The sequence below is a fragment of the Artemia franciscana genome, chromosome 16 (assembly GCF_032884065.1).
Source record: "Artemia franciscana chromosome 16, ASM3288406v1, whole genome shotgun sequence".
Classification (NCBI taxonomy): Eukaryota; Metazoa; Arthropoda; class Branchiopoda; order Anostraca; family Artemiidae; genus Artemia; species Artemia franciscana.
The window spans coordinates 25128078-25200166 of record NC_088878.1 but is presented as its reverse complement, the minus strand read 5'-3'; the positions used below and the strand labels follow the sequence as shown (position 1 = coordinate 25200166).

Sequence of the window (72089 nt, the reverse complement as noted above, 5' to 3'; positions counted from 1 at the left end):
TGGGTGGATCTAGATGGAAAGTGGGTAAATAGAAGTAGCAATTACTAGACTAATTCTAGTCCATTGTGCTCAAGTGTTTTTGTTAATTTTTTTAAACGTAATCAACAACTAAGAGACTCGAAATTCACCAACTAGCTGAGTTTGTTGTACTCAAAGTGTTTTTATTGATTTTTTTTATACGATGTGTGGAACTAAAACAAAAGGAATTTACCAACTAGCTGAGTTTGTTGCATTCAAATTACTTTCATCAATTTTTTTTTATGTTCTTTCATCAACTAAAAGACTAGAATTTATATACTATCTGAGTTTGTCGTAGTCAAAAGTGCTTTTGTTAATTTTTTTCATACCCAGTCGGTAACTAAAAAACTTGGAATTTACCAACCCTTACCAACTGACCAAAAATTCACCATCTGAGTTTGTTGTAGTATAAAGTGCTTGCTATTAATTTTTTGGTACTCAGCCAAAAACTAAACACTCGGCATTCATCAAGTAGTTGAGTTTCTTGTGCTCAAATGTGTTTTTATTAAAAATTATTGATAAGCAGTCAATAACTAAGACACTCAAAATTTATTCACGTGACCGGATGGCAAAAATATGGATAAATGGTTTCCTAGAATAGTTAAATTTGGTGTAAAAAAAACGATAATGGCTACAGACTTTGGCAATTTTATGGGTATAACAATACAGTTATAACCAACACGGTGTTTGGTCATAAAATGGCCCATAAGTTAAGAAGGTATTCTCGCATTATGGTAAGATAGCAAACCTTATTGATTATGTTATAGTAAACCGAAGACTGGCAGCATCAATACAAGATACTAGGGTATATTAAAGAGCTGTTATTGATGTTAATAGTCAAGATCACCATCTAGTAGTGTCAAGGTTAAAGCTGGAATTTCGGAAGGTTTAACTACCTCTCGGGAATTTAAGATGCTTGTAAACTTCAGGATGAAAATTTTTGAAACACTTTCAAGGAACAGTTAAATACTAAACTTGAGAGTTTAAAATTTGACAATGTGGAAGATGGTTGCAATAATTTTAGAAAATAATTAATGAAGTTGCTGATAGTGTCCAAGGGAAGAAAGTTGGGACTGCAGCTAGGAATATTAGTGAACAAATTTATGTTTAATAGAGATGAGAAGAGGCTTGAGCAAGAATTATCTGAGTGATAGACTGTATAAAAACAAAAGGAATTTAAAGAAATTGTAGAGAGCATTAAAAGATGAACTTAGAGGTGTGAGGTGGAGGCCAAGGAGAAAATTCCCGAGGATCAAGTTTTTGCTAGACGGCAAAATGAAAAAATATTATACTGACATGTTAATAAATTGAGAGGGAGTAGTCAGACTGGACTTTTTCCAGTTAATGATAGGAACGTGGCCCTGATTAGAGATATGGAAAGAATTAACGAGAGATGGACAAAAACCAGAGAATGTCCTAGGCCGAGATCGAGCTGCAGAAAAAGATATAGAGGAAAATGAAAAAGTTCGTGATACCCAGGATATGAAGGAAGATTTGTTTTTTGAGGAAGAATCAGCAACAGTACTAGAGAAAGAAAACGATCAAAAATGGGTTTTTAAAGGCGAAACAAAAATACTGAAGAAAACATAGAAAGCGAATATATCCAGAGAACAACCACTTCTCTTCTTCGGCACGAACAAAGTAATATAATAAAGGAAATTGCAAAAATCAGAAAGCAAACGCGGAAAGTAAAACAAAACCAATTAAAAACCAATGAAAAAAACGCAAAAAAGTTGAATAGAAATAAAATTCAATTAAAGACCGAAACATATAAGAATTAAAATCAAATACCTAATAAAAGTAAATTGAGTTATTCGCCAATAACCGCAATTTGGACAAAATCCAAACAAATATGAACTGCCATCGGCGGATACTAACGAACAACTCTGCCGATGGCAGTTCATATTTGTTTGGATTTTGTACAAATTGCAGATATTGGCGAATAACTCAATTTATATTTGTTAGCTATTTTAATTTAATTCTTATAATTTTTGGTCTTTTATTGAATTTTATTAATCTTTCATTTTTTGTGGTTCCTTTCATTGGTTTCTAATTGGTTTTGTTGTACATTCCGTGTTTATTTTTGGTTTTGCTTTTTTTTATATTATTTTGTTTGCGCTGAAGAGGAGAGGCAGGTGTTCTTTCGAAATATTCGTTCTCTTTGTTTTTTTTCAGTATTTCTGTTTGGGCTTTAAAAACCTTATTTTTGATCGTTTTCTTTCTTTATGCTATGGCAGGCCAATGTGGTTTTGGAAACTATCTACAGTACTAAAAGAATTAAAAAAAAAATAATAAGGCTCCTAGTGCTGATAGTATGGTAAATCAGTTTCTTACATATGTTGGCTGCGAGGTTAGAAGTAAGTTACTGAAGATTATGAATATCATTTTTGAAAAAGGGGAAGCAGCTAATGATTTTAGGAAAACTCTAATAAAACAATTGTATAAGAAAGGTCATAAGAGTGAGTGTGATACTAATCGAGGCACTAGTCTGCTCTATCAAAGTAGAACATTACTTATTAATATGATACTTTTTAGATCGAAAAATGTTGTAGACAAAGTTTTAAGGGAAGAACAGTCCGGTTTTAGAAAAGGTGGAGGATTTGTCGACTGAATTTTCAATCTTGGGTTAATAATTGAGAAGTGCCTCAGTTTTATAACACCTTTGGTCTTCCGTTTTAAAGAGTGCTAGCAACCTTTCGATTCTGTTGATAGAATAACTTTAGAAAAGGTCTTTTCGTTGTATGGTATACAACAAAAAAATCCTTAAAGTGATTAGTGGTAGGTACTAGAATGACACTGCTGCGTTTAAGGCAGGAAATGAGGTTAGCAGCTGTTTTGTAATAAATCGGGAGTTACGTAGGGTTCTGTTCTATCCCCCTTTGTATGGATAATTTTGATAGAACTTGTCTTAAGGAGCACAAAAAAGGCAGTGGGAGACCACGATATCAAATTGGGAGGAAAAACTCCCGGACAGAGATTATGCTGATGATTTAAGCAGCCTAGATGAAAGTATCGACAAAATGAATGAAATTTTGACTTGAAATTTTTCATTTGAAATGAATGATTTAAAAATGCTTCATCAAACTTATACGCCTCCGCTCTAGGCAAAAAGACTTGGTTTGTAATAGTGAAAGAGGTAGTTTATCAATCCCCACAGATTTTGGTATACAACCAGTATGAGTTCTGTTCTGAGTTCTTTTCGTTATTTAACAATAAATTTCATAAGCAAAAAACTACTTCAAGACAAATTCTCCCATAAGGCTCCATGGCAGGTAAAGAACAGGGGAGAAAAAAATACCGAAAAAAAAAATGTAAAAAAAATCCAAAAAATCGAGTGCCCACCTTGATAATCCCCAAAATTGACAAGCTAAGCAGGGGGTGGCACATGATTTCACCAACTCAATTAAATATATAACTCAATCCAGAGACATGAACTCCAAGGGAAACCAGAAAAAAAATTGTTTACTAGCTAAAAATTCTCTAACATAATTTTTGAACATACCAAGCGTGTGGCAGCTTCGTGCAAACTCTGGGTGCGTGTTCCAGATCCTGATACAAGGTGTCAGAGGGTTGAAGTCGGATCTCACTGATGGAGCGTGAAGAATCTGTAAATTAGTGGAAGTGCGGAGATGATAAGAGATTCTATCAATAAAAATGATTGTGTATTTAATATTTTTTATGCTCACTCAGCAAGTATAACTTTTGAAATTTGCCATCTTGCTGAGTTTGTTGTACTCGGAAGTACTTTTACTGAAATATTTTTTATGCTCAGTCACCAACTAAAGGACTAAAGGAAATCACGAACTAGCTGAGCATGGTTTATTGAAAGGTGCTTTTATTATTATTTTTTGCTCAGCCGGCAGCTAAAACACTCGGAATTTATCAAGCAACTGAGTTAGTCGTATTCAAAAATGCTTTTATTAAATTTTTTATGCCCAGTCAGCAACTAAAAGAATTTGTTGCTTTGTTGCGAAGTTTGTTGTAATGAAAGGTGTTTTTTATAATTTTTGTTCACACACGGTGGGCAACTAAAACACTCAGAATTCATCACCTAGCAGAGTTTTTTGTACTCAAAAGGGTTTAAATTAAATTTTCGGTGCTCAGTAAGCCACTAAAACACTTGGAATTTACTAACTACTTAAGTTTTTTGTACTCAAAAGTGCTTTTATTAAATTTTTAAACACAGTCAGCAGCTAAAAGACCTGGAATTTAACAACTAGCTGAGCTTTTTGTAGTCCGAAGTGCTTTTATTAATATTTTATGCTTTGTCATTAACTAAAACACTCAAAAACCAGAATATTTTTATTATTAAATTCAAGTAGCAACTAAAATCAGAAAGATGAAACTAGATATCTCACAGCTCAAAACAGAATTGGAATTTACCACCTGACTGAATTTGGTGTTACGCATAGTGCTTTTATATAATTTAATGACATAGCAATCAAACACAAAGTAGAAACAATAGGAAAATTCTTTTCAAGACAGTGGAAAGCAAGTCAGTGGATATTTCGACCCTATGTCCAAAGGCCGTTTTCAGCACAACACGAGAAAGAATATATATATATATATATATATATATATATATATATATATATATATATATATATATATATATATATATATGTATATATATATATATATATATATATATATATATATATATATATATATATATATATATATATGTATATATATATATATATATATATATATATATATATATATATATATATATATATATATATATATATATATATAAATAAGTTGTCTGTCTGTGGATCTGTGGATCAGGTGACGTCATGTTTCTGTGTCGGCTGACGTCATGAAATTAGTTGTCGTCATTTTTGTTATGACGATGCTTAGTATATTGTAAAACACATTAATTTGGTTAATAATATACCATTTAAAATACCAAAATGAACATGCTGGAGTAGTCACTCGGTGAGAGAGGGTATCAGAACGGAGAATGAAGGTCCCAGGTTCAAATCCTGGTTAGGCTAAAAAAGGTAAAAAACTAACAAATAAAAAAAAAACTGAAAAAACTAAAAAAAGGCAAAAACTACAAAAAAAACTAAAAACTAATAAAAAAAATAAAAAGGCTAAAAAACTAAAAAAACTAAAAAAACTAAAAAAGGTAAAAAACTAAAAAAAAAACTAAAAAAAAAGGAAAAAACTGAAAAATAGAAGAGAAAAAGAAAACTAATAAAATTAAGAATAAAAATATAAAACGAAATAAAACGAAAATAAAACGAAAAAAAAATGAAAAAGCTAAAAAAAAGAGGTAAAAACCAATAAAAAACTAAAAAGAAAAAAAGGAAAAAAACTAAAAAAAATTTTCATCTAAAAAACTAAAAAAAACTAAAAAAGGTAAGAACTAAAAAAGAAAAAAATAAATGACGACACTTAAAGAGAAAGCGACCGGGACAAAAGGAATGTTCGATTAGCAATCAACAAAGCACCGGGACACAGGGAGTATAAATGACGACCAGGACATAAGTAAAAAAAAACTAAAAAAACTAAAAAGAAGGTAAAAACTACAAAAAAACTAAAAAGAAAAAAAAAACTAAAAACTAATAAAAAAACTAAAAAATCTAAAAATCTAAATAAACTAAAAAAGAAAAAAAAGGAAAAAGGAAAAAAATAAAGGAGAAAAACAAAACTAAAAAACGAATGTATATACAGACCGGGACACCGGAATACAAATGACGACCGGGACACAGGGAATATAAATGACCATACATAAGCCATAATGACCAGGACATAAGTAAAAAATATAAATGACGACCAGGACACAGGGACACAACTACAACGGGGACGCCGGGGGGCACAGGGGGATATAAATGACGACCGGGACACCGGGACAGGGAATGGTCGATTAGCAATCACCATCAACAAAGCTCAAGGGCAATCATTAGAATCATGAGGTATAGATCTGAATACGGATTGTTTTCCCATGGACCATTATATGTTGCATGTTCAAGAGTCGGTAAACCTGACAATCTATTTATATGCACAGACAATGGGACAGCAAAGAATATTGTATATTCGCAAGTTTTACGTAGTTAAAAACATATATATAATATATCTATCTATATTCACAGGTGGGACATAGGGACACAACTACAATGGCGCGTAACTAATATGGCGCGTAACGACTTACGGGCTTGGGGGGGGGCGTGAAGTGCCCCCACCAACTAGGTGTTGGGGTGGTGCGAAGCGCCACCCCAACAGCTAGTATATATATATATATATATATATATATATATATATATATATATATATATATATATATATATATATATATATATATATATATATATATATATATATATATTTAAACTTACATTAAAATGTGAGAATTAAAACTAATATTGTTTTTTTACTTTTTAAAAACATCCATAGCATCCTTACTTTAACGAAGTTCAACCAGGACTGATAAATAGAACGAAGTGAGATGATAAATCTATTCAAACAAAACAGAACAAAATAATTAAATGCAAGTTTTCAAAGCTATCCTTGCGTTTTTGGCAGCCTGCCTCAAAGGTCTTTCTATAACTGGTCCAATACTATTATAAATTGGTTTAGTAAAATGTTTTGTTAGATCATTTTTAATTAAGTTTGAGCATAAAGAATTTAGTAAGTACTACCCCAAGTTCCTATTCAAAGAAATATTATTATTTATTTTGAGACTAATTTCGATTGATTCCCGAACCACCTATTTTATCCCCAAATCATTACTAATGAGTAAAGATTTTCCAAAAAGTATTGTGTGGGAGGAATTATCAAATATATGTTAACCTAAAGCAGAATCAAAGGAGTTATTAGAACCATTTGAAATTAATGCCTTATCCATGTCTTTTTTATGCTGGTTTAGTCGTTTTTCTAGATTCTGATGGATCCTTCCAACATAGTAATTTCCATAGTCGCAAAATATTTGATAAACCCCAATTTAGCGAGTAACTAGGATTTATCTTTACCGGAATTTAAGAAACTAATTATTTTAAAATTATTACTAAAAAATTCATACAGATTATTTTTTGTGCAAACATTTTTTTAATTTTGTTGTGATTTTTGGGATGTACGGAAGATAGATACTATTTTAGGGCTTATCAGTAGCCTCACATTGGGACATATCTTCGACTTTAAGGGAATGTCTTTTTAGTCTACGGTTAATTATCTTATTGACAAAAGGAATGCAATATCCATTACCAAAAAGAACATCTCTGATAAAAATTTATTTCTGTATTTATATACGAATCAGAGCAAATTTTCTGGGCATAATATAATATTATCAATCAACAAACATTTTTAGAATCCTGTAGAAATGAAAACCTTATTCCCAAGTCTTTAAGACATAAATTACATTTAATTAACCGGAAAGAAGCGCAATTCGCTCATACACTACAGTTAAAAACCTTAGTCGAGATTATTAAGAACTAAAACAAAACAAAAAACATATAATTTGTTCAGAGAGAAAATCTTTGGAAACTTTTTTGCTGGAAAACCTGTCCACTGTTGATTTTTATCAGGTTGTTCGATTAGAGAGGAATTTGTTTAGCCATGATTTTCGCTTGCCCAATGAAAGACTCTATAAGCTTGAGAAATGAATCTTCGATGATAAACCGTATTTATTATCCAAGATTCACTCCTGGACCAGCTATTATTAACCTCTTTTCTAAAGCTTTGGAACCCCAGAAAATCAAAACACTGGAAAAAGGTCCAAAATTCTCTTTTCTACCGAAACAAGTTCCGGTGGCAGATATAGTTTCCTCTCTAGATTCTGCTTTTGCATAAACACTATCCATCTGTTTCTAATCCTGATGAAGTTAGGTCTTGTTTTATACATACCCTTTACACCAGCGAAAAAAAGGTTAAGCCTCCTACCACTTTTACACCAAAAAATTTGCACGACATAAAAATACTATCTAATCTCCGCAAAGACCCTTCTATTATAATAACCAAAGCAGACAAAAGCAATTCACTTGTTGTCATGGATACGACAGACTCTGACAACAAAATTCTTTCACATTTAAATTACACAACTACACATAAAACAAGAACTCATGATCCTACTGATCAATTTGTTAATAATATTATAAATGAATTAAAGCCGCTAAAACAGAATGGTAAAATCCCCCCATATTTATACAATAATTTTTTTCCCTTGGCAGTTTCTGTCCCAAACTCTACGGTTTACCAAAAATACATAAACAAGGTATTCCCTTAAGACCTATCGTAGCATGCACTAAAGCCCCGCTTCCAATAATGGAAATTGGCTCTGTACAGCTTTCAAACCTTTATTGTATTCCCAAAATTCTTATATTTGTAATTCGGCAGATCAAATAAAATTTATAACACAAGTATTTCAGAAAACACAATAGTTAGTAGTTTTGAAATTGTTTCCATGTATACGAATATAGATGCGGCTATTTCTGAGCAATTATTAAAAAACAAAATAGAAGAAAATTATCACTTAATCGACATTTCAGCGACAGGAATTGATGGTGAAATTTTAATGACTCTAGTTACAATCTGTAATAAGTTTTCTATGCATTTTCAGTTTCGTGATTCTTTTTATCAGCAAAAAATGGGTAACCCATGGGGGCACCTTTATTCAGTCTAATGGCAAATATTTATGTCGAGAACCTTGAAAATTGGGCATTAAGTCCTTATTTTTTAAAACACGTCTATTGGGGTCGCTATACGGATGACGTAATTTCACTTTGGAATTATGGGGAAGCTGAGCTTCGGGGCTTCTTAGAACCTCTTAATACTTGTGGCCGAAATTTGCAGTTTACCTAGAAGTTGAAATTGAAAACAAACTACCGTTTTTAGATGTGTTAATTATTTATAACACTGATAAACTGGATTTTATTATCATTCGAAAGCTAACGCAAAACAATAGATATCTTCATTTTAATTAAAATCACCCCCCACAAGTGCTAAAAAAGCAGTTGTAACATCTCTCTTTGATCGTGCCCTTAACATTTGCTCCGATTCGTATATAAATACAGAAATAAATTTTCAGAGAATATCAGAGATATTCGTTTTGGTAATGGATCTCCCATTCCTTTTATCAATAAGATAATTAACCGTAGACTAAAAAGACATTCCCGTAAAATCAAAGATGTGTCACAATGTCAGGTTACTGATAAACCCTCAAATATTATCTATCTTCCGTATATCCCAAAAATCACAACAAAATTAAAAAAATATTTGCACAAAAGATAATCTGTATGTATTTTTACTAATAATTTTAAAATAATTAATTTCTTAAATTCTGGTAAAGATAAAACCCCAGTTACTCGCCAAAGAGGGGTCTATCAAATCAGAATCCGGATACATCAGAATCTAGAAAAACGGCTACCCCAGTTACAAAAAGACCTTTGAGGCAGGCTTCCAAAACCTTCACTCAATAGTAATGATATGGGGATAAAACAGGTGGTTCGGGAATCAATCGAAATTAGTCTCAAAATAAATAATAATATTTCTTGGAATAGGGACTTGGGGGACTGCTCACTAAATTCTTTATGCTCGAACGTAATTAAAAATGATCTAACAAAATTATTTACTACAACAATTTATGATAGTATTGAACCAGTTACAAAAAGACCTTTGAGGCAGGCTGCCAAAACCACAAGGTTAATTTTGAAAACTTGCATTTAATCAGTTTGTCTTTTTTGTTTGAATGAATTTATCATCTCACTTCATTTTGTTTATCAGTCCTGGTTGAACGTCATTGAAGTATGGATTCTAGGCTTGTTTTTTAAAAGTTTAAAAAAAAATATTATTAGTTTTAATTCTCACATTTTAATGTAAGTATATATATATATATATATATATATATATATATATATATATATATATATATATATATATATATATATATATATATATATATATATATATATATATATATACAGATATATTTATTCTTTCTCTTGTTGTGCTGAGGACGGCCTTGGACACAGGGCCGAAATATCCACTGAGATGATTTCCACTATCTTGAAAAGAATTTTCCTATTGTTTCTACTTTGTGTTTGTTTGTCATGGAGAGGCAGTGTAGTCTTCGTCGCTATTTTCTTCATAACAATGTGTAAAATATAGTCGGCAGGATCCATCAGAATCTAGAAAAATGGCTACACCAGTATAAAAAAGACATAGACAAGGTATTAATTTCAAATAGTTCTAACAACTCCTTTGATTCTGCTTTAGGTTGGCATATATTTGATAATCCCTCCCACACAACACTTTTTGAAAAATCTTCACTCATTAGTAATGATATGGGGATAAAACAGGTGGTTCGGGAATCAATCGAAATTAGTCTCAAACTAAATAAGAATATTTCTTTGAATAGGGACTTGGGGGAGTGCTCACTAAATTCTTTATGCTCAAACGTAATTAAAAATGATCTAAAAAATTATTTACTACACCAATTTATAATAGTATTGAACCAGTTACAAAAAGACCTTTGAGGCAGGCTGCCAAAACCACAAGGTTAGTATTGAAAACTTGCATTTAATCAGTTTGTCTGTTTTTTTTAATGAATTTATCATCTCACTTCATTTTGTTTATTAGTCCTGGTTGAACTTCATTGAAGTAAGGATGCTAGGCTTGTTGCTTAAAAGTTTCTAAAAAAACATTATTAGTTTTAATTCTCACATTTTAATGTAAGTTATATATATATATATATATGTATATATATATATATATATATATATATATATATATATATATATATATATATATATATATATATATATATATAGATATACTAGCTGTTGGGGTGGCGCTTCGCGCCACCCCAACACCTAGTTGGTGGGGCGCTTCGCGCCCCCCAAGCCCCCCCGTGCGCGTAAGTCGTTACGCGCCATATTAGATACGCGCCATTGTAGTTGTGTCTCTGTGTCCCACCTGTGAATAGAGATATATAGGCCTATATATATATATATATATATATATATATATATATATATATATATATATATATATATATATATATATATACTAGCTGTTGGGGTGGCGCTTCGCGCCACCCCAACACCTAGTTGGTGGGGCGCTTCGCGCCCCCCCAAGCCCCCCTGCGCGCGTAAGTCGTTACGCGCCATATTAGTTATGCGCCATTGTAGTTGTGTCCCTGTGTCCCACCTGTGAATATAGATAGATTTATATATGTGTTTCAAACTACGCAAAAATTGCGAATAAACAACATTCTTGGCTTTCCCATTGTCTGTGCATATGCAAAGCCGTATGTACTAATAATGACGTCATATACAAACGCTCTTTTTACAAAGAAACAAACATGCATCCACATAACTCGTTTTTATATAGATAGATACAATACAAATTAACTGCGTAAAACTTGCGAATAAACAACATTCTTCGCTGTCCAATTGTCGCTGCATATAAATACATTGTCAGGTTTACCGACCCTCGAACATGCAACGTACAATTGTCCATGGGAAAAACAATAAGGATTAAGATCTATACCACATTTTTCTAATGATTGACCTTGAGCTTTGTTAATGGTGATTGCAAATACTAATCGAATTGGGACTTGCAATCTTTTAAATTGAAAAAGCAGATCCGTTGGAATCATGGGAATGCGAGGAATAAGAACAGCCTCACCCTCATAAGGCCCTGTCAAGATTGTGGCCTCTATTAGGTTTTCCATTGTTTTTTTTTTACGGCAAGTCGCGTGCCATTGCAAAGCTTTGGTGGGTTGATATTTCTTAAAAGTATTATTGGTACGCCTATTTTTAGTTGTAGCACGTGTGGTGGAAACCCTGAAGGATCTATGGAATTTAAAAATTCAGACGGATAATTAACCGCTTCCTTTGGTTCCAAAACTGTGTCGACTGACTTGTAAAGGACTGCCTGGTCTCGAATCTTGTTCAAAACAATATTGTTGATTTCGTGGACGTCTATATTTTTGGGTGCGAGAATCGCTCTTTCACTTAGCCATTTATTATTTTTATAATTTTTTAGAATATTTGGAAATACTTTTTCAATCAATTCATTTTTGGACGTCACTAAATTACAGAAATCAGCAGGTAGTTGTATACGTCCTGAAATTGAGTCTACTGTTTGACCAGAGTCATCGTTTTGCAATCGGACACGCATATTTGTAGTTAATTTTAATATTTTTACGTGTGCCTATAAATTAGAATTTTTTAGGCAAGCATTCATTTCGTCTGCAGGAGTTAAACTACGTAAAAATTGCGAATATACAACATTCTTGGCTTTCCCATTGTCTCTGCATATACAAAGCCGTATGGACTAATAATGACATCATATGCAAACGCTCTTTTTACAAACAAACAAACATGCATACATACAACTCGTTTTTATATAGATAGATAGATAGATAGATAGATAAAATACAAATTAACTGCGTAAAACTTGCGAATATACAACATTCTTCGCTGTCCAATTGTCGCTGCATATAAATAGATTGTCAGGTTTACCGACCCTCGAACATGCAACGTACAATTGTCAATGGGAAAAACAATCAGTATTAAGATCTATACCACATTTTTCTAATGATTGACCTTGAGCTTTGTTAATGGTGATTGCAAATGCTAATCGAATTGGGAATTGCAATCTTTTAAATTGAAAAGGCAGATCCGTTGGAATCTTGGGAATGCGAGGAATAAGAACAGCCTCACCCTCAAAAGGCCCTGTCAAGATTGTGGCCTCTATTAGGTTTTCCATTTCTTAAAAGTATTATTGGTAGGCCTATTTTTAGTTGTAGCACGTGTGGTGGAAACCCTGAGAATAATATCTCGAGGTAAAAACTGATCACCGACCATAACGATTGCCACTTCGTCGATAGTTGGAGCATTGTATCTACGCACATGTTGGCCAGGAGGCGTTTTGTCAGCGGAAATAACAATTTTATGCGTAGGCATCAAATCGATGGCTGTTTTGAACAGACGCACTAAATTATTATTTTCGTGGAAAAGATGTTGTAATTAGGAAACGATTGTCCTTTCAATGTTGGGAGAAATTTCGCAACGTGCATTCAATTCAGAATTTCTATCACTGATGAAGTACAATTGTAAAAATTTATGATTCTCGCCTGAGAATGGTATACTTTTTTAGTTCTTTTAGTTTTTACGTTTTTAGTTTTTTTTTAGTTTTTTAGATGAATTTTTTTTTTAGTTTTTTACCTTTTTTTCTTTTTAGTTTTTTATTGGTTTTTACCTTTTTTTAGCTTTTTATCTTTTTTATTTTTTTTTATTTTTATTTTTAATTTTATTAGTATTCTTTTTCTCTTCTATTTTTCATTTTTCCTTTTTTTTTAGTTTTTTTTAGTTTTTAGTTTTTTAAGTTTTTTCCTTTTTTTAGTTTCTTTAGTTTTTTTAGTTTTTCGGCTTTTTTATTTTTTTATTAGTTTTTAGTTTTTTTTTGTAGTTTTTGCCTTTTTTTAGTTTTTTCAGTTTTTTTTTAGTTTTTAGTTTTTTACCTTTTTTAGCCTAACCAGGATTTGAACCTGGGACCTTCATTCTCCGTTCTGACACCCTCTCTCACCGAGTGACTACTCCAGCATGTTCATTTTGGTGTTTTAAATGGTATATTATTAACAAAATTAATGTGTTTTACAATATACTAAGCATCGTCATAACAAAAATGACGGCAACTAATTTCATGACGTCAGCCGAAACATGACGTCACCTGATCCACAGATCCACAGATCCACAGATCCACAGACAACTTATTTTATATATATATATATATATATATATATATATATATATATATATATATATATATATATATATATATATATATATATATATATATATATATATACGTGTTTTTAATTACGTAAAACATGCGAATATACAACGTTCTTCGCTGTCCCATTGTCTATACATATAAATAGATTGTCAGGTTTACTAACTCTTGAACATGCAACATATAATTGTCCATGGGAAAAACAATCCGTATTCAGATCTACACCTCATTATTCTAATGATGTGTCCCTGTGTCCCGGTCGTCATTTATATTCCCTGTGTCCCGGTCATCATTTGTGTCCCGGTGTCCCAGTTTGTAATTTCTCTTTGAGTGTCCCGGTCGTCATTTCTATTCCCTGTGTCCCGGTCTGTAATTTCTATTCGAACAATCCCTGTGTCCCAGTCGTCATTTAAATATCCCGCCTGTGCCCCCGGCATCCCTGTTGTAGTTGTGTCCCTGTGTCCCGGTCGTCATTTATATTCCCTGTGTCCCGGTCGTGATTTGTGTCCGGGTGTCCCAGTCAGTAATTTCTCTTTGAGGTTCCCGGTCGTCATTTATATTCCCTGTGTCCCGGTCGTCATTTGTGTCCCGGTGTCCCGGTATGTAATTTCATCAGTTGACAAACATGACGTCAGTCGACAAACAACTTTATGATGCATACAGATCAATCCTTAAAATGACGTCAGTCGACACACAAACATGACGTCACCTGACAGACAGACACACAGACAGACAACTTATTTTTATATATATAAGATTTCAGCGGAAATCACATCATCAATTTCGTTCGAAGTAATTTTTTTATGTAGCCAGATTAGTATATGTGCGTGTGGCAAACCTCGTTTTTGCCATTCCACTGAGTACATCCAGCATCGCACTGACCCAAACACTTCAAGTTTTACTACGTAGTTTATGAGTGATTTCAACTTTTGCCGGAAGACACGGGCCGTAATGTCATGCCTATGAACCGCCGATTGGCCTTGAAGTAAAAGCTGCAGTATCTCGTCCCAAGATTGATTACATGTAAATGTAATAAATAAATCTGGACGACCATAGAGACGAACATACGCAATAGCATCTTGAGCATATTCATGCATATGACGGGGACTGCCAGCATATGACGAAGGTAAAATTGTTAATCTTCCATCGTTTGTGGTATTACCGTCATTTATAACTGCATCTCGCAAATGAATGTATTGTTCAGAGCGGAGCTTGGTCTGATTCAGGCGGATATATAGCAAACATTCTGATTCAATTTTAGCATACATATCAACGACAAATTGGTGAAACAATTCACGGCATTTTAAAATATAATTTTCTTCATCCTGCCGAATCATTAGTCTATAGGAATAATAATGCATTGCACTGCATTTCTTATTCATTTCTTTGTTAGTGGCTGGATTCATCAATTTAATATTAAAGTGATAGCCGTTGGCTCCATCCCAAAAAATGATAGGATATTGTAGGGCATCGTAGCATCGATGAGTTTCAGCAATTCTTAACAACTGAGCGTTTCGCTTATGAAGAATAATATCTCGAGGTAAAAACTGATCACCGACCATAACGATTGCCACTTCGTCGATAGTCGGAGCATTGTATCTACGCACATGTTGGCCAGGAGGCGTTTTGTCAGCGGAAATAACAATTTTATGCGTATCAGTAGGCATCAAATCGATGGCTGTTTTGAACAGACGCACTAAATCATTATTTTCGTGGAAAAGATGTTGCAATTGGGAAACGATTGTCCTTTCAACGTTGGGAGAAATTTCGCAACGTGCATTCAATTCAGAATTTCTATCACTGATGAAGTACAATTGTAAAAGTTTATGATTCTCGCCTGAGAATGGTAGAAGAGACCCTGCTCTATGATAAATTTGCCCTTTTACTTTGAAAGTAGACATAAATTGATCTGGATTTTCGATTTGGGCTCCAAACAACGTCATTTGGAAACATAAGTTGTATCATCTGATTTTTGACAAAAAACGCTTGGATTCTGACGTAGCTCCAGTAAGGAAAGTCTTCAATGGCTCTGGTGGTGCAGCCAATAGAGGAAGTTTAACTTTTCCTGAGGCGCAACACATTCCCATTGTTTCACCATTGAATTTCAAGGCCTTGCAATAGGGACAAATTTTAGACATTGTCCCGATTTGAACACATCTACTCAAGCTATAATCATCGACTGGGCTGTACGTGAATGCCAGGCGATAACTTTCAGGTTGCTCTGATTCCTCGGCACGCTTTCTTTTCTTACTTTCTCTATCAGCAGCAAGCCTGATTTCTTGCTGTTCTTCTGACTCCTCGGCACGCTTTCTTTTCTTACTTTCTCTATCAGCAGCAAGCCTGATTTCTTGCTGTTCTTGTGACTCCTCGGCACGCTTTCTTTTCTTACTTTCTCTATCAGCAGCAAGCCTGATTTCTTGCTGTTCTTGTGATTCCTCGGCACGCCTTCTTTTTTCACTTTCTCGTTTAGCAGCAAGTCTGCTTTCGCGTTGCTCTGGTAGTTCCTCGGCACGCTTTCTATTCTTTCTTTCTCTAAACAGCAAGATTTCTTGCTGTTTTTGTGATTCCTCGGCACGCCTTCTTTTTTCACTTTCTCTTTTAGCAGCAAGTCTGCTTTCACGTCGCTATGGTAGTTCCTCGGCACGCTTTCTGTTCTTTCTTTCTCTATCAGCCTCAAGTCTGTTTCCTTGCTGTTCTTTTGATTCCTCGGCACGCTTTCTTTTCTGACTTTCTCTATCAGCAGCAAGTTTTTTGGCATAGACTCTTTGAGCATCTTCATCGGCTTTTGCCATTGTAAGTTCATCAGTCATTTTAAACTTAAACATTAATAGATTTCTACGTGAACATATTTGTCTTAAATATCTTTAATGACGTCACCGTCATAGCAAAAATGACGACAACTAACTTCATGACGTCAGTCGACACAGAAACATGACGTCACCTGATCCACAGACAGACAACTTATTTTTATATATATAGATTTATTCTTTCTCTTGTTGTGCTGAAGACGGCCTTGGACACAGGGCCGAAATATCCACTGTGATTATTTCCAAGATCTTGAAAAGAATTTCCTTTTTGTTTCTATATTTGGTTTGTTTGTCATTGAGAGGCAGTGTAGTCTTCGTCGCTATTTTCTTCATAACAATGTGTAAAATTTCTTTAGAAACTTTAGAAACTTTAGGCATAAATTTCTTTAGAAACTTCGATGCTAAATTATTCGATTTTTAGCTTCATCAGCTAAAAATGTTTGGCTAAAAATAAATTTCAGATAACTACAATCAAAATTGGTCAGAGGTTAAGGTTTTTCACATGAAAGGAATATCCAATATGCTATACAATCCATTTTGTTTATGCTATTAAATTCAACTAGCAGCTAAAATCAAAAATATTAAACTAGATTCTCACACCTCAAATAAATTCAATTAAGCAAATTGAATGAGTTAAAAGTGTTTATGCATTGTCTAATTTCGATCATAGGGCCTTCGTAACAACTGTAAAAAGGTAAAGGTAAAAGATGCGGCACTAGATACTTAAGGTCCAAGCCAGCGCTACTGATCTTCGTCTCAAGGCCCTTCAGCCAGGAAGTACAATTGGGGGATGAGGGCCAGTCATCCTTTGCTTTAGCACACCCTTCCTGTTTACCCTCCTCAGATTTCTCCAGGTACCCATTTAGATCTGGATTGAATCTGGCTGAGCTTACAGAGTCACGCCACTGACCACCGTCCCAAACCAGGTACACTAGGATTCAAACCCTCGCCATCTCGGACAAAGGATCCTAAATTCTGCACACCAATCAACTCGGCTAGGACTGGTCTACTTCGTAACAGTGTTTAAAACATAGTCGATGTTATCATTTTTGTTGGAAACTTAGATTCACGTTTGAGAAAAAAATGAATTATCTAACAGTGTTTGGCTAAAACATAAATTTCGGATAACGAAAACAAGATTGGTCAGAAGTTAAGGTCTTTGATATCAAAGGAATATCCCCAATGGTATGCAATCCACTTTATTTTTACTAATAAATTTAAGTGGCAGCTAAAGTCAGAAACATGAAACTAGATATCTTACAGCAAAAACAAATCCAATTAAGAGCATTGAAACAGCTAAAGGCGCTTGGAGCTTGACCATAGAACCTTCATAACAACGTTTAAAATATAGCTAAAGTTACTAATTTTGCTAGAAACTTTGGTTTCAGTTTCAGAAATAAAACATGAATCAGCTAAAAGTGTTTCACTAAAAAAATTATTTAAGATAACTAAAGAGCGTGATTTTCTTCATTTTACCTTCCGTTGAATGCTAATATCCTAAAGATAGTGAGAGGAGTTATCAACGGCTAACGTGTTACCACAAGCAGTAGCAATTAGTTGCTACTTGCAAAATAATTTGCAAAATAATACCTATTATTTTGATGTTTGAATTCTCTTTGATTAGTTTTCTCTTTTTTTAGTAAACAAATTTTTTGTGACTTTTGAAACATTTCTACCAACTTGCCTCTGAATCTTAATAAATTCCCACTGCATATGTTTCTAACTCTAAAAAGAATCTGATTCATCTCTCTCTAACTTTGGTTAAAACCTTATCCACCTATTTAAGACTCTAGTACACCACTTGTGAGGCTGGTAGTAGCATCCGTGTCTGAAAATTCCTGTACACCACTTGTGAGGCTGGTAATTCTGAAAATTCCTGTTTTTGCATTCCTGACTTTTGAATAGACGTCCTAAATGATGGATAAAATAGGTAAAAAAATTTTTTATTTTAAGGTCACCAGAAGAAAGGGAGAAGTGAACCAGCAAAAATTTTACAGAGGGAGGCATAGTTTTTGGGAAATATAGTCTCTGCATGACACACTTAGTGGCTTAACAAGAAAAGTCAGAGTGGTAATAATAACTATTTATAACTAGAAAAATATGTAATTTCCAACACAATTAGCAAAATATTGCTCTACGTGAGTTGCCATATAGTTTATATATTTTTTTAATTTCCAGAACAGAGGATGTGACCGTAAACAGGTTTGAGTGATTTTATACAGCCCTAGAAAAATACTTAGAGGACATTAAAACCTCATGGCAGTAGCACAATAGTCAAAATTTAAACAGATTGAAGAGGAGGATTGCTATGTGAAGTTTTGTTGGCGTAGAGTCGCTTAGTGGTGCTATGATTTTTTAACAGTAGTAATAACAGCAGTAAAAACTATTATCCTAAAATTAACTAAGAATTTTCTTTCCGTGATGTAATAAGGAATTGATGGCCAAGACTCATATTAAAATTTTCTCGCAAATTGTTGGAGATACCCAACCACAACATTTAATTTGGTAACACAACAAAGCAGATAAGTACCATATACTATACTGTAAGCTGTGACGGAGAATTTAGAAATGTTATTATTTTGTACAGGATTTAAAATTCTTGTGATTTTGTAAAATTAATTTATAAAACTTTTTTTCATAAAACAAGTTTTTTAAAGAAAAGTAAAGAGCTCCTGTAAGCCAAAAATGACAAGAAATATATTCAAAAAATCTCCCAAGCCTAAAAGTACTATAAATCACCATCAATGTAAAAATGAAACTCATATCGAACAAAAATTACAATAAATAGCAACTTCACACACCAAACTGTTCCTAAGATATTCGTGTTTCGTCCTTTTGACAACCTGCACACAGATGGCGTTTTGTGATTCAAACCACCTCTCCCTCTCAGAATTTCGGCGAAATTTCATCTTTATACCATTAGACATAGTTATAATGGTAGTCTCAGAAGTAGTATTGGTATTACTCGTAATAGTATTAACAGTAATAGTTGTAGTTCTACTAGCAGCACTAATATTAACGTATTTCCTTTTGGTTAGTTGAACATCCCTCTCGTCAAATCCTTTAAGTTTAAACATGATACAATTAGCCATTACTAGGACATAACTGATATGTCTTTTTGATAAGGTGTATGTTCAAATACTTATTGAAATGTTCTATGCTTTTTAAGTTGAAATAGAAGTAGTAGTTGAAGTAATAGTAGCAGCAGTAGTAAATTTAGCAGTGATAGTAATGATTTGTAGTAGCATGCACTCATTGTCTTAGGGTCAGATGATCTTCTCCTTTAAGCATTCTCTGGAAGTTCTAACTTAATATCCAAAATCAATTTTTAAGATACTCTCTTTTGACAATGTACATGCAGATAGTTTTTTTTTTTTTTGGTTCAAATATCCCCTCAATATTCTAAATGGAGTAGTGTATTAGTATTAGTGGTAGCTGCAGTAGTGATGGTAGTTGTAGTTATAGTAGAAGCAATCATATATTGGCTTTTTGAACATCTCCCTTATCATTTTATGAAAGTTTCAATTTAATATACTCAGTCATTCCTAGTTGCGCCTTTTTGACAATCCGCATATATATGATTTAGTTCAACGTTATACTCAACATTTTCAAAAATACTCACCTGAATGTTCTTCGTCGTTTTGGACGGTAAAACTCAGAATACGTACTATTCTCAAAAACATATATTATATGTAAACAATGCACGGGTTGTTGTGAGGACTGTGGGAAGGTTGATATCGCCAAAGACATGACTACTGGATCTTTCAATAATGCTGAACAAAATAGTTGTCTAAAAAATCTTATCGGATGTGATCTGTGGATTGGTAGGCTTGTGGTAGGAAAATAGTTGCCCTCCGTTCACTTCAGAATCAAGCAGTTCGTGGTAACGTACTGTAGTAAGGAGCGACCCGGCTCAATAGTAACAGAAACTCTAAAAATGGAATTTTGATACCAATAATTACATAAAAAGAATCGAATTTTAATGCTGATTTCAAATATATAAGTTTCATCAAGATCAGTTATACTCATCAAAAGTTACGAGCCTGAGAAAATTTGTTTCATTTTAGAAAATAGGGGGAAACACCCCTTAAAAGTCATACAATTTTACGAAATAACACAATCAGATTCAGCGTATCAGAGAACCTTATTGCAGAAGTTTCAAGCTCCTATCTACAAAAATGTGGAATTTTGCATTTTTTGCCAGAAGACAGGTCACGGATGTGTGTTTATTTGTTTATTTGTTTTTTTCCCAGGGGTGGTCGTATCGACTGAGTGGTCTTAGAATACCGTAAGAGGGCTCATTCGAACGGAAATTAAAAGTTCTAGTGCCCTTTTTAAGTGACCAAAAAAATTTGAGAGCACCTAGGCCCCCTCCCACGCTCGTTTTTTCCCAAAAGTCACCGGATCAAAATTCTGAGATAGCTATTTTATTCACCATTGTCAAAGAGCCTAATAACTATGTCTTTAGGGATGACTTACTCCCCCACGGTCCCCGTGGGAGGGACTGCAAGTTACAATCTTTGACCAGTGTTTACATATAGTAAAGGTTACTGGGAAGTGTACAGACGTTTCCAGAGGGATTTTTTTTGTTTAGGGGGGAAGTTGAGGGGGGGTTACGTGGGAGGATATTTCCATGGAGAAAATTCTCACGGGGGAAGAAAATTTCAATGAAGGGACGCTGGAGATTCTAGCATTATTTGAGAAAACAATGAAAAAATAAATATGGAAAGTTTTTTTCTAATAAAAGTAAGGAGCAGCATTAAAACTTAAAACGAACCAAATTATTACGCATATGAGAGGTTTAACTCCTCGTTATACCTCACTGATTACGCTAAAGTATTTTTAGTAATTTCAACTATTTATTCTACGGCCTTCGTGATTCAGAGGTCATTCTTAAGGAATTGGGACAAAACTTAAGCTTTAGTGTAAAGAGCGAGGCATTGACGAGGGTTGAGCCTCATATACGCAATAAAAACATACGAATATAGAAGTTCGTTAGGTAAGTTACTTCGCAAGTTACGTATATTTTTTACTAATGAAAACGTTTGTAAAAAATTAAAAGTTCTAGTTGCTGTTTTAAGTAATCAAAAAATTGGAGGGCAACTAGGCCTCCTCCCTCGCTCTTTTTTCTCAAAATCTTCCGATTAATTGCAATTAATAATATGAAAATTTCGTTTTAATTATTTATGTGCGGAGAGCCAAGATCAAAACATCTGTTAATTCAAAAACGTCCAGAAATTAAATAAAAAAAAAAGTTTTTTTGAATGAAAGCAAGGAGCAACATTAAAACCTAAAACGAACAGAAATTACTCCGTATATGAAAGGGGCTTTTCCTCCTCAACGCCCCGCTCTTTACGCTAAAGTTTCTTACCGTTTTGAAAATAGAGTTAAGAGAAAGAGTCCAACTTTAGCTTAAAGAGCGAGGCGTTGACGAAGAAATGCCCCTTTCATATACGGAGTAATTTCTGTTCTTTTTAAGTTTTAATGTTGCTCCTTACTTTCATTTAAAAAAACAGTTTTTTTTATTTAATCATAAAAAGGGCACTAGAACTTCCGAAGTCCAATCTAATAAGCCGTATCTGATCCGAAATTTATTTTAAAACACATTCCATAATAACGTTATATATCCCGGAGCATAACTTATAACCCTAGCAAGAGCGCTGTGGGAGGTTTTGTCAACCCTGAAGACATTGTTATGTGCTCTTTATACTATTGTGAACAAAAGGCTGTATCACAATTTCAATCGGATGTGTTATGGGAAAACCGGATTCAGAGGGACGCTAGTTGTCCTCCACCACTTTTGACTTTAAAAGGGAACTAGAACTATACATTTCCCATCAAATGAGCCTACTTTAAAGTTCACACTACCACTCCTTCCTGAAAACTTTATGTGCCCCCGGGGCATAACTTACAACCCTTGCTCTTAGACTCTGGGAGTTTGTGTCAACACTAATGGCTTTGTTATGTAATTTTTGGACTATTTTTCGAACAAATGGCTATCTCAAAATTTCTGTCAGATGTATTTAGGGAACATATGATGTGTTAGGGGGATAGATGCCCTCTGATCACTTTGATCCTTAAAAAGGGCACTGGAACTTCTGATTACCAATCCAACAAGCCCCCTCCGATGTTTATTGAACACCATTTCTATAAAAACTTTATATGCTCACAGGGCAAAACTTAAAGCCCTTGCCCTGAGGGCTGCGTGGTCGTTTTTTCTCTTCAAAGACATAATTTCCAGACCTTCCAACTACGCTGAACGAAATTTCTGTCAAATTTTGACGGAAGAACACAAATTTTGGTTGGGTGTGTTTTAGGAAATGATGGGCGTGGAAGGGGGTTGGATTGTCCTCCAATCACTTTTGATTATTAAAAAGAGCTCTAGCCCCTTCAATTTACAATTATGAACAATAAAAATAACAAAATAATAAATTTTGCTCAAACCCCTCTTTACTTAGGCAGCGCTGTTCAACTATTTATAATCTTTGAGCTATTTTTTTTAACAAATGGATATCTCAAAATTTCTTTAGGATGCATATTTGGAAAACAAAAAGTTTTTGTAGCTACCCCCTTATCACTTTGACTCTTAAAAAGGACACTAGAGCTTCTGATTACCAATCCAATGAGCTTCCTCCGAAGTTTTTACAACCATGCCTTCTATAAAAACCTTATATGTTTCCAGGGCAAAACCTACAACCGTTGCCCTGAGGGCGGGGGAGGGGGTCTGTTATTTTCAGAGACATAATTTTAGGCCCTTTCAACTACACGGACTAAAATGTTTATCATAAATAATGACGGACGAACAACAAATTTTGTTGGATGTGTTTGGGGAAATGATGGGCGTGGAAGGGGGCGAATTGTCCTCTAATCACTTTTGACTATTAAAATGGGCCCTAGCCCTTTCAATTTCCAATTAGATGAGCTCCTTGCGAAGTCTCCACGACAACTCCTTTTATGCGAAGTGCCCTAATCTAAAATATATATATATATTTATATGGATTGAGTCAAGTCTCCTGAAGAGACTTGACTCAATCCACAAGCGTGCATTGAAAATTATTGGAAATGTAGACGACTATCTGTCGCTTGGTTCCCTTTACCGTCTGTCGTGCTCAGTTTTTGTTTTTAAATTTTTATCCGGTTTACTTCCATCTCCCTTCCACAATCTGTTTCGGTTGATATCTGAACAACATAATCGAAACACGCGCTCTGCCTTTGACCTTCAAGTGTGACGAACTCCAACAGTATGTTCAGATTTTTCCCCGGATGTAGCATGTGCTAAAGTGTGGAACATGCTTCCAAAAGAGCTGAGATGTAGGAGCTCCCTCGGATCTTTCAAAAATGATTTAAATAAATATTTAGCTAAAGGTCAATAAGTGAAAGATAAAAAAAAAGATAAATTAAATTAGATGAAGTTTAGATTTTTTAGTATATTTAGGTGAGGTGGTTGTACGTCCGGGGAGGGAGGGAGGAATCCTATGGTTAAGATTAAAAAAATTATATAATGAGGAGGCGTGTGGTTGTGTCGAAGAGTGAAGTGAGAGCTGTACTGTGTGTTAGTGAAGAATCTTTTATGTTTATGGGTCTCAACGTGAGTTTTGTCACAGAGCAGTGTACTTTAAGCTTAGTTATTTCCTTTTTTTGATTAAACCCGATTGAACCATGAACCTATATATATTGTGCCAAAATAGCTCTTTACTTAGGCTGCGCTATTGTGCTGATTATGAAACATTTTCACGATACAAACTAGTCTAGTAAGTTTTGCTTCATTTTTCTCAAACTTGCTGGGTACGTTTCTTTTTCTTTCTTTTTTTATTTCCAACCCAACTGATTCGCCTCTGAAAATTGTTTCTAACATTTTGCGTTAACTAGTGGAAATTTTATCAGAAAATTTAAATTAATCATTTAGCTGGGGAAAATTATCAAGGTCCATTTTTATTGCAGTCAAACTACAAATAAACCAGGCAAGTTTTTGTTAAGATCGTGTATTTAAAAGTGGTAATAAATGGCAAATTGTCTACTGAAGTTTTAGTATTGATGAAATTTAATAAAATCTCTGCCATTTATAAATCCTGTCCTTAGTTGACCATTTTTTTTTTCTTTTTTAGTTTCAATGATTGAGTTGCTTACCTGTTTGTCCGTAAACTTCAAATCGAAACATGCCTTTACATTTGGTGCAGTTCAACGCCATCTAACAAAAATTAATAAAAGCTAGGAGTGAATAACCTTGCGTTTGCGCAAAGATGATTTCTCGTTTTTAGTACTCATGTGCCAAATAAGAAAACATTAATTTGTTGATATAAAGCACAAAAGAAGCGTAGCAAAAAAATCAGTCGTAATTAAGAGTCAATATGAACTCAAATAACGTTCGACCGTTTTATAGATATTATTTAAAATTGAGTTTTCGCAATGTGTTTTCTTGTCAGAAGAGACTGCAGTCTGTAGTAACGGTGAAAAAAGTAGTCGAGGAAAATAATAAAGTAGATTTTGAAGAAGAATGGGCTAGTGCGAAACCCTTTGATAAAATACCTGGGGCCAAGACTTTCCCATTAATTGGATCTACTTTAGAATTATTTACTAGTAAGTATGAATTCTGTATTAGAATTACTGCGGAATAACCGCATAGGCTAATACAGCTGAGGCAAATAATTAGGGATAAAAATTCTTGAATTAAATTATATACTGAATTAATTTTATTTATGTTAACCAAATTTATTTAATGTTTTAAACTCTTATTTCTTCTACATCACATTCAATTTTATCTAATTTACACAACAAAGCAGTTTAAAATGCCTGGAGGCAAAATCCATGCGTCACTTGAATCGAATTTGGAATTTAGTACTGTGTCATAGAATAATTATGAATCCTACAATGAATAATTTAGATCTGAAAATAAAATTATTAGATTCTGTTTCAACTTATTCTATAAAATATTTAAATCGTTAGAACTATTTTTTTTTTTGTCGCTGCCACGCATCTCCCATTTTCATAATCCTGAGATGATCACCAAAATCTATCTGCTAGGTTCGGTATAAGCTTAGAATTGGGGCTGTTTAGGACGAAACATGTTAAGAAAACAATTCCGACTTCATAATATTTAGAAAAATTGTAAATAGTACATTTTGACTGCACTTTCAATACTTTATCCTACCCGCCCCCCGCTTCTCACCCTAAAATGCAAATATATAGCCCAAATTGTATAATTCCCATAGATTTTGCCATAGGTCACTCACATTTCAACTCGTGTTCCCGTAAATTGAATCAACTGTAACATAATCAAGCAAGAATAAAACACATGGGAAATGTATAATTCTGGCTATACATTTGCATGTGGAGGGGGGGGGAAGTGTAATAGTATTGCATCAGAAATATGATAATTATTCCGAATATTATGAAGTTAGAGTTGTTTTCTTAATATGCTTCATTCTCAACACCCCTAGTTCTAGGCTTATACTCGAAGCCCCCTCAACAGGAGGATTAGCAAAAGAATGTATATAAGGAGGACCGAAACATGATTGCAAACACATTGTCCAGTAGATTAGATCTTTGGAACAACTAAACAAAGGATTTTAGGCAGTTATTCCAAAAGTTTTAAAATTTCAGATGCGATTTTTAGGTGTAACAGTGACGATTGAACCAATATTATATATTTGAATCTTTTAAGCTAAGACTAAAAAACACTTTTCAGTTGGTAAAATACCTTGTTCAAAGATGTCGTCTTCAATTGTCCTGGATTTCTTTTGGTGACTTACAGACAGAGCACAAAGCAAATCAACAAATGAAAGCTTGTAATGAAAAAGCTATTTTTCATTTGTCCATTTCCATTCCGCTTTGTCCCTAAAACACCGAATAAGAACGCAGCTCTTGATTTATTTTTTTTTATTTACTAGAAAGTATTCATTCTATTACCAATTTCTAAAATATATGAAAATTTTACCTTGTACTCATTTTACTTCTACAATGAATATTTTTGGTTGAATTTATTTGTTTTGGAATAATTCTACATCTCTGGTGTTTATTTTTTGTTGGCATTCTAGTTTACCCCCTCTTCTGGACAAAAAACGCAAATAAAAAAAGTTTTTATTTCAAATTCATAGATTTGCTATTTATTATTCTTTCAAAGGGAGAGGGACTTCCGTCCTAACTGCAGTTAAGCCCATTTTCCTTAATACCGATATACTGCTGCTATTACTAAGTCACGGTCGCATTACCAGGCCACTGTTTTTTTTCTTTTGGGCAGTCTAGTTTACCCCCTATTCTAGACTTAAAACGCAAGTAACAAAGTTTTTATTTCAATAAGTTCATAGAATTGCTATTTATTGTTCTTTCAAAGGGAGAGGGACTTCCATCCTAACCGAATTTAAGCCCATATTCCTTAACACCGATATACTGATGCTAACACTAAGTCACGGTCGCATCAACTAGCTACAACAAATTTAAAATGTTTCATGGTCATTTTAGGGCATGTATAAAAAGATCTCAACATTCTATGTTTCTCTATATCAAACAACTTTTCTTAGCTATCTATTTTTAATTGTATTCGTCTTGTTTTATTCTTAATAAACCTTTTGATTTTTTTGCCTTAAACAATTTTATTTCACAAAATTTTCTTTTTAAATTCCTAATACTTGAATGGCTACATCAGGATCAATTTCATGAGGGGAGGGTTAGTCAGGAGGGATGAATATGTCAAAATTAGAAAATAACTGGGATATAACAGAGATTATGAGAAGAAGGAACAGGTTTCAAAGGCCTCTGGCCCTTAAACCATGACTCATATAGGAAATATTTGCAATACCTGCCCTAGCTACCAGAAACTTACATAGGGCGGTAAATCTATTGATCATCAATTGATAGAGTGTATATGAACTTGATTTGTTTCTTAGTTTGAAAGTATCTTTCTTTGCTGTTGGTCATAAATTAGTGTAATTAAATATTTTGTTTTTTAGAATCGTTTAACCATGAGAGGTTACATTGGACTCATAAAATGTCGTATGACACTTATGGACCTATTTGGAAACACGAACTTGTTGGCACCCCTTCTATCGTTGCAGTCACAGAACCAGCAGACATAGAAAAGGTCTTCAGATCAGATTCAAAATTTCCCGAAAGACCTGGGTTCCTAACCTTGAAAAATTATAGAGAAAAGAAAACGGAACATTTCGACAAAAGTGGAATTTTGGTCATGTCTGGACCGGAGTGGTGGGAAATCAGGTCAAAGGTTCAGCAGCCTATGTTGAAGCCACAGAATATTGCAATGTATTTACCAGCTATGGAGTCTGTTTCAAAAGAAATGGTGGAACGTATCAAAGTTCTTAGAGACGAGAATATGGAAACGCCAGAGGATTTTATCAATGAAATGTATAAATGGGCTTTGGAATGTGAGTTTCATTTTTTTACCTTGTCTTTGAACCAAGTTAAAAACTACAAAATCGTAACTCAGATTTTTAAAAGAAACTTCTTTCGAATATATGGTGAAAATATTCTGTTTCCATCCTTACAAGTCAAAAGACAATTTCGTCGTACCAAAAAAAAAAACTTAACTTGGCTCCTTAAAAATTCTATCGAGGAATTTTATTCAGTATCTATTGCAAACAAAGAAGAAAAGTTCAGCTGAAACTATTGTTTGTCGTTTTTTTTTTCAAAATTCGTTATCGAAGAATCGAATAATTCGTTTTATTTTTACAAAGTTTCTATGTTTTCTGTAACAATACTTTATTAGTATTGTTACACGCTTAATATACGCGCAAGAAAATACAAAAAGTTTCAGTTTTGGTAAACTACCCTTGGTCTTTGCCTTTTTTAATTTCTTATACTGCGTGCACCATCTTTACTGATAATAGTACCTACGTAAGCGAAACTATCCACTGGATTGATTCTCATTACCCAACATGAACTTTTACATGGATTTATACAGAATTGTCATTTAGGGGGTAAAAAAATTTCAAAAATCACATCAGAATTTTGTTTATATGTATTGCCAAGTTTTTATGGCTTAGACCAGCATTTCAGGGAGGAGAGATTCAAACCAGTAGCCCTCCCCCCGGATGCGGCCTTACCTCTCAGTGACGGTTCTGGTCTCTTTTGCACCTGCGGCAAAACCTTTATTAGTACCTCTCCCCCTTGTCTCCCAAAATTTTTCAGGGAAAATTCTAACAAAATCGTCATTTATTAGGAAATTTTATCCAACGGCACCCTGTACATAGCTTAAATAAAAATAAACCTACAAAAATTTCAAAATGATTATAACCGTTAAATTATTTATTTATATTTTTACGCCCCTAACATTTCTCCAATCGGGGCATGTGTCCCCTCTGTCTCCCACCCTAAAACTGCGTCTGTTGCCTCTTCACCTTCTCTTATTCCAAGTCTACATGACTTGGCCTTCTCAACATTAATCATCAAAACTATTTTTACACCTTAAACTCTGAAACCCTCCAAAAGATCCTTTATTCTGCCGAAGTTTTCATCTCGGACACTCAAACTATCAACATAATCTAAGTTAGGAATATTCCCATTTGATACCGTGCTCTCCCATAGCCTTTGGCCTACTCCTTAGGTCTTTGGAAATGATCCAGATAAATGGGAATGAGGAATAGCCCTGCTTAACTTCTTATTCAATGCAAAACCAGATACTAACTTAAAAAACTAGGACAAACAGGAGTTTAGCTACTACCACCTCCCCTCCCCCTCTCTTTTACTGTCAAAACCCTGAATTCAACTTGTGTTATTTACGTCTCACTGAAAGCTATATGTATTTTGAACTAAAAATAAAAAAATAAATAACTGTAACAAACAAGATGATTAAAAATAACTAATAAGGCTAAATTTAATGTTTAATTTACAGTGATACTGATTTCTAGAACTAACATTATGCTGAAGATTTAAGTATTCTAGGTGAAAGTGTAAGCAAAATGAATGAACTTTTAGTGGTTTTGCGAGTTCAGGGTTCTAGAATAGGTTTGAGAATTAATTTTCAAAAGACTAAGTCATTTACGCTAGGAATAAGTGAAGATGAAAAGGTGACATTGGGTAACGAAAAGATTGATCAGGTGGGCAGCTTCACTTACCTGGGTTGTATTATTAGTAAAGACGGTGAGAGCAGTGAAGATGTTAAAAGTAGAATAGTCAAGGATCAGGGTGTTTTTTTACAGTTAAAAAAGTTTGTAAGGATAGGAAGATAAGTCTGCAGACCAAGATCAGAATATTGGAAGCTACAGTGATAACAGTGGTCAAATATGGCTCTGAAGCAAGGGCAATCCGAAAAGCGGATGAAGATTTACTAAATTTTTTCCAGAGAAATTGCCTACGGATTGTTGTGGGTACCCAGCTTACTGACCGTATTTCGAGTAGTGGGGTGTACGAAAACTGCGGTTCAATCCTGCTTTCTAGGGCTATAATGAAAGAAAGGTTGAGATGGCTAGAGCACGTTCAACGGATGAAGGATGACAGATTGCCGAAGATTTTCCGCTTCGACCAACCGTCTTTGGCTAAATGGAAAGCAGGTCATCCTCGCCTGGGGTGGGAGGATGTCACAAAGAAAGATTTAAAGGAATGGAAACTTCCTGGGAGGGTGTAAAGAAGGGGCTTTGAATAGATTGGGATGGAGAAAGATCGTGCATAGTTGTTTTGGCCTCAGGTGGCTCTTGTAATTTCTTACTGCTACGTTTGGTACTCTTGTATTTGTATCATTGCTACTGCCAGATCCACTATCAACTTCTAATAGTGTCAATAAAACCACTCATTTTTGCTGGTATGTCTTGTCAAATAAAAACTTGATAATAAAAAGTATATTCAAACTGTTCTCTTTCTGAATTCTACTTTTTTACTAGTATGAAATACATTGAATATCCAACCTTTATATTGTATGTGCTTTCTACTGTTGGTTGCTAGGGTCTCATGGCTATATGCAAATGAAATTCTCTTGGAAATACACAAATGTGTTTTATCATCTGTAGTATAGACAATGTGGTCGTTAGGGAGGGTCCAATGACTGGATCTGATTGCCAGGTTTACCGGTTATGCAAGTGAGGTTTAGGGTATGATCTTTTAGAGCCAAATGCAGTAGAATCAGGAGTAGAGACAATCTTTAGTACCAAAATAAGGGTGTATCCATCTTGTCTATTGATACCCTACTACTTCCGCATACTACTACTACTACTACTAATAACTCACTGCAGCACCAAGCCGCCTGAGACCAACACAGCTACGCACACTCCTCCTCCAACCTAACCTATTCAAGGCCTCCCTCTTTAAACCCTCCCAAGAAGTTCCCATTTTCTTTAAATCTTTATTTATGACATCCTTCCAACCCAGACAAGGACGAATTGCTTTCCATGTAGCCCCAGATGGCTGGCCAAAAAGGACAATCTTCGGCAATCTGTCATCCTTCATGCGCAGAGCGTGGCCTAGCCATCTCAACCTTTCTTTCATTATGGCCCTAGAAAGCGGGATTGAACCATATTTCTCGTACAGCCTACTGTTTGAAATACGGTCAGTCAGCCTGGTACCCAGAACGATCTGTAGGCAAAATCTCTGGAAAACATCAAGTAAATTTTCATCTGCTTTTTGGAGCGCCCATGCTTCAGAGCCATATTTGACCACTGTCATCACTGTAGCTTCCAATACTCTAATCTTGGTTCGCAGATTTATCTTTCTATTCTTCCAAACTTTTTTTTTAACTGTGAAAAAAAACCTTGAGCCTTAGGTATTCTACTTTTAACATCTGCACTGCTCCCACCGTCTTTACTAAGAATACTACCAAGGTAAGTGAAGCTGCCTACCTGATCAATCTTTTCGTTATCCAACGTCACCTTTTCATCTTCACTTATTCCTAGCCTTAGTGACTTAGTCTTCTTCACATTAATTTTCAAGCCTATCGTAGTTAACGCAAATTCAAAATTCATGAAAAACAGTCTCTCTCCATTAAAAATTCTCTAAATCTTGTATTATACGCCACTTGCTCAAGTTTAAGATGTGTAAAACTTGAGAACAAACCGGTTTCTTTATTAGTCTCTTCGTTACTTAGAAACAAATATTGGCTATAGATTTGCACATAGGGGGTGGGGGGGGTAAAATATAGCTGTTAGGTGTGCAAAAGGTGCTAGGTACAATTTTTCTGCATATTATAAAGTAAGAATTGTTTTCTGATCTGAAACAGTCCAAATACTTTACCCCTCTCCCTTTGTGTGCAAATACATAGCCTAAATTATATGTTTTCCATCTATTCTGGCATTTATCTTTGTCTTTTGTCTTTTTATCTATGTCAGCTAAGCTGACAGAAACTAACGAATAAACCGGCCTGTTCTCGAGTTTCACACAGGGTTTACTCGAGTGAGTGGCGGATAATACAAAATTACGAAAATTCCTTCGTCCTACAGAAAAAAAAAAGTCTCGAATTCAGGAAAAGTCCTTATTTTTCACCTGGGAGGGGGAATATTTTCCACGGGGCTGATTTTCCAGGGGGTTTTCCACGAGGTGTTTTTCAGGAGGGGTATTTTCCTAGGGAGTCTTTTCTGGGGGAACTTTCCGGGGGGTAAATGCCGGACACCATGCTTCATATGAGTATTTATGTAATTTTTGCTCTTTTTGGGTTTCATTATTATTTTGATAGTAATTAAGGTTGTTTTGAATTTGAATTAATATAGGGCTTTTTTGAACTAGTATACATTATAGATACGCGAATATACGCTCGTTTGACAACTTGGATGCATCTTATGTCTTTTGATTTAGTGCAACATCCCTTTCAAAATTCTTTGGAATTTCCAACTGAACAATATTATCCATTCGGGAGAAATTGCAGATAAGCCTTTACACAGCCATATATATATATATATATATATATATCTATATATATAAAAATAAGTTGTCTGTCTGTGGATGGATGGATGGATGTGTCAGGTGACGTCACCTGAAAAAACTGGATTAGGTGACGTCAAAACTGAAAAAACTAAAAAAAGGCAAAAACTACAAAAAAAACTAAAAACTAATAAAAAAAATAAAAAAGCTAAAAAACTAAAAAAACTATAAAGGTAAAAACCAATAAAAAACTAAAAAAAAAACTGAAAAAACTAAAAAAAGGCAAAAACTACAAAAAAAAAACTAAAAACTAATAAAAAAAGTAAAAAAGCTAAAAAACTAAAAAAACTAAAAAAACTAAAAAAAGGTAAAAAACTAAAAAAAATAAAAAATAAAAAAAAACTAAAAAAAAGGAAAAAACTGAAAAATAAGCTAAAATAAAGGTAAAAACCAATAAAAAACTAAAAAAAAAAGGAAAAAACTAATAAATGACGACACTCAAAGAGAAAGCGACCAGGACAAAAGGAATGTTCGATTAGCAATCAACAAAGCACCGGGACACAGGGAGTATAAATGACGACCAGGACATAAGTAAAAAAAAAAAAACTATCTAAATATATAAAAATAAGTTGTCTGTGGATCTGTGGATCGTGGATCAGGTGACGTCACCTGAAAAAACTGGATCATGTGACGTCAAAACTGAAAAAACTAAAAAAAAGCCAAAAATTACAAAAAAAATAAAAACTAATAAAAAAAATAAAAAAGCTAAAAAACTAAAAAAACTAAAAAAAGGCAAAAACTACAAAAAAAACTAAAAACTAATAAAAAAGCTAAAAAACTAAAAAAACTAAAAAAAAGGCAAAAACTACAAAAAAACTAAAAACTAATAAAAAAAATAAATATATCTATATATATATATATTATATATATAAAAATAAGTTGTCTGTCTGTGGATGGATGGATGGATGTGTCAGGTGACGTCACCTGAAAAAACTGGATTAGGTGACGTCAAAACTGAAAAAACTAAAAAAAGGCAAAAACTACAAAAAAAACTAAAAACTAATAAAAAAAATAAAAAAGCTAAAAAACTAAAAAAACTATAAAGGTAAAAACCAATAAAAAACTAAAAAAAAAACTGAAAAAACTAAAAAAAGGCAAAAACTACAAAAAAAAACTAAAAACTAATAAAAAAAGTAAAAAAGCTAAAAAACTAAAAAAACTAAAAAAACTAAAAAAAGGTAAAAAACTAAAAAAAATAAAAAATAAAAAAAAACTAAAAAAAAGGAAAAAACTGAAAAATAAGCTAAAATAAAGGTAAAAACCAATAAAAAACTAAAAAAAAAAGGAAAAAACTAATAAATGACGACACTCAAAGAGAAAGCGACCAGGACAAAAGGAATGTTCGATTAGCAATCAACAAAGCACCGGGACACAGGGAGTATAAATGACGACCAGGACATAAGTAAAAAAAAAAAAACTATCTATATATATAAAAATAAGTTGTCTGTGGATCTGTGGATCGTGGATCAGGTGACGTCACCTGAAAAAACTGGATCAGGTGACGTCAAAACTGAAAAAACTAAAAAAAGGCAAAAACTACAAAAAAAAACTAAAAACTAATAAAAAAAATAAAAAAGCTAAAAAACTAAAAAAACTAAAAAAAGGCAAAAACTACAAAAAAAACTAAAAACTAATAAAAAAGCTAAAAAACTAAAAAAACTAAAAAAAAGGCAAAAACTACAAAAAAACTAAAAACTAATAAAAAAAATAAAAAAGCTAAAAAACTAAAAAAACTAAAAAAACTAAAAAAAGGTAAAAAACTAAAAAAACTAAAAACTAAAAAAAACTAAAAAAGGTAAAAACTAAAAGAACTAAAAAAGAAAAAAATAAATGACGACACTCAAAGAGAAAGCGACCAGGACAAAAGGAATGTTTGAAAAAACTAAAAAAAGGCAAAAACTACAAAAAAAACTAAAAACTAATAAAAAAGCTAAAAAACTAAAAAAACTAAAAAAAAGGCAAAAACTACAAAAAAACTAAAAACTAATAAAAAAAATAAAAAAGCTAAAAAACTAAAAAAACTAAAAAAACTAAAAAAAGGAAAAAACTAAAAAAACTAAAAACTAAAAAAAAACTAAAAAAGGTAAAAACTAAAAGAACTAAAAAAGAAAAAAATAAATGACGACACTCAAAGAGAAAGCGACCAGGACAAAAGGAATGTTCGATTAGCAATCAACAAAGCACCGGGACACAGGGAGTATAAATGACGACCAGGACACAAGTAAAAAAAAAAATTAACAAAACTAAAAAGAAGGTAAAAACTACAAAAAAACTAAAAAGAAAAAAAAACTAAAAACTAATAAAAAAACTAAAAAATCTAAAAATCTAAATAAACTAAAAAAGAAAAAAAAAGGAAAAAAATAAAGGAGAAAAACAAAACTAAAAAACGAATGTATATACAGACCGGTACACCGGGATACAAATGACGACCGGGACACAGGGAATATAAATAACGACCGGGACACAGGGACACAACTACAACGGGGACACCGGGGGAAACAGGGGGATGTAAATGACGACCGGGACACCGGGACAGGGAATGGTCGATTAGCAATCACCATCAACAAAGCTCAAGGGCAATCATTAGAATCATGAGGTATAGATCTGAATACAGATTGTTTTCCCATGGACCATTATATGTTGCATGTTCAAGAGTCGGTAAACCTGACAATCTATTTATATGCAAAGACAATGGGACAGCAAAGAATGTTGTATATTCGCAAGTTTTACGTAGTTAAAACCATATATATATATATATATCTATATTCACAGGTGGGACATAGGGACACAACTACAATGGCGCGTAACTATTATGGCGCGTAACGACTTACGCGCGCGGGGGGGCTTGGGGGGGGCGCGAAGCGCCCCCACCAACTAGGTGTTGGGGTGGCGCGAAGCGCCACCCCAACAGCTAGTATATATATATATATATATATATATATATATATATATATATATATATATATATATATATATATATATATATATATATATATATATATATATATATATATATATATATATATTATAAATTCACTATGTCAGAATACTATGCTCATCACCTGTGTATTGCGCAATTTATTTTATTGTATTATTTTTTTTTTTTTTTGAATATGAATTTCTCTCTCAAAATGTCCCAATCTATTGATTTTGACATACATTTGAGAGACTTGTCGAAAATTAGGGAAAGTTCAAGTTAATCTTTGGCTTCCTAAAAATACAGATAAGGAAACCAAAGTAAACAATTTGAAAAATAAATACAACTGCAGAAACAATTTTCTTATTTACGATATCAGCAAATTATGATTAGTGATTTAATGAACTGCAATTTTTTGACATTTTTATCCTCAGCCAAACCAGTTAACATGGTAAGCTGTGTTACAAGTTTCAAGAAAGGACTCTTAATATATTATTAAATCTTATTTGTATAAAAATATTATAAAAGTAAAGTTTATTTGAACCTAATTCTGATAGCAAAAAAATATTATTTACTAAAACCTAGATTTGTTATTTAGATACGCATGTAAAAGTAGAATATTTTGAAATAGCTAATGTTTGTTTTTGGACGGAAGGCCTTTTGATTTTGCATGATTAAGCTACCAAGAAATTTATCTGAAGAGATTTATCGCTTAAATAAGAGGATTATGCTCCAAATCGGTCGTTGTGGTTCAAAGTTGGCTTCAGTTAAAGCTTGTTCAGTGGACATGGACTTGAGGTTACAGAATGACTTCAATTTTTTAATTTAAACTGTCTGATTTCTTGTCACAAGGGATGGAATACTGAAAAGTGAGAACACTTAAACTCCTCTTTCTCTCTGAGAAATAAACCATCAAAGCCACTTAGTGCTTTGAACTGTAACTAAGAAGTGACTCGGCTCAATAGCACCTGAAAATCTAAAAAGCAAATTTTCGATAGCAATAGATAACTAAGAAAATTTTTGTTTTATTCTGATTCGAAATATATATAGCTCATTAGGTTTAGTGTTACCCATAAAGAGTTACAAGCCTTTCGAGACTTTGTCGAATATCAGAAAAACGGAGAAACAACCCCAAAGAGCTTAAGCGATTCTAATGAAAATCCACAATCAGATTAAGAATATTAGAGAACTTTATTGTAGAGGTTTCAAGTTTTTATAAACAAAAATCTTGAATTGTGGTATTTTTTGCTTGAAGAAATATCAATGGTCCGTGCTCATTTGTTGTTTTTTGTTTTTTCTTATTTTTAGTTTTTCCTAAAGGGTGATCGTTTAGTGCTTTGACCATCAAAGCTAAGCCAAAGCCACAAAGGAGCGACTCGGTCAAATAGTAACTGAAACTCTAAAGATGGAATTTCTATTAAAATTAGTAGCAAAATTAGTAAAAACTTTTTTCAACAAAAATAAATAAATACACTATTATTGCTCGTACATTGAATTAAAATGGAATAGTTGTGGGCATCAAGTCATGGCTAAATGTAGAAAAAACCAAGACAAATAGTCCAATTGAGAGAGAAGGAAAACCTTACATTAATTTCCCCCTTATAGGGATTGTATAAAAAGGAGGTTATTTCATTTTTAGGTATAAAGATATATATATATATATATATATATATATATATATATATATATATATATATATATATATATATATATATATATATATATATATATATATATATATATATATATATATATATATATATATATATATATATATATATATATATATATATATATATATATATATATATATATATATTCACTTTTTAAATAGAGATGTATAAAAAATCCCAGGCTCTGAGTAAAATTTGTTTTGATTCTAGCTGTGGCCTTGGTGGCGCTTGACGCAAAGCTAGGATGTCTTGATGGAACGCTGAAGCCTAATTCTGAGTCCCAGTTGATGATCACTGCCACTAATGATTCCTTTCGGGCTTTCCATATACTTGAAACCGGTCTTCCACTTTGGAAATATTTGCCAAACAAAGTTTACAATGACCTTGTGAAAGCACAGGATATTTTTACCGAGTATGTGATTGTTTTCTATTAAATCAAATAGGGCTCTACGTGTTCTTTAAAATTTGTAACCTAGGGAGGTGGGGTGACAATAAAAACCATTGTTTGATAATTTGGAAATATGAAATAGGGAGAATTTGGATTAAGAGGGAATGGCTTTGACCCCATAATAAGTACTGAAATATATCCGTTTTTGAATTAGATTCCAACAGTCCACATATAACTAATTTACTGTCTTGTATGAGTGTGTTTCCGTCTCCCTCGTTCTCTCTATATGTCTTTTTTTTCTTTTTCTCTATTTGTATACCTGGTTCTCTCTCTCTCTCTCTGTCTCTCTCTATATATATATATATATATATATATATATATATTTCTTTCTCTCCTTCTCTTCTCAGGGCATTCGATAATAACATAAAAAATGGTCATTACTTTTTAAAGTGGCTTCGAGTTGAATCCCCTGGTCCAATGTCATTAAAAAGTCTTTGGTCACTCCTTACCAGCCTTTCAAGGGATCTTTAACTCTCCCTATTCGATGTACCTATCCTAGGAGTGCTAAACCAGATTTTCAGGAAGTTACTCGCTACTTGTACCAATATTGAATCTTCTAGAGACCCAGACAATTTCTTTTTTCAATTCATTCCAATGCCATTAAAAAGTCTTTGGTCACTCCCTACCTGCCCTTCAAGGGATCTTTAACTCTCCCTATTCGATGTACCTATCCTAGGAGTGCTAAACCAGATTTTCAGGAGGTTACTCGCCACTTGTACCAATACTGAATCTTCTATAGACCCAGACAATTTTTTTCATTACTCTTCTAAGACATGAATAAGACTAGGAGGTATATTATGCAACGTATTGTTTATTCAAACATGTAAATATCCCCCGCCTAAAATCCTCCTTGTTTCCGAATTTAACCTCCAAGAATGCTTGTTTACAAAAACTTCTAAAAGGCGTAGTAAGGCTCAAAATATTTATAAATTAAATGTACCCAAAAAAAAAAAAAAATATTTGGAAAAAATACGCATATATACACACAAAACAAAAACTTAAAAGTCACTACCAATCATCCATACACGATGATCCCATGAAATGGGTTTTGTTTTAACACGCTTTTTACTATACTATATACACATATCCCTATCAGGTAAGTCTTTTGGTAACCACTGTGTCAACCAACAAACTTCATCTGGTGAATTGTAAACGGATGGCCAAAGACATTCAAAATTGAAAATTGAGATTTTGGTTTACACTTTTCGATTAAAAGTTTATCAGTAGGCAAATCACCTTTTACAAACAGGGCTTTAGCGTCAAAACCCAATATATTTCACTAACTTCCTCTTGAACAGTCTTTAATTCTTTGTCACTTTCAAACAGTTCGTGGTAACGAACTGTAGTAAGGAGCGACCCGGCTCAATAGTAACCAAAACTCTAAAAAATTGAATTTTGATACCAAATTTGATACCAGTAGGCAAATCACCTTTTACAAACAGGGCTTTAGCGTCAAAACCCAATATATTTCACTAACTTCCTCTTGAACAGTCTTTAATTCTTTGTCACTTTCAAACAGTTCGTGGTAACGAACTGTAGTAAGGAGCGACCCGGCTCAATAGTAACCAAAACTCTAAAAAATTGAATTTTGATACCAAATTTGATACCAGTAGGCAAATCACCTTTTACAAACAGGGCTTTAGCGTCAAAACCCAATATATTTCACTAACTTCCTCTTGAACAGTCTTTAATTCTTTGTCACTTTCAAACAGTTCGTGGTAACGAACTGTAGTAAGGAGCGACCCGGCTCAATAGTAACCAAAACTCTAAAAAATTGAATTTTGATACCAAATTTGATACCAGTAGGCAAATCACCTTTTACAAACAGGGCTTTAGCGTCAAAACCCAATATATTTCACTAACTTCCTCTTGAACAGTCTTTAATTCTTTGTCACTTTCAAACAGTTCGTGGTAACGAACTGTAGTAAGGAGCGACCCGGCTCAATAGTAACCAAAACTCTAAAAAATTGAATTTTGATACCAATAGCTACATCAAAAGAATTGCATTTTAATGCTGATTTTAAATATATAAGTTTCATAAAGTTTAGTCTTACCCATCAAAAGTTAACAGCCTGAGAAAATTTGCCTTATTTTAGAAAATAGGGGGAAACTCTGCTTCCTCATCAACGCCCCGCTCTTTACGCTAAAGTTTTTTACTGTTTGAAAAAGTAGAGTTAAGAGACAGAGTCAAACTTTAGTGTAAAGAGCGGGGCGTTGATGAGGAAGCAGCCCCTTTCATATACTAAGTAATTTCTGTTCGTTTTAAGTTTTATTGTCGCTCCTTACTTTAACTTAAAAAAAACTTGTTTTTTTAAATTTAATTATTAAAAAGGTTAACTATTCTACCATTAAAATCCTTTTGATCCATATACCATAATGTAGAAACACACCGTTTTCTATCATATTCACATATATTATATTTAATATCCTCTTGATAACAATCTTTATGTTTCTCATTTGCTATGAACATATGAACATTATGTTTATATGAATATAACATAATTATGTTTAACATGAACATATGAACATTATGTTATTTATATTACATATGAACTTGAACGTTATGTTTCTCATTTGCTAACATGAACAATTGCACTACAAGGCAGCTTGTTTAATCGAATTAAATATAAAAAACAAGTTTTTTAACTGAAAGAAAGGAGCAACATTAAAACTTAAAACGAAGAGAAATTATTCCGTATAGTAAAGGGGTTGTTTCCTCCTCAACACCTCGCTCTTTACACTAACTTTTTTTTATGGTTTTAAAGTAGAGTTGTGACAAAGAGTCAAACTTTACCGTGAAGAGCGAGATGTTGAGGAGGGGACAACCCCTTTGCTATACAGAATAATTTCAGTTTATTTTAAGTTTTAATGTCGCTCCTCACTTTCAGTTAAAAAAATTGTTTTTTTATTTAATTTCTCCGCATATAAATATAATTTATATAAATAATTAAAACTAAATTTATATATTAATTTGTTTTTGCTAAATGGCTTTCTCATAGTTTTAGTCAGAAGATTTTGTGGAAAAAGGAGCGAGGGAGGAGGCCTAGTTGCACTCCAATTTTTTGATTACTTAAAAAGGCAACTAGAACTTTTAATTTTTTACCAACGTTTTCATTAGTAAAAAATAAACGTAACTTACGAATTGACTGACGTAGCCAACTTCTAGAAATAGAAGTTGGTTATCTCTATCGGTTTCTGTAATTGGTTCTATAATCTATATATTGGTCTCTATAAATAAAATGGTTGTCTCAGAATTTTGATCCGGTGACTTTGGGGGAAAATGAGCGTGAAAGGGGGCCTAGGTGCCCTCCAATTTTTTGGTCACTTAAAAGGAGCACTAGAGCTTTTAATTTCCGTTAGAATGAGTCCTCTTGCGACATTCTAGGACCACTGAGTCGACACGATCACCCCTGGGAATCAAAACAAAACAACAAATAAATACGCATCCGTGACCTGTCAAAATGCGAAATTTCACATTTTTGTAGATAGGAGCTTGAAACTTCTACACTAGGGTTCTCTGATACGCTGAATCTAATGGTGTGACTTTTGTTAAGATTGTATGACTTTTATGGGGTATTTCCCCTATTTTCTAAAATAAGGCAAATTTTCTCAGGCCCGTAACTTTTGATGGATAAAACTAAACTTAATGAAACTTATATATTTTAAATCAGAATTAAAATGCAAATCTTTTGATGTAACTATTGGTATCAAAATTCTATTTTTTAGAGTTTTGGTTACTATTGAGCCGGGTCGCTCCTTGCTACAGTTCGTTACCACGAACTGTTTGATAAATTCCGTATCGAGTTACTCGAAGTATGATGAAATCAGAGAATTTGATTTTCCCCTGAGAATTATTGAAGAAGCTTATAATAACATTTTTCAGTATTTTTCTAGCCACTTTTTAATATTAACTTTGATATATTAACTTCAAACAAGTTTTTTTTCTTTTACAGCTCTTTAAACATTAATTTAAGCAAGTTTTTTTTCGATTACAGCCATTTAAACTTGTTTTTACATTTTCGTACACTTTTTTAACCTTAGATTTTAAAGCTTTGCCTAACCTCACACACCAAGGTATGTAAGTAAACAAAATTTGTTATACTAATTTCAAATAAGTTTTTTCTTTCTTTTATTCCTCTTTAACCTTATTTTTACACATTTTCGTAAACTCCTTTCACACGCATAACCTCAGATTTTCAATTTTGCCTACGCTCCTACGGCAAGTTATATTAGTCAAAAGACTTTGTTATAGTAACTCCGAAGAAGTTTTTTTTTTTTTTTATGGCTCTTTAAACTTGTTCTTGCATTTTTGTACACTTTTTGACATCCCTAACCTTAGACCTTTAGCTTTGCCTACAAATATACAATAATACAAAAAATACAAAAAAAATAAAAAAATATACAAATATACAAAATATACTAAAAAAATAAACCAACCTAAATTAATCAAAAGACTGTTGTGTTGACTTTAAACAAGGTATTCTTTCTTTTACTGCTCTTTAATTTTGTTTTTAGATGTGCGTACACTCTTTTAACATCCCTAGTTTTTCTTTCTTATCTTACCCTTCAACCTTGATTCTTACATTTTCGTACACTCCTTTAGCACTCCCCTCTTCACACTAAAGTTTTTTATTGTTTTAAAAAGTAGGGTTGTGAAAAAGAGTTAAACTTAGCGTAAAGGGCTGGGCGTTCAGGAGGGGACATCCCCTTTCATATACGGATAGTTTTTGTTCGTTTTAAGTTTTAATGTCGCTCCTTACTTTCGGTTAAAAGAAAGCCTTTTTTTATTTAATTTCTGAAAGTTTTTGAATTAATGCAGGTTTTGATTTTGGCTCAGTGTACATGAAGGATTAAAATGAAATTTGCATATTAATTTTAGTTTTTTGGCTAAATGGCTTTCTCGAAGTTTTGGTAGGACAATGTTGAGAAAAAGGACCGTGGGAGGGGGCCTGGTTGCCCTCCAATGTTTTTGGCTACTTAAAAGGGTCACTAGAACTTTTAATATTTACGAACGTTTTATTAGTAATAAATACACTTAACTTACGAATTAACTTACGTAACGAAGTTCTATATTCGTATATTTTTATTAAGTAAAAGAAGAGGTTCGCTCCCTCGTCAATACCTCGCTCTTCATACTAAAGTTCGAATTTTGTTTCAATTCTGTAAGAATGATCCCTGAATCATAAAGGCCGTTTAATTAGAATAAATATATCATTTGAAATTACTAAAATATTTTAGCGCAAAGAGCGAGGTATTGAGGGGACGAACACCCTCGTATTCGTAATAATTTCTGTTCGCTTTGAGTTTTAATGTTGCTCCTTAGTTTCAGTTGAAAAAACTCGTTTTTTATTTAATTTCTCTTTATTTTTTAAAATTATCCTGAAAATTCCAGCGCCCCTTCATGGCAATTCTCTTCCCCCATGATACATTCCTCCATTGAAAGATCCTCCCATGTAACACCCTACCCTTCACACACCCCCCCCCTATCACCAGAAAAAATCCTCCCTGAAAACGTCAGTATTCTTACCAATGACCAATACTATATGTAAAACAATTGACAAAGTTTATAACTTGGATCCCTTCCCCAGGGACTTTGGGGGATCAAGTCTTTCTCGAAGATACAATTATATGATTTTTAGACTATGCTGAACAAAATGGCTATCTCAAAATTTTGACCCAGGGACTTTGGGAAAAAATGAGCGCGGGAAAGGGCCTAGTTGCCCACCAATTTCACTAGAACTTTACTAGGGCACTAGATCTTTTAATTTCCGTTAGAATGAGCCCTCTCGCAAAATTCTAGGACCACTGGGTCGATACGATGACCCCTGGGAAAAAAAAAGAACAAAAAACAAATAAACACGCACCCGTTATCTGTCTTCTGGCAAAAAATACAAAATTCCACAGTTTTATAGATAGGAACTTGAAACCTTTATAGTATGATTCTCTAAAATGCTGAATCAGACGATGTGATTTTCATTAAGTTTGTATGACTTTTAGGGGTTGTTTCCCCCTTTTTGAAAACAAGGCAATTTTTTTCGGGCTCTTAACTTTTGATGGGTAAGACTAAACTCGATGAAACTTATATAATTGAAATCAGCGTAAAAAATCTAATTCTTTTGATGTGTATATTGGTATCAAAGATACCAATTTTTTATAGTTTCGGTTACTATTGACGGGGTCGCTCCTTATTACAGTTCTTTACCACGAACTGTTTGATATTTCATTGTGTATTTTTGTCATTGAGTGAGAAAAATAAAGAAATCGGCTGTTATCAATGGGGGCTTAAGCCTTTTATGTATGAACTATGATGGGTTTTTACGATAGATTAATTTACACAAAAGCTGAAGAATAGCTGGAGAACTAAATACTCTTCAGGAGGGAGTTAAGAAATATCTAGCTTTTTTGTGTTAGATCCTTGTTTGTAAAAGGTGATGTGCCTATTGACAAACTTTTATTTGAAAAACACAAAAAAGACATCCCGTTTTTCAACATTTAGTACACTTCGGCTGTCCGAAGTTTGAATGGACTTATCACAACTCAGCTGATGAAGGGAGTTATTTTTGCACAGTTTTTATTGAAACCTGATCGGGATATGCGTATACGGCACACTAAAAAGGGTAATACACACTGAGTTTCATGGGATTATCTCGCATGGATGAGTAGTAGTCACTTTTAAGTCTGGTTTTTATGTATTATTTGTATGCGTTTTTTTCCATTTTTTTGTATGTTTTGATGCACTTACTTAATAAACATGTCAACCTTGCTACGCCTTTTAAGAAATATGCCACCTAGTCTGGTTAATGTCTTAGAAAGGGTACCATAAACCAAAATCTCGGTCCCTTGGAAATTCAATATTGGTACACCGTGGGGCGGGTAAACCCCTGAAAATGTAACAGAAAATCCAATACGGATTCACCATGTGGTGAGTAACCTCCAGAATAGCTGATGTACTGGTCTTAGGAGAGATACACCATTCAGGGAGAGTTAGAGACCTCTGTAAAAACGGTAGGGAGAAAGCTATAGGCTTTCTACTGTCATTTTGACAAAAAATTTCATGTTAGTCGGTAGGAAACTGAAAACTGAAGCGAAATATCATTGTCACTCTTTTGGGCGACTTTTGGGCGATATAGCTATTTGAAGATTCACTAGATTGTTATAATTAAGTCGTATTAAATTTTTCTCTTCCTGAAACAGCAAGCACAACTGAACAGCGAATTAATAGATTACGATGTATGAAAGTGTTGATAAAAGTTTAAATACTTGCAAACCTTGAAAGACTTGTCAGTTCAAAAAGTTAATTCATGATTATACTTCATCTGTTAAGTTTTTTTTATATCAATTTTATTAACACCTTCGAAAAAACTTGACCTCTGTTTTGCTCAATGCTTTTCTCTTTTTTTTCTAGCATAGCCATAAAATACATTGAACGTGCCCTAAAAAAGATTCAAAACAGAGAGCCGGTGAGTGAGGAAAACCCCACTATTCTTGAGTCCATTTTGGCAAGAGGACTGTCTCCAAGAGATGCCATACTGATGGTTGTGGACTTACTTATGGCTGGAATTGACACGGTAATACCGTCTTTTATTTGCATACTTGCCTTGCACAAAAGTGTACATATTCTTACGGCATTTGCCATATAGTGTTAACTGTATTTGTATGTCTAGTCTACCACTCACCCATGCATACACACAAGAGGAGGATTCTAAGGGTAATGACGTGCGTTACGGCCTTCTCTCCCCCTCCTCTTGAGAATCCCTATATTTTTATTATGTCATTAATAATTTTTCGTATTTAACAGATAATTCGTCCTTTCTTTGAAGTTTGTCCCTCTGTTCCTTCAAAATTCTGGGATAAGTCCAAGTGCTCGTCTATTTCCCTTCGTTTTTCTTTTGTTCAGTACAAAAAAAAAAAATAATAAAAAAAAAAAAAAATCTAGCTAGAACCAAGAAAGACGTGTCCTCTATTCCCTGAACTGAACACCAACCCCCAAAAAAAATCGCATGATTTTTTTGAACACCAAGTTGCATGACTGTAAGATGAAATGGTAAATATTAACATGGACAGAGCTCACCTAAAAATAATAAGGAGGGGGATGAAAACCTCATTCTACCCCTCTTTACTCAGAAGAACAAGGAAATATTGATCTAAAAAGTGCGCTTTCGGAAGTTTAAACCACCACAAGGAAATATTTACTGGACCCCCATATTATGTTCATATGGAGTTATTCAAATTGTACATAGTTGATGAAAATTGATAATAATTTATCTGTAACACACTGCACAATACATGTAAATAACTGAGTGAAAGACGAAGAAGGACAAAGTAGAAGAAAAGAAACACACATGCGTATAAATATAAATGAAAATATGCATACTCATAAACATATATATAAATTAAATAAAAAAAAAACAAGTTTTTTTTAACTGAAAGTAAGGAGCGATATTAAAACTTAAAACGAACAGAAATCACTCCGTATATGAAAGGGGCTGTTCCCCCTTCAATGCCCCGCTTTTTACGCTAAAGTTTGACTCTTTCTCTCAACTCTACTTTTTAAAACAATAAAAAACTTTAGTTTTTTCTAACTTCTACTATAGAGTTCTCTAATACGCTGAATCTGATGGTGTGATTTTTGTTAAGGGGTAAGGGGTATGACTTTTAAGGGGTATTTCCCCCTATTTTCTAAAATAAGGCAAATTTTCTGAGGCTCGTAACTTTTGATGGGTAATTCTAAACTTAATTAAACTTATATATTTACAATCAGCATTAAAATGCAATTCTGTTGATGTAACTGTTTTTATAAAAATTCCGTTTTTTAGAATTTCGGTTACTTTTGAGCCGGGTCGCTCCTTACTACAGTTCGTTACCACGAACTGTTTGGTTCATGCAAGGATTGCGATTAACTCACAAAGAAAAAGAAACTTTTCTTAGACAAGACAAAATAACCGCAAAAGGGGATGAAAAGAACCGAACTACAGGTAAGCCTCTTCATCGAACTTGGAATTCTTCTGACCCAACTACATCAACAATGATAATGATTTATTTTTGGTCTACTAATATAGTGACAGAGTGGAGTCACAAATCAGAAACAAAACGAAAACAACACATTATATATAAACATTCCCTCGACAGTACTAAAAAAAAAACAAAAAAAAAAAAAACAAGAAACAAACAGACAAACAAATGGAAAGCAAAACAATCACACAAGAGGGTGAAATGGACCTAACCACAGGAGAGCCTCTTCATCTAACTTGGAATCCAAGTTTTCATATATGTTATATGAACGCTAATATATATGATGCACTGAGCATTTGAAATAAAAAGTATTATATAAATAAGCATTTGAAATAAAAGGTATCACTGGAATTAAAATAAATTCTAGTTAAAAAAAACAAACTAATTAACAAAACGAAATAAAATCTTTTTTACCAAAAGAAATTAAAAGCTATAGTGCCTTGTTTAATTGACCAAAAAGAATGAAGGGCAATTGTCACCTCTCCGACGCCCCATTTTTCCCTAAGGTCATCCAATCAAAATCTAAAATTTAAAGATGGCCAATTTTGTCAACATACTTGTACGGCCTTATAATCACCTTTGAGGATGATTTGACCCCTCACAGCCTCTGGAAAAAGGGTTGTAAGCTATGAAATATGCCCATTATTTGTACAGAATGTTTGTTACTGAGATGTATACATGAATTTTTTTTTTTTTTGGGGGGGGGGGTTATGCAGGAGGGATTTTCTAGGGGGAAAATTTTCTTATGGTAGGGAGGGTTTTCTTTTTTTTGGGGGGTGGACTTTCCAAGAAAAACATGGGAGAGTTTGCAATTATTCCTATACGAAATTCTGTTAATTTGTCTTACTATCCCTTTGGCGACTAAATTTTACTTTTGGAGGTGTTCAGGGGGAATTGTATCGGGGAAACTTTTAGTGGGGCTGGAATTTTCTGAGAGGTTTTTCCATTGGAGGTAGTAGGGGTTTTACGAGGGAGAAATTATCCATGGAAGAAATGTCTGTGGGATTAAAACTCCCCTAGTTAATTTCCCTCAGGAAAAACTTTCCTTTGGAAAGGCAGAGGTATTTCATGAAAGAATTTTCCAGGAAGAAGGTTTTCCGGCATGATTAGAACAACGATCAGGAATAAAAAAAAAATCAATTGAAAGTTGTATAGGGAGGCTAGACGATTTTGTAGAGGGGAGTATAAGGGAACTGTAGGGGACCAGGTGAGTACAAATTTTGTCCAATAATAACGCAAAAAAAATTTCTTAACCTTTACAAAACACCATACGCTACGTTTCTATTCTTCTCCTAATAAATTGTTTTGTTTTATTTGCTTTTTTCTAAGATGGACTTACCTGAAACTATTTTCATTGCAGACATCTCACACGACATCTTTTTTGTTTTATCACCTTGCTCAGAATCCAGAAAAGCAGGAAAAGCTTCACGAAGAGATTGAGAGGTTACTACCGTCAGGAGACTCACCAATAACTGTCCAAGTGCTTGCAGAAATGCATTACTTAAAAGCTTGCGTGAAAGAAAGCTTAAGGTTAGTATGAGAAACTAATAACCCAACTTTGCTTCCTAACTTGAACGCGATTATGTTCTTTTCATTCATAGGATTGGGAGAAGGTACTCATTAATAATTAATCAGAAAAATGAATGCGCATTGCTATAACAAAAAACACAATGATTTGCTGATGTGTGTCTTAATTAGTAGAGTCTAACCATAGAGTCGGAAAAAAAAGTTAAAGATTACAATATCATAAGCATAAACTAGAGAGATTGAAGTCACTGTTAGATGAAACAATAGTTAAAACAATAATCATAAATAAAATTATTTTAACCTATTATTTGGTATACCATAAAGGTTCAGGTTCATCTATTGTCCATATATATATATATATATATATATATATATATATATATATATATATATATATATATATATATATATATATATATATATATATATATATATATATATATATATATATATATATATATATATATATATATATATATATATATATATATATATATATGGCATACTAATTATTCATAAATCTGGCAGAGAGACAAGCTCATTCCTTAGAAGCAAAAAAACTAAAGAAATAAATAAATAACGAAATAAAAGGATAATCAATCAAAGAATGACATGAAAAAAATAAAGAAAAAATAATAGGCTCAATATTAAGTATTCACTACGCTACAGCAGACACCTCACCTTACGCTGTAAAAAAAATTATTTTTATTCAACCAGTGTTGGGGCAAAAAGAAGGAAATCAGGACCCAAAAACAAAATAAAACTGATAATGAAAAATAAAAATAAATAAGTAAAATAACTCATAATAGTCCAAAACAAAGAATTTTAATTCATTTCTTCAAATTTCTTGTAGGTGGCACAGCAACTGGGAACAAATCAAAAGAACAGAAATAGCTAGGTAGTATCAGGAGATTATGCTTAACATTAAATAATAAGGAAAAAAAGTAACTGCCAGTTCGACCGGGAGAATATTCAGTAAAGAATATAAACTGTTTCTAGTAGAAAAGACGCTGGGGAAGCAAGAAGACGTTTTAAAATTCGAAGCGCCTTATTTTGTTGTCTTTGAAGAGGAATAAAACAGGATCTAAAATTATTTACGCAAATAATGGACAATAATTTAGGTAAGATTGAACAAAAGAAAAATAGGTAAAAAGCATAACTTCCGGAAGCAAAATCTCGTAATTTCATTCGGTGCATTGCACCGATGTTCTTTTCAAGCGTTAACCTTACACTATTAATATGTGACTTCCAACCTAAATTTGAGGCAACTAGCACACCTACAAAACTAGCATCAACTAGTTGTCAACTACAGAACTAGCATCAACTAGGTAATGAATAATATCAACACGTCATAGCTCTGTATGTGACACAGAAGACTTAATCAACTTAAGACGTGGAAGTGTCCATGGTGTACGTAATTATACTATAAATTTAGTTTTTACAGAATTCAGATCTAGCCTATTTGCTTTAAACCAGGCTACTAGTCAATCAAATGCAAGAGTTAAATTATGTTTGACAGAAACTTCATTAATTCCAGAAGAAAATAAAGGCGAAGAAATAAAAGCGAAGAGCACGGTCAGCCCAGGGTCAACAAATGAATTTGTAATATCATTCACATAAAATAAAAACACCAGAGGGCCTGATGATGAACTGAAATTTCATTTGACTGATTTTGAAACATTGCTTTAACATCAACCCCCATCAATACTCTGAACTCGAACATTTAAATATGGTAATATTACTGGTTTAGCCTGACCATGCGAGTCCTGTGGTGGCGCAGTGGATTTGACCTTAGCTTGGTAATACGGGACCCAGAGATCGAATCACGCTGCAGGAATGCACTGCAGGGACCTTAGTAGTCAAGAAGCGTCGTTAATTCTTAAATAATAGCCTAACCATGTACGCCACAATTTAACAATTTTTCATTAAAAATAATTTGACTCATAGTATCAAATGCTTTCCACACATCCACAAATAGTAGCTAGAATTTCGTCGGAAAACATCAAGTAAATTTTCATCTGCTTTTCGGAGCGTCCATGCTTCAGAGCCATATTTGACCACTGTCATCACTGTAGCTTCCAATACTCTAATCTTGGTTTGCAGACTTATCTTTCTATTCTTCCAAACTTTTTTTTAACTGTGAATTTCGTCATTGTCCAAAGCAAGATATATAAACTGTGTTACTGCCAAAATAGGTTACTCTGTGGAATGGCCTTTGCGAAACCCGAATTGGTTCTTACTAAAAAATATTATCTTCAAGAAAATCAAAAAACATTCAATAATCTTTCCAAAAGCAGATAGATGTAGCCCTATAGTTACAAAGGTCATTCACATCTCCCCCTTTTTGCAGTGCAATGACAAGGGTGGACATCATGCAAGAAGGAAACACATCATTCTTCAAAAAATGGTTAATTATGAGCGCAAGCAAATTAAGGATAGAATTTAAGCAAATTCGTAAAAGATCTGTCACCTCTTTCTGACTGTCAATTTTTTAGTTTATGAAGTATAAGCATCAATTCAGCAGAGAACACTTTTGTGAGGAATATGGATTGCTCAGTGGAGGGGAGGAGGGGGGGCTGGTAGAAAACTTTTGTAGTCTGCGGTATTTGGTGCTAAACTTCAGGATGCCTCTTCCGATGGTCTTTTCGTCTATTTTGGTGAGGTGAGTATTGAGCATACTAGCAACGTTAAGTTTTCCTTTAACAGCTGTATTACTATCCGGGGTCTTCGTTTCAACCGGAAGAGAATTCATTTTCCCAATGCAATAATTTTTCACGGTACAATCATTTATTAATGACCACACCTTAGGATATTTATACGCGTTACTGAATGCCTTCAAATAGTACTGCTGTTTAGTAGCCTTAGAGCTTCGGTTAAGCGATTCTTGTAAGCTTTAAAAGAAGCTTATTTATCTCATCTGGATGACCTTAGACCTTCCTGTGCCTCCAGAGGCACCCAAGGCGTCTATGAAGAGTCTCCAATCGTCTCTGTAACTGGTGGCAGCGATAATGTCTTCCCACTCTGGTTGTAGGGAGGCATGAAGTTGGCGCAGGTCGCTGTTGAAGGTATGACGGAGTGTTTTTGGGTTGTCGTCTGCGGCGGGTGCCTTCGGGTAGCCGAAATAATGACTCCTTGGGGATTCTGGTATCGTCCATGCGTAGTGCGTGGCCTAGGTAGCTCCATCGGCGTCTTCGCATGGTTTCGGTTAGGTATGCCTGGCCCGTGATGTTCCTTATATGTGCGTTTGTGACTTTCTGGGTTCAGTGAACACCAAGCAGCCTCTGGAGACAAGCGTTCTCAAAGGACTGGATTCTCCTCTCTTGGTCTTGGTTGAGATGGTTTCCGATGCGTAAAAGAGAACGGGCAGGACGTTACTGTTGAACAGGTGGAGTTTGAGCCAGTGAGAGAAAATACTCGATCTCCATACTTTATTAACCCTGTTGAAGGTGCTGTTAGCCTGACCAATTCGGGCGATGACTTTTTTGGCTTCGGATCCTGTATTTTCGATGGTGCTGTTAAGGTATTTGAAGTTGACTACCTGTTCTACGTCGTTGTCACTGCATTTGATTTTCATAGGTGAGTTGCTTGTTGCCATTCCTTTGGTTATTAACTGGCATTAACATTTAGTCCGAATCCACCTGCTTTTTGTTGAATATTCGAGAGTAATTCCTGAAGTCGTATTTTGCTGGTTTCGGGTATTGCAACGTCATCAGCAAAATCTAGGTTGCTGAGTAGTCGATCATTTAGGCGTAGCCTAGTCGACTTGATGCTCCGCAATATATAGTCGATGACCAATCTAAACAGTAGTGACGATAAGACACAGCATTGTGTCACCCCGGAGAGGATTGGGAATTTAGGTGATTTCTCCTCTGAAGTCCTCATACAGCTGGTTGTATTCTCGTACATGGCCATAATGAGCTTAACTGCGGGATACCGTAATGTCAGAGAAACTTTCAAAGGGACTGGCGATGCAAAGAGTCAAAGGGTTTTTCGAAATCTATGAAGATCATATATAGCTTGTTGCGCCATTCACAGTTCTCCTCTGTGAGCATTCACAAAATGAAAATCAAGTCAGTAGAGGAGCGTTTTGGGCGAAAGCCATTTTGTTCGTAGCGGAGATATTCGTCTAGGTGGCGTTGAATACGGTCTAGAATAATGTTGGAAAGTAGTTTACCAGGGATGGAAAGTAGGCTAATGCCACGCCAGTTATCTGGATGAGATAAAGGTTTTCTATATAGCCTGTTTTTTTTTTGTTGGATTGAAGCTTTTTTGTGTCTATGGTAACTTCTTAAACAGGGCTGAAGACATAGTACAGGACAGATTGAGTGCTTTGATGACTTCGTCGACAAAGTACTACAAAGCTGGATTTGAGCCCTCACAGTATAAGGATTGTGCACTGAATTCTGCGCAGAATTCTGAATTCTGCACATTTGCACTGAATTCTAATTAATGGGTTATTCTTCTGGATAAGCTACAAAGTCTCTTCCTACTATGGGTTGCCTCTTCGTAGTAGCATAATATTTGTAGACATGAATATAAAATGAGACGAAGGTAATCGGCTTGAGATTGTCTGTACAGGGTTTCAACACTTGTTGATAGAGACCATCACCAGGTAAAGAAAACCATGCTGTGACCAAGGATGGGCCAAGGATTGCACAAAGTCTCCATTGGACTGGCAGTCTCGATGAGTGGAAGTATCTATAATTGCCCCTATCTCCAAAACAGGAGAAAAGATGTAAGGTCCGCACTACCGAGGAATATCCATCATCCCAGGTCCTGCTAAGACGTTTGTAATCACACTTCTAAATATGCTGGTAGACACTAGAAACTGTCGAGCCCGATCCGATTAAACAGGATGTAGACAAGGTTTGGGCGGCTGTGATTAGATCTTTAGATAATGAAATATCATAGAAAACCGTTTCAAACATAAGTAAGAGACAACCAAAATCTATTGATTTGGACTGGTTAATTAGATTTGTTTAATCAATATAACGATTTGGTCAGCTGCTATAAATAATGATGAGAAATCAAAATAAAACAAGAATAATTTTTACATTTTTATAAATAAACATGTCGAAAGTAACAGAAAATATTTGACAAGAAAAATATTAGAAAATATCAATCATCAAAATTTTATTAAAATTTGTCAAAGATCTGAATCTTTTTATGGTTAGGAGGATAATAATTAAAGAAAAAAGAACGATTTTTCACATAAAAACCTTTAATGAAACCAGTTCACAATGTAAAGTGGCCAATGTTCAACTGATAGGGAAAGATCAATAAAATAAAAAATTGTGAACATTTATAATTCTACCTATATAATTAGCCGAAGAAAAAAAGGTGTGTGACTTTCTCAAAATTCCATGGTACGAAATATGGTTTGATTTCATTTGTTAACGGCTGTGAAGTAATTTCGTAAGCCAGTACGCTGTTTTTAAAGCTTATTTCAGAAAGGAAACATATATATCCACCTTTTTAAAACCTGTTTGATTTTCCCATGATCTTTAGTAAAGTTTTTGAAAAGTCAAACAAAAAAAGTTACATTCCGCCTGGCTGGTCATCCCGAGTAGAATTTTAGTCAGTAAAGAGAACAAAAAGTATACGAGTACTAACATTTGTTGCAAGTGGTGTTTCTATTTCTCTGTGACCAAATAACCAGTAAACAATGAAAGAATACACTTTTCCAAGATTTTGTGGCTAAAAATGTCCTTGAATTTCGGCTTATGTTTGTGACACATTCGCAAGCTAATCTTACTTTTCCTCAAAAACGTGTTAGAAAAGGTTTGGTGACAACCTTTTAAGGCCCCGATTGATTTCTCTATTATCTTCCGTGGATTTTTGAATCACTAAAACGACCAGAAGCTAAATTTCACCTGAAGGGTTCAGCTGTGTGAAATTTTAAGCCAGTAAAAAAACAAAAAAGTTTTTAAGGTACAAAATTGTTTATAGGTAGTTACTCTGTTTTTCTGTGATTTTTATACGTGTAAAGAATGAACTCTTTTTATTAGGTTGTCGCCAGCTGCTAATGTGAATGCCCGATTAACTACTAAGGATACTGTCCTTTCCGGATATCAGATTCCTAAAGGGGTAAGTTAGATCATTGTTTATTTTTAAATTATAAAATGCCTTTTTTCAAAAAATAAAACTATTCCTTTTTAAATTACAATTTAGGCACCCTTACTCTGTAAGTTTAAATGAAATAGAACGAAAAAGAAGCCCTTAGACACGAAACTGTTGTTTAAAACATGCGTAATTTTGAATGTTATTGGAATTATAGTTTTCAATCATTATAATTTTACTGTATGTTAATTTAAAAAGTAATTTGGTTTTTATTTGTTACAACATCAACAAAAACACAACAAAGAAGAGTTACGTTCCAGGAAAATTCCTTGTGGTTCTTTGGTCCATGAAGAGACCAACGCCACGAAGTCCCAAGTTATCATTTGCTCCAGAGTAGAAGAAGTGAATATGTTGTAACGTTTTGGGCACTGTAATTACAGTGGAGCTAGAACCAGAGATCCTGGTCTCAGAAACGCATAATATGTCAATGCTCTACTTCTTCATCTCATGGACAAGGATATCTTGCGTAGCTTCTTGTTTAACAGACCTGATGTTCTAACAACCAATAGTTATTCTTGACTTTGCTTGTTTTATGATGGTAGTTCGTTTTCCAAAGGAAATAGCTTGTAGATTTTTCGATTTCGTCACCATTTTCCAAGTTGCGTCACCTGCCTGGAACGCCGTAGTACAGTTGGCTTGCTCACTTCTCAACTCCCGTGCCGAGGGAGACGTGTCACTTGCCAGGAAAGCCCTAGCCGTATTCACAATTTTTCCAGGTCTAAGGTTCATTCGTATTTCTTGGGAATAGAGGGAACTGCGAGGTCCCCAGTCTTGCAGGTGCCTCAAAAGGGTCGAGGCAGCCCTTTGCAGAGGTTGTTGTCCATACATCTGGATCTTACGCCCTGATGCAGTTGTCCACCTATAAAGGATCCTCCCTCGATGGTGTCCTGCGTCACCATGCAATTTAGCCCATTGCTGGGAGAAGGTTTGTAATTCACGGGACAAGTATAGTATGGTAACGCTGCTATATCAAAAAGAGGTTCAGACTCTCTGTGGTTAGAAGACAAGCAACAACAAGAATCGGCTCTACGTTTATTTTGTCTCCATAGTTCTAGTTCATTGCCGTTGTTACTGTCTCCCATTTGTGCTACACCTCTCCGGGCATGCATGTCACTCCACAATGCCGAACTAGAGTCAACCTGTTGGAGATTCTCCCTGGGGAACACACGCAGGTTGACTACGGGTGGACTTACTTGAAAATTTTCCTCTCATGCATCTGCACGTCAGATTTACGATCACATTTCAAGCGAAAAATTTACAAAATTGGCCCCCATAGGAGTCGTGGTATAATTATTTATTATCTATGACGTAAGCAAAATTACAAAAAAACATAGCTAAGCATAAAATACCAAGTGAAATGAGTCTAGTTACAATTTAAGAGGAAGGAGAACCACTAGGAATCGGGTAGCAAGTTAAAAAAGGCATCATATCTACAAGAAGCTACTTTTCAAAAGATATGTGTGTTATATTATCTTTCCAGAAATAGCCGCGTTGAATAATCCTGCATAAAATGATTAATTTTAAAATTTGAGCATAAAAATTTCCCAATGCGGGACACGCAGAGATCAGGAAGGGCAAGTAAAGCCCAGAGAAAAAGTAGAAATATAGGAAATAAGTCCGATATGAAGGCCTTTGATCGATTTGGAGCCGCTTTTTGTTTTTTTCAGCTAATGAACTCTGTTTGCTACTAAATCTAAATTGAAGGTGTCGGGCACCAGGGTTAAGTTCTATAAACTCTTTATGTCACCTGCTGTTAGAATTTTTTACCATTTGAGCATTTCATGGTGTAATGATTTGCACTTAGCCTTTTTAGTCTTTTGACCTCAGTTTAAGTATCAGTGGTCCCTTTTTATGGCACTTGGTATTAACCAAGTGACATAATAGCAATCGCAAATTCTGTCGGTCTGTCGGTCCCAGTTTTGCTACTTTAGGCACTTCCAGGTAAGCTAGGACGATGAAATTTGGCAGGCGTATCAGGAACCGGACCAGATTCAATTAGAAATAGTCGTTTTCCCAATTTGACCATCTGGGGGGGGGGGGAGTGGTGGGGCCCGTTAATTCGGAAAAAACAGAAAAATTGAAGTATTTTTAACTTACGAACGGTTGATCAGATCTTAATGAAATTTGATGTCTGGAAGGATATCGTGTCTCAGAGCTGTTATCTTTTTCCCGACCGGATCTGGTGATATTGGGGGGAGAGTTGGGAGGGAAAAACCTAAAATCTTGGAAAACACTTAGAGTGGGGGGATCGGGATGAAACTTAGTGGGGAAAATAAGCACAAGTCCTAGATACATGATTGACATAACCGGAATGGATCGGCTCTCTTTGGGTAGTTAGGGGGGGTTAATTCTGAAAAATTAGAAAAATGCGGTATTTTTAGCTTACGAAGGGGTGATCGGATCTCAATGAAATTTCATATTTAGAAGGATATCGTGTCTCAGAGCTCTTATTTTTAATCCCGACCAGATCTGGTGACATTGGGGGGGGGAGTTGGGAGGGGGAACGTAAAACTTGGAAAACACTTAGATTTGAGGGATCGGGATGACACTTGGTGGGAAAAATAAGAACAAGTCCTAGATACATGATTGACGTAACCGGAACGGATCCGATCTCTTTGGAGTAGTTGGGGGGGGGGTTAATTCTGAAAAATTAGAAAAAATGAGGTATTTTTAACCTACGAACGGGTGATCGGATCTCAATGAAATTTGATATTTAGGAGGATATCGCGTCTCAAAGCTCTTATTTTAAATCCCGACCGGATCTGGTGACATTGGGGGGAATTGGGGCGGGGAAACCTAAAATCATGGAGAACGCTTAGATTGGAGGGATCGGGATGTAACGCGGTGGGAAAAATAAGCAGAAGTCTTAGATACGTGATTTACATAATTGGAACGGATCCGCTCTATTGGGGGGGGGGGGTACGAAGGAGTGATCGGATCTTCATAAAAAACTTCATATTTAGAAGAATCTCGTAACTCAGATCTCTTATTTTAAATCTCAACCGGGTCGAGCGTAATTGGGGGGGGGGGCAGTTGGGGGGACCGGAAATCTTAGAAAATATTTAAAGCGGTGAGATCAGGATGAAACTGGATGGGAAGAATAAAAACCTGTCTAAGATACGTGACTGACATAACCGGACCGGATCTGCTCTCTTTGGTGGAGTTGGGGGGGAATTTTGAAAATTGAGGTATTTGTAACTTACGAAAGGATGACCAGATCTTAATGAAATTTGATATTTAGAAGGATCTTGTGCTTTAAAGCTCTGATTCTAAATTCCGACCAGATCCTGTGACATTAGGGGGAGTTGGAGGGGGAAACCGGAATTCTTGGAAAACGGGAAAATTGGGGTATTTTTATCTTACGAATAGGTGATCGGATCTTAATGAAATTTGATATTTAGAAGGAATTTATGTCTCACAGCTCTTATTTCAAATCCCGACCAGATCTTTGACATTGGGGGGAGTTGGAGGGGGAAATCTTGGAAAACAGTTGGAGTGGAGGAATCGGGATGAAGCTTGGTGGATAGAATAAGCAAATGTCCTTGATACGTGATTGACGGAACCGTACTGGATTCGCTCTCTTTGGGGGAGTTGGGGGCAGGGGTTCAGTGATTTGGCGATTCAGGTGCTTCTGGGCGTGCTAGGACGATGAAAATCGGTAGGCGTGTCAGGGACCTGCACAAATTGACTTTATAAAGTCGTTTTCCCAGATTCGACCATCTGGGGGGCTAAAGGGAGAGGAAAAATTAGAACAAGAGCTAAGAGCTCATATGGCACTTGTGACGAGGCGAGAAGAGCTAAGAGCCAAGAGATTATATGGTATGAGCTCTAACAAAATTCTATGAATCAATAGATAGATTTAAAAACGAAAATAAGAGGCTTAATGCCGGTCAGGATTTAAAACAAGAGCTCTGAGTCACGATGTCCTTCTAAATATCAAAATTCATTAAGATTCGATAACCCACTCGTAAGTTATAAATACCTAATTTTTTCTAATTTTTCCTCTCCCTTTAGCCCGTCCAGATGGTCGAATCTGAGAAAACGACTTTATTAAGTCAAATTGCGCAGCTCCCTGACACGCCTATCAATTTTCATCGTCCTAGCACGTCCAGAAGCACCAAACTCACAAATCACTGAACCCCTCCCCCCAACTCCCCCAAAGAGAGCGAATCCAGTACGATTCTGTCAATCAAGTATCAAGGACATTTGTTTATTCTATCCACCAAGCTTCATCCCGATTCCTACACTCCAAGTGTTTTTCCAAGATTTCCCCCTCCAACTCCCCCCAATGTCAAACGATCTCGTCGGGATTTGAAATAAGAGCTCTGAGACATGAATTCTTTCTAAAAATCGAATTTCATTAAGATCTGATCATCTATTCGTAAGATAAAAATTCCCCAATTTTCACGTTTTCCAAGAATTCCGGTTTCCCCCTCCAACTCCCCCATCGTCATGGGATCTGGTCGGAATTTAAAATAAGAACTTTAAAGCACAAGATCGTTCTAAATATCAAATTTCATTAAGATCTGGTCACCCTTTCGTAAGTTACAAATACCTCAATTTTCAAAATTACTTCCCCCTCCCAACCTCCAATTCCACCAAAGAGAGCAGATCCGGTCCGGTTATGTCAGTCACGTATCTTAGACAGGTTTTTATTCTTCCCATCCAGTTTCATCCTGATCTCACCGCTTAAGTATTTTTTAAGTATTTTAATAACTGGGGTCCGCGTTGTCTGTGCCCAAAGGACATGGGAACTAATTAAAAGTCAATAGCTAAGTTCATGAATGTAAAATCATCATTGATGACTGTCACAGTGTAAAAATATTTTCCCTTTACTGTGCTGACTGCATAGATGACTGGAACAGTTACATCCGCAGGACTTTGCTTCTTAGGGAATTCCAATTTCGTCAGCAATAGTTACAGCTTAGGGGTATAAGCCTAGAGAAGGAAACATGTTAAGAAAACATGTCATAATACGCACAATAGCTGTAGCTAACACCTTTTGCATGGATCTCCCCTATACTTTACCGCCAACCAACCTTCCCCTAAAAAGCAAATATATAGTCCAAATTATATAAAACCAATGCATTCTGTCACCCATCACTTGTTTTCCGGTTCTTCTTTTAAACAGTTAATTCAATTAATAAGTACAAGGTATGAAACAAGAGAGACGCATTGGGAGAATAGAGGGGAAATATATAATTTCGACTGTATATTTACACATTAAGGGGGGGGGGTAAAATATAGGGAGTTCCATGCAAAATCTGTTTGCTACAATTGTTATGCATATTGTATTCTTATCATGCTTCCTTCTCAAACATGTTTCCTTCTTAACTCGTAAGTTAAAAATACCTCATTTTTCTAATTTTTCAGAACTAACCCCTCCCCCGACTACCCCAAGGAGAGCGGATCCGTTCCGGTTATGTCAATCATGTATCTAGGACTCGTGATTATTTTTCCATCAAGTATCATCCCGATCCCTCCACTCTAAGTGTTTTTCAAGTTTTAGGTTTCCCCTCCCATCTCCCCCCCCCCAATGTCACCAGATCTGGTCGGGTTTAAAATAAGAGCTCTGAGCCACGATATCCTTCTAAATATCAAATTTCATTGAGATCTGATCACCCATTCGTAAGTTAAAAATACCTCATTTTTTCTAATTTTTCAGAAATAACCCCCCCCCCCCTCCAACTACCCCAAAGAGAGCGTATCCGTTCCGATTATATCAATCATGTATCTGGGACTTGTGCTTATTTTTCCCATCAAGTTTCATCCCGATCCCTCCACTCTAAGTGTTTTCCAAGATTTTAGGTTCCCCCCCTCCAACTCCCCCCAATTTCATCAGATCCTGTTGGGATTTAAAACAAGAGCTTTGAGACACAATATCATTCCAAACATCAAATTTCATTACGATCCCATCACCCATTCATAAGTTAAAAATACTTCATTTTTTCAATTTTTTTCGATTTAACCGCCCCCCACTCTCCCCCCCCCATATGGTCAAATTGGGAAAACGACTATTTCTAATTTAAGCTGGTCCTGTCCCTGATACGTCTGCCAAATTTCATCGTTCTAGCTTACCTGGAAGTGCCTAAAGTAGCAAAACCGGGACCGACAGACAGACAGACAAACCGACAGAATTGGCGATTGCTATATGTCACTTGGTTAATACCAAGTGCCACAAAAAGAAATAAGTTTTTTTAACTGAAAGTAAGGAACGACATTAAAATTTAGAACGAACTGAAATTATACCGTATATGAAATAGGCATCGGTACTGTTTCTGTTTTTCAGAAAAACAGAAACTGACAGAAACTAACAACTCAGTGCTGGAGTGAGTTATTGCGGTTATTGCGGTCACCCTAGAGGTCTTGTATCCTGGTAAGTTTTGATCCGCAAGGAGTCTTAAATGTAATTATATAAATATGGCTTCGAGTTGCATCTTTTGCAAAAATGCCAAAATGATTAAACAATTCGTGGTAGCGAACTGAAGTAAGGAGCGACCCGGCTCAATAGTAACTAAAACTAAAAAAAGAATTTTTATACCAATAGCTACATCAAAAGAAAAGCATTTTAATGCTGATTTTAAATATATAAGTTTCATGAAGTTTAGTATTACCCGTCAAAAGTTACGAGCCTGAGAAAATTTGCCTTATTTTGAAAAATAGGGGGAGACAACCCCTAAAAGTCATAGAATCTTAACGAAAATCACACCATCAGATTCAGCGTATCAGATAAACCACCCTGATGTTTGGAAAGACCATAAAATAATTTGTTACTTAGGCCATGTAACATACCAAACAGTCGAGCTGTTAGCTGAATGTACGATCTGACCAAACCTGTTTCATAGCCACAAGGACAAATGACAGGAGACAGAATGCACTGGAATTGTATGATTTGCGCCAAATATGTGTACATCAGGGGGGTGGGGGTAAGGTTAGGTTTTTAACCCATTTCTGAGATATATTCTCTACCCCCCCCCCCCCCTAATTTGCAAATATATAGCCCAAATTATACTTATTGTATAAACTAAAGTATTATATTTACATCATGTTTTGGCGTATTTCATTATGATTAACGTAACTACACTTCTTGAGTGTGTTAGGTATAATACATAAGTACCATTAATTTTCTTTCAAAAGGCCTAATAAAACCAATTTTTGTTGTTCTTTAAGTTAATCCCCCCCCCCTAAAAAAAGAGCCAAGAGCCTGTGTATGTACCTGCAGTCCTTTGAGTCTGCAAGGCTATCGAAATATTCAACACCCGACTTTAGAATAATATCAAAAATGATTACCTTGCCCTTTTGAATTATCGCTATAGGTAGGAATTTTTTCATACATTTCAGTTACAATTTTATCCTTATCTTTTGACATAGATTCTTTGAATGACCTGCTCATTAAACTCGTGGAAAACGTTTTAAATACGTATTTAAATTGCGCATTTGAAAAGGCGGCCTTTGAAACAGGTGAGCAATAACTGGGGTCCGCGTTGTCTGTGCCCAAAGGACATGGGAACTAATTAAAAGTCAATAGCTAAGTTCATGAATGTAAAATCATCATTGATGACTGTCACAGTGTAAAAATATTTTCCCTTTACTGTGCTGACTGCATAGATGACTGGAACAGTTACATCCGCAGGACTTTGCTTCTTAGGGAATTCCAATTTCGTCAGCAATAGTTACAGCTTAGGGGTATAAGCCTAGAGAAGGAAACATGTTAAGAAAACATGTCATAATACGCACAATAGCTGTAGCTAACACCTTTTGCATGGATCTCCCCTATACTTTACCGCCAACCCACCTTCCCCTAAAAAGCAAATATATAGTCCAAATTATATAAAACCAATGCATTCTGTCACCCATCACTTGTTTTCCGGTTCTTCTTTTAAACAGTTAATTCAATTAATAAGTACAAGGTATGAAACAAGAGAGACGCATTGGGAGAATAGAGGGGAAATATATAATTTCGACTGTATATTTACACATTAAGGGGGGGGGGGTAAAATATAGGGAGTTCCATGCAAAATCTGTTTGCTACAATTGTTATGCATATTGTATTCTTATCATGCTTCCTTCTCAAACATGTTTCCTTCTTAACTCATAAGTTAAAAATACCTCATTTTTCTAATCTTTCAGAATTAACCCTCGCCCTCACTCCCCCAAAGAGAGCGAACCCGTCCCGGTTATGTCAATCACGTATCTAGGACTTGTGCTTATTTTTCCCACCAAGTTTCATCCCGATCCCTCCACTCTAAGCGTTTTCAAAATTTTAGGTCCCCCCCTCAATTCCCCCAATGTCACCGGATCCAGTCAGGGTTAAAAATAAGAGCTCTGAGACACGATATACTTCCAAACTTCAAATTTCATTAAGATCCGATCACTCCTTCGTCAGTTTAAAAATACCTCATTTTTCTAATTTGTGCAGAATTAAACCCTCCCCAACTCCCCCAAAGAGAACGGATCCGTTGCGGTTATGTCAATCACGTATCTAGGACTTGTGCTTATTTTTCCCACCAAGTTTCATCCCGATCCCTCCACTCTAAGCATTTTCCAAGATTTTAGCCCCCCCCCTCAATTCCCCCCAATGTCACCAGATCCAGTCGGGATTTAAATAAGAGCTCTGAGACACGATATCCTTCCAAATGTTATTGAGATCCGATTACTCCTTTGTAAGTTACAAATACCTCATTTTTTCTATTTTTTTCAGAATTAACCCTAGCCCCCCCCCCCCCCCAACTTCCCAAAACAGAGAAGATCCGTTCCAGTTATGTCAATTATGTATCTAGGACTTGTGCTTATTTTTTCCACCAAGTTTCATCCCGATCCCTCCACTCTAAGTGTTTTCCAAGTTTTAGGTTTCCCCCTCCCAACTCCCCACCCCCGTCACCAGATCCGGTCGGGATTTAAAATAAGAGCTCTAAGACACGATATCCTTCTAAACATCAAATTTCATTGAGATCCGATCACCCGTTCGTAAGTTGAAAATAACTCATTTTTTCTAATTTTTAAGAATTACTCCCCCCCCCCCCCCAACTACCCCAAAGAGAGCCAATCAATTCCGATTATGTCAATCATGTATCTGGGACTTGCGCTTATTTTTCCCATCAAGTTTCATCCCGATCTCTCCACTCTAAATGTTTTCCAAGATTTTAGGTTTCCCTCCTCCAACTCCCTATTTCTAATTTAATCTGGTCCTGTCCCTGATACGCTTGCCAAATTTCATCGTCCTAGCTTATCTGGAAGTGCCTAAAGTAGCAAAACCGGGACTTTAGGTTTCCCCCCTCCAACTCCCCCCAATGTCATCAGATGCGGTCAGGATTTAAAATAATAGCTCTGAGACACAATATCATTCCAAACATCAAATTTCATTAAGATCCAATTACCCGCTCAAAAGTTAAAAATACTTCATTTTTTCTATTTCTTGCGAATTAACCGGCCCCCACTCCCCCCCCCCAGATGGTCAAATCGGGAAAACGACTGTTTCTAATTTAATCTGGTCCGGTCCCTGATACGCTTGCCAGATTTCATCGTCCTAGCTTACCTGGAAGTGCCTAAAGTAGCCAAACCAGGACTGACAGACCGACAGACAGACAGAACGACAGACAGACAGACCGACAGAATTAGCGATTGCTATATGTCACTTGGTTAATACCAAGTGCCATAAAAAATGAGGTATTTATAACTTAGGAGTAGGTGATCGGATCTTAATGAATTTTGATATTTAGAAGGACATCGTGACTCAGAGCTCTTATTTTAAATCCTGACCGGCATTAAGCCTCTTATTTTCCTTTTTAAATCAATCTATTGATTCATAAAATTTTGTTGGAGCTCATACCATATGATCTCTTGGCTCTTAGTTCTTCTTGCCTCGTCACAAGTGCCATATGAGCTCTTAGCTCTTGTTAAAACTTGTAGCTTACTATAATACCATGTAGGCTTCTGCCATAATTTTCCTTCCAAAAACTAATTAATGACTTCGTGCTGGAAATCGTTCTTTACCATAATCTTGCTACCACTGCAACCTGGATCTTCATTAGAAAATTTATGATTTACTATGGGTAACAGTTCGTTCTTTTATGAACTTTTAGTTTCTATATGCTGTAGCTTGTTCTTTACTAGGTTTCAAACATCTCTAAAACCATTTGACAGACTTATCTATATTTATACTAAGCTATACCAATCCCTTATAAAAATCTCTCTCTCTCTTCTCTCTCTCTCTCTCTCTCTCTCTCTCTCTCTCTCTCTCTCTCTCTCTCTCTCTCTCTCTCTCTCTCTCTCTCTCTCTCTCTCTCTCTCTCCTCTCTCTCTCTCTCTCTCTCTCTCTGTCTCTCTTTCTTTAGACCCCAAAATTAGTTTGGCATCCAATGAGGAATTATAATTAATAAATTTGTGTCACAAAATGCTTCTTGCAATTATTATTTTCTTACTGTGTTTCAAGGCTCTCAATGAGCTGCAGTCCCATCCTTTTACATATTAGAAATTATTGGCGCAATTACGAACCAGAACCACGTTCAATATATATATATATATTTTATTATTCTTAATTTTTTCACATATAAAACCAAAACACATCTTTCACAAAATGCTGCCGCACCGAAAAAAACTTTACAATTTTGTAGACGCACGGCAATAACAAGTAAAAATATATATTTCATTAAAAATCACAGCATAACCATAATCAACTCAAACTTCAAATCAATCTCTCTCATTTAAAAAAAAAAACACAATATTTACAATACAGTACAATAGTTGTGCCTACTCAATAGTTCATTGGAATTAATTGGAATAAACTCTATTGAACGCGGGGTAAGAATCCTTTAAACTTGGTATTAACTTCTGCAAAAAGCTGGTTCGGATTTTGACTACGTACCGTGCGAGGGAAAAAAGTCGAACAGACTTCGGGACGATTTTGTTATGGATTAAACTTAAGATTTGTCTTTGGGTGGGGGGGGGATTTAAAAGTCAAGCATGTATTTCATACACATACTGAATTTACTACAGTGTGCAATATCAAAATTTGGCGCCTCATTCAGAAGATGTCCCCTTTTGTAAAACCGAATAAATTTTAGGAAGACTGGTAACCCAAGCTTTAGTATAATTTAAAAAAATAATCTTTTAATTATAAAAACGGTTTTAACCCTAACAATTTCCTTTAGAATGAATCATTAAACAGCTCTCTATGTTGTTCTAGTGCCCTGCTATCTGAGTAAAAGAAAAAAGAAAAACAAAAAAAGATGCCGTATCTGCAGAATATCGTGGTTGCAGCAACTTGTCTTGATTTTCAAGCCAATAATATGATTATTCGATAATATGATTATTGGATTATTGGATTATGATTATTCGAATTTTGTTATTCAATGTTTAATAGCTTTCAAAACCACTCCAAATGTGAAAGGAACAAGTATGAATTTAGCTACTTCTGCCATTGCCTCATTGGTTGGCAGAGACCGATCATTGGATATAACTTCCTCAACCAATAGTTTAGGATGATCCTGAACTGAAATCCAGTGCCTGTGGTAGAAGGTAAGATTGAGGTAACCAACAGGAGTGTGTTTAATATCATCATTACGTTTTTTCTTTCACTGCCTTTTCATTTACTTACTTTGGTGTTTTGTCCTCTTCCTCAAAGGGATTTTCTCCCACCTCCACTTTCCCTGAGGTTTCTGCTGTCTCAATTCTCATTTCCTTAGCCCTTTCTTCTTCTTTCTTGTCCACCTGAGTTACTGCGAGTTCAGCAACATATTTCGTAAGTTTCTCTTTGGGCGTAGCTGATATTGTTAGTGGCAATTTCTGACGTTCGAAAATTGGGTCCCTAGTAACTTGCTACCAAAGGCTACTAAACCAAAAACTACAAAGAGGTCTTTTTTACTATTATTTTCATTTGGCATTTTTTCTGAACGCCTTTTTCAACTTTTGGTGACTATGGCTTGTCTTTTATTAGGTTGTACCTACAGGTGTAATCATGGTATTTGCAAATAATGATAGTATTAAACATTTTAATAGATAAAGCGTACTTCCTTGCAACGGTAAGATTTGAACCTGAGTGCCTTTAGATTTGGCACAAGATCTGATCCACTGCACCGTCACAAGGTGGTATTTAGCAATATTATTGTATAGAGTTGTGTAAATTATAAGACAAAAGAAAAATCATTTAAATTTTTTTAGGAATGTATCTAGTTTCAATTCATAAAGTGAAAATGTTACTAAGACATCCTGAATATTTTTTACAGTTTATAAAATTTTGCAGTTTTTTCCTTGACTTTTGTTTTATCATAATGTAATATTGCTGTATTAAACTTGTTTAATGTATTAGACTTTTAGATAATCTTTAATACAATTTATAGTTTAAAACAGATTGATACAATTAGGCCTATACTAAAAAAAAAACTTAGTTTTTTTGGTTGGTAGGAGCTAGTCTCAGGGTTTGATCCCATCAGCAAGGTTGAGCGACCGACTTGATACCCGTCCCCATAACAAAGACCGGGCGACTGAAACGTTAACAAGCTGACAACTGTCGAAGCCCTGTGGGTCAAGAATGGCTTTGGATGATCTTTATTCCTTATATATTTGCCGTATTTACGTTATTGTCAACGCTTTAGATTTATAATTTTACCTTTACTTTTTTTATTTTCAGACTATGATTCTTTGCTGTCATCAGCTTATCGCCAGATTTGAAAAACATTTTCAACAGCCGAATGATTTTATACCTGAAAGATGGATTAAGGATAGTTCCTTAGCGGCAAAATCTCATCCTTACACGCTTCTTCCCTTTGGGTTCGGTCAAGAATGTGTATTGGAAGAAGATTAGCTGAACAAGAAATGTGGCTACTTACAACAAAGGTATATTTACTAATTGTATCAGCTAAGTTTTGACGGACGTAATTTTCCTGATTTACTTTCCTGGTTTAAAGCATGTTTTCCCCAGTTTTTCCTAGAAAAGTCTAAAAAAAGATTCAGTCGAATCTTAAAAAAAAATTGTCTCTATTCTGCATAGAGTCTAGATGGCTATAAAAATGGATCTTTCAACTCTAATTTCAGGTTCAATATTTTTACCATCAATTGACCTGAAGCTGGGCCACCAATATGAAAATGAGCCTTTACAAAGTCCTAGACATACATAAAATAACTACAGAAACCTTAACAGAATCTGAACTGTATTGGTACACATCGGAAATTTTTTGCTATATACTAATTTTTTGCTATTACTATTATTATTATACTAGCTGTTGGGGTGGCGCTTCGCGCCACCCCAACACCTAGTTGGGGGGGGGGGCGCTTCGCGCCCCCCAAGCCCCCGCGCGCGTAAGTCGTTACGCTCCATTGTAGTTGTGTCCCTGTGTCCCACCAGTGAATATATATATATATATATATATATATATATATATATATATATATATATATATATATATATATATATATATATATATATATATATATATATATATATATATATATATATATATATAAGTTGTCTGTGTGTGTGTCGAGTGACGTCATGTTTGTGTGTCAACTGACCTCATGTTTGTTGATTGACGAAATTACATACCGGGACATCGGGACACAAATGACGACCGGGACACCGGGACATCTATCTATATATCTATCTATATATATAAAAATAAGTTGTCTGTGTGTGGATCTGTGGATCAGGTGACGTCATGTTTCTGTGTTGACTGACGTCATGAAATTAGTTGTCGTCATTTTTGCTTTGACGGTGACGTCATTAACGGTATTTAAGACATTTGTTCACGGAAAAATGTTTAATTGTAAAATGACTGAAGAACCTACAATGGCAACAGCCGAGGAAGCTGCTCAAAGAGTTTATGCCAAAAAACTTGCTGCTGATAGAGAAAGTAAGAAAAGAAAGCGTTCCGAGGAATCACAAGAACAGCAAGAAAACAGGCTTGCGGCTAAAGAACGCAAAACCGCGCAGTTAGATGAAAATCCACCTGGACAGCGAGAGTCAAAACATATCAAAACTGAAAATGATAGCGATGATGATTGGGTTTGGGATTTTGACTTGGATAAGGTCATCAATGCCTACCAGATTTAAGTTAAAAAAACAAAGGTTCGTCGATATGTACTTCATAGTGACGCTGAAAAATAAAGAAGAAAAAGAAAACTGAAAAAAGAAAAAAGGTAAAAAACTAAAAAAAAAAACTAAAAGAAAAAACACTCAAAGAGAAATTACAGACCGGGACACAAATGACGACCGAGACAGAGGGAATATAAGTGACGACCGGGAACCTCAAAGAGAAATTACAGACTGGGACACCCGGACACAAATCACGACCGGGACACAGGGAATATAAATGACGACCGAGACACAGGGACACAACTACAACGGGGACGCCGGGGGCACAGGCGGGATATATAAATGACGACCGGGACACAGGGATTGTTCGAATAGAAATTACAGACCGGGACACCGGGACACAAATGACGACCGGGACACCGGGACACAGGAATATAAATGACGACCGGGACACTCAAAGAGAAATTACAAACTGGGACACCGGGACACAAATGACGACCGGGACACAGGGAATATAAATGACGACCGGGACACAGGGACACATCATTAGAATAATGAGGTATAGATCTGAATACGGATTGTTTTTCCCATGGACAATTATATGTTGCATGTTCAAGAGTCAGTAAACCTGACAATCTATTTATATGCACAGACAATGGGACAGCGAAGAATGTTGTATATTCGCATGTTTTACGTAGTTAAAAACATATATTTATATCTATCTCTATTCACAGGTGGGACACAGGGACACAACTACAATGGCGCGTAACTAATATGGCGCGTAAAGACTTACGCGCGCGGGGGGGCTTGGGGGGCGCGAAGCGCCCCACCAACTAGGTGTTGGGGTGGCGCGAAGCGCCACCCCAACAGCTAGTATATATATATAAAAATAAGTTGTCCATGTGTCTGTGTGTCGAGTGACGTCATATTTGTGTGTCGACTGACGTCATGTTTGTTGATTGACGAAATTACACACCGGGACATCGGGACACAAATGGCGACAGGGACACCGGGACATGTTGTCCCGCAAACATTTGTCCCGCAAGAATGTTGCACACTCGCAAACATTCTTTGCTGTCCCATTGTCTGTCCATATAAATAGATTGTCAGGTTTACCAACTCTTGAACATGCAACATAATAATTGTCCATGGGAAAACAATCCGTATTCAGATCTATACCGCATTTTTCTAACGATTGTCCTTGAGCTTTGTTGATGGTGATTGCTAATCGAACATTCCCTGTGTCCCCGTCGTCATTTATATATCCCCCCCCCTCACCCTCAAAAGGGCCCTGTCAAGATTGTTGCCTCTATTACGTTATAACAGACATAACAGACATACAACGCATTCTTATATATAGATACCAGTGTTCCAGTCTGTAATTTCTCTTTGAGCGTCCCGGTCGTCATTTATATTCCCTGTGTCCCGGTCTGTAATTTATCTTTGAGTGTCCCGGTCGTCATTTATATGTCCCGGTCATTGTTTGTGTCCCGCTGTCCCAGTCTTTAATTTCTCTTTGAGTGTCCCGGTGGTCATTTATATTCCCTGTGTCTCGGTCGTCATTTGTGTCCCGGTGTCCCGGTCTTTAATTTCGTCAGTCGACAAACATGACGTCAGACGACAAACATCTTCATGACGACATACAGCTCAATCCTCATAATGACGTCAGTCGACAAACATGACGTCAGTCGACACACAAACATGACGTCAGTCGACAGACACACAAACAACTTCTTTTTATATATATAGATAGATAGCTTGTTCATGAATAATGGCATCACCATGAATGATTACTTACTTATTAATGAAAGTGGTTGGGCGAGATTGAAAAAAAAATAGTTGGGTACTACTAAACTCTAGCTTGTGCTCCTCAAGGAGATTAACGAGTTTCAGAATGTGTATCTGGTTGCATAATTAGACCCCGTTTGAAATTACTGAAATAACGTTTCTTGAATATTCACAAACTGAATTTTGCACCTCTCTTTCTACAATATAGTTAACAACTGCAACACAAAAACAAGTTTTTTTTTATAGTTTCCTTACAATATGAAGATTGTATTTAGTAGAACGACTGTGTGTATGTTAATCAAAGCTGATTTCCATTTACCCTTCATCTGACAATCTTTTTAAGGCTTGAGGATAAAAAGACACAACTACAATGGCGCGTAACGACTTACAAGCCATTGTTGTTGTGTCCCACCTGTGAATATAGAAAGATATATATTTTTATATATATATAATTATATATATATATATATATATATATATATATATATATATATATATATATATATATATATATATATATATATATATATATATATATATATATATATATATATATATATATACTAGCTTTTGGGGTGGCGCATCGCGCCACCCCAACACCTAGTTGGTGGGGGCGCTTCGCGCCCCCCAAGCCCCCCCGCGCGCGTAAGTCGTTACGCGCCATTGTAGTTGTGTCCCTATGTCCCCACCTGTGAATATAGATATATATATATATATATTATATATATATATATATATATATATATATATATATATATATATATATATATATATATATATATATATATATATATATATATATATATATATATATATATATATATATATATATATATGTTTTAACTACGTAAAACTTGCGAATATACAACATTCTTTGCAGTCCCATTGTCTGTGCATATAAATAGATTGTCAGGTTTACCGACTCTTGAACATGCAACATATAAGGGTCCATGGGAAAACAATCCGTATTCAGATCTATACCTCATAATTCTAATGATTGCCCTTGAGCTTTGTTGATGGTGATTGCTAATCGACCGTTCCCTTTGTTGCCGTCGTCATTTATATATCCCCATGTGCCCCCCGGCGTCCCCGTCGTAGTAGTGTCCCTTTGTCCCGGTCGTAATTTATATTCCCTGTGTCCCGGTCGTCATTTGTGTCCCGGTGTCCCAGTCTGAGATTTCTCTTTGAGTGTCCCGGGCGTCATTTATATTCCTTGTGTCCCGGTGTCCCGGTCGTCATTTGTGTCCCGGTGTCCCGGTCTGTATATACATTCGTTTTTGAATTGGTCTTATTTTTTAGTTTTTAGTTTTTTTACCTTTTTTTAGCTTTTTTAGTTATACCTCATGATTCTAATGATTGCCCTTGAGATTTGTTGATGGTGATTGCTAATCGAACATTCCCTGTGTCCCCCGTCGTCATTTATATATCCCCCTGTGCCCCTCGGCGTCCCCGTTGTAGTTGTGTCCCTTTATCCCGGTCGTCATTTATATTCCCTGTGTCCCGGTCGTCATTTTTTTCCTTTTTTTATTTTTTTTTCTTTTTTAGTTGTTTTTGGTTTTTTACCTTTTTTTGTTTTTTTATTAGTTTTTAGTTTTTTTTTCTTTTTAGTTTTTTTGTAGTTTTTACCTTTTTTTAGTTTTTTTTAGTTTTTTTTTACTTATGTCCTGGTCGTTATTTATACTCCCTGTGTCCCGGTCGTCATTTGTGTCCCGGTGCTTTGTTGATGGTGATTGCTAATCGAAAATTCCTTGTGTCCCGGTCGCTTTCTCTTTGAGTGTCCCGGTCGTCATTTATATTCCCTATGTGTCGATGTCCCGGTCGTCATTTGTGTCCCGATGTCCCGGTCTGTAAGATAGATTTATATATGTGTTTCAAACTACGTAAAAATTGCGAATATACAACATTCTTGGCTTTCCCATTGTCTGTGCATATACAAAGCCGTATGTACTAATAATGAGGTCATATGCAAACGCTCTTTTTACAAACAAACAAACATGCATACACACAACTCGTTTTTATATAGATAGATAGATAGATAGATGCAATACAAATTAACTGCGTAAAACTTACGAATATACAACATTCTTCGCTGTCCAATTGTCGCTGCATTTAAATAGATTGTCAGGTTTACCGACCCTCGAACATGCAACGTACA

General features: G+C 34.9%; 1 protein-coding gene across 1 annotated transcript; it reads left to right on the top strand.

Moving 5' to 3' along the window:
* The first annotated feature begins 24827 nt into the window (after positions 1 to 24827).
* LOC136037264 (probable cytochrome P450 49a1) lies at positions 24828 to 66999 on the top strand. The gene is given in 8 exon segments (XM_065719898.1): positions 24828 to 25142; positions 27512 to 27943; positions 37221 to 37422; positions 44864 to 45026; positions 47831 to 48000; positions 54006 to 54084; positions 66746 to 66890; positions 66893 to 66999. Coding segments are annotated over 8 exon segments (1512 nt in total). The 5' UTR covers positions 24828 to 24913; the 3' UTR covers positions 66985 to 66999.
* Positions 67000 to 72089: the final 5090 nt, after the last annotated feature.